The sequence below is a fragment of the Nicotiana tomentosiformis genome, chromosome 4 (assembly GCF_000390325.3).
Source record: "Nicotiana tomentosiformis chromosome 4, ASM39032v3, whole genome shotgun sequence".
Lineage (NCBI taxonomy): Eukaryota > Viridiplantae > Streptophyta > Magnoliopsida > Solanales > Solanaceae > Nicotiana > Nicotiana tomentosiformis.
In genome coordinates this window covers 16,334,120-16,404,647 of record NC_090815.1, presented here as the reverse complement: position 1 = coordinate 16,404,647, position 70,528 = coordinate 16,334,120, and the positions used below count along the sequence as shown (strand labels likewise).

The 70,528-nt window shown below is 37.2% G+C and overlaps 8 protein-coding genes and 1 pseudogene across 8 annotated transcripts; 5 read left to right on the top strand and 4 right to left on the bottom strand.

Moving 5' to 3' along the window:
* Positions 1–12,456: 12,456 nt before the first annotated feature.
* Positions 12,457–12,953, bottom strand: LOC108947858 (lignin-forming anionic peroxidase-like). Its single transcript, XM_070200495.1, has 2 exons — positions 12,905–12,953; positions 12,457–12,845 (listed from the first exon to the last, which is right to left on the bottom strand). The coding sequence occupies exons 1-2, from the start codon at positions 12,951–12,953 to the stop codon at positions 12,457–12,459; spliced, it is 438 nt and encodes a 145-aa protein (XP_070056596.1).
* Positions 12,954–14,410: 1,457 nt separating this feature from the next.
* Positions 14,411–14,740, bottom strand: LOC138909311 (uncharacterized). Its single transcript, XM_070200494.1, has one exon. The coding sequence runs from the start codon at positions 14,738–14,740 to the stop codon at positions 14,411–14,413; it is 330 nt and encodes a 109-aa protein (XP_070056595.1).
* Positions 14,741–25,363: 10,623 nt separating this feature from the next.
* Positions 25,364–26,945, bottom strand: LOC138910598 (lignin-forming anionic peroxidase-like). The gene is made up of 4 exons (XM_070201837.1): positions 26,634–26,945; positions 26,336–26,527; positions 25,984–26,149; positions 25,364–25,872 (listed from the first exon to the last, which is right to left on the bottom strand). Exons 1-4 carry the CDS (start codon positions 26,856–26,858, stop codon positions 25,484–25,486), a joined length of 972 nt encoding a protein of 323 aa, XP_070057938.1. The 5' UTR covers positions 26,859–26,945; the 3' UTR covers positions 25,364–25,483.
* Positions 26,946–30,376: 3,431 nt separating this feature from the next.
* On the top strand, positions 30,377–32,327 carry LOC138909310 (uncharacterized). Its single transcript, XM_070200493.1, has 3 exons — positions 30,377–30,821; positions 30,910–31,205; positions 32,166–32,327. Exons 1-3 carry the CDS (start codon positions 30,377–30,379, stop codon positions 32,325–32,327), a joined length of 903 nt encoding a protein of 300 aa, XP_070056594.1.
* A 5,824-nt stretch (positions 32,328–38,151) lies between these two features.
* Positions 38,152–38,643, bottom strand: LOC138909309 (uncharacterized). Its single transcript, XM_070200492.1, has one exon. It carries the CDS (start codon positions 38,641–38,643, stop codon positions 38,152–38,154), a length of 492 nt encoding a protein of 163 aa, XP_070056593.1.
* A 3,737-nt stretch (positions 38,644–42,380) lies between these two features.
* Positions 42,381–43,925, top strand: LOC104112002 (lignin-forming anionic peroxidase-like). Its single transcript, XM_009621827.4, has 4 exons — positions 42,381–42,687; positions 42,794–42,985; positions 43,172–43,337; positions 43,449–43,925. The coding sequence occupies exons 1-4, from the start codon at positions 42,460–42,462 to the stop codon at positions 43,835–43,837; spliced, it is 975 nt and encodes a 324-aa protein (XP_009620122.2). The 5' UTR covers positions 42,381–42,459; the 3' UTR covers positions 43,838–43,925.
* Positions 43,926–45,530: 1,605 nt separating this feature from the next.
* Positions 45,531–48,396, top strand: LOC138909308 (uncharacterized). The gene is made up of 4 exons (XM_070200490.1): positions 45,531–45,967; positions 46,609–46,795; positions 46,935–47,093; positions 48,286–48,396. The coding sequence occupies exons 1-4, from the start codon at positions 45,531–45,533 to the stop codon at positions 48,394–48,396; spliced, it is 894 nt and encodes a 297-aa protein (XP_070056591.1).
* A 2,395-nt stretch (positions 48,397–50,791) lies between these two features.
* Positions 50,792–52,051, top strand: LOC138909307 (uncharacterized). Its single transcript, XM_070200489.1, has 2 exons — positions 50,792–51,046; positions 51,155–52,051. The coding sequence occupies exons 1-2, from the start codon at positions 50,792–50,794 to the stop codon at positions 52,049–52,051; spliced, it is 1,152 nt and encodes a 383-aa protein (XP_070056590.1).
* A 10,780-nt stretch (positions 52,052–62,831) lies between these two features.
* LOC104092066 (lignin-forming anionic peroxidase-like) overlaps positions 62,832–70,528 on the top strand; it is a 9,227-nt pseudogene continuing 1,530 nt past the window's right edge.

The following is a 70,528-nucleotide window of genomic DNA, read 5'->3' as shown; positions in this document are numbered from 1 at the left end:
TTGAGGGGTTTCTTGAGGTAAGTCCCTTGTGATTATTTTTGATCAATAATCTTGCTTCCCCATGTATTTTTTTATCTAGTTAGTGTGTATTTAAGGTGAAAATTGGGAATTGGAAGTTAGGGATTTAGAAGTATGATTTGTGGATTTGGAGGACAATTTGGTGTCGAATTTTAGTAAATTTAATATGGTTAGACTCATGAGTGAACGGGCTTTCGTATTTTACAACTTTTATCCGATTCCGAGAAGTGGGCCCCATGGGCGATTTTGAGTTAATTTCGAAATTTTTGTTAAAGTGTTGATTTCATTAATTAGATGAGTTTATTATTGTTGTATTAATGATATGTAATTGCTTTTAGCTAGATTTGGGCCATTCGGAGCCGGGTATTCGTGGGAAAGGCATTATGACCGATTAATTAAGCTTGACTCGAGGTTAGTGGCTTGCTTAACTTTGTGTGGGGGAAATCCCCTTAAGATTTGGAACTATTGTGATATGTGAGCGCCGTGTACGTGAGGTGACGAGTACGTACACGAGCTAGTTGTGGTAAAATCCGATTTTTCTTACTAAGTAGCAACATGTTTTCCTGTTATTTTGAGTTATACCATTTTAATGAGTACTAATCTATTTTCATTCTTAATTGAGTTATTCCAATATGTGTAGCTATCATGTTCAGTCTAACACAACATGTCTACGTGTCTTAATTGTTTACGTGAATTATGTGCAGCATGCTTAGTGAATTTCCTGCTTCTTCCCTGACTGGTACTTAGTCCAAATTGTAAGAATTTCATGATGTAGTTGTATTTCTATCATTCGCGCTGCATATTTACTTTGGGACTATGGAACGGTATTCCGGGAGATCCCCTGTACTACATATTTACTTTGGGACTACGGAACGGTATTCCGGGAGATCCCCCTGTATTGCATATTTACTTTGGGACTACGGAACGGTATTTCGGGAGATCCCCTTGTCTTGAATATATACTTTGGGGACTACGGAACTATATTCCGGGAGATCACCCTGATCATTTACGTTTGGGACTACGAGACGATATCTTGGGAGATATCCTGTTGTGTTTCTGTGTACTGAGCTATTACCTTCTATGATTTCATTGTTGTTAAATTTCAGCCTTTATTTTATTGCGGTATTACACTTTATATTATTTTATTATATATATTTACCAGTAGGGCCCGGACCTGACCTCATCACTACTCGACTGAGGTTAGGCTTGGCACTTACTGGGTACCGATTGTGGTGTACTCATTCTACTCTCTACACATGATTTTCGTGTGCAGATCCAGGTGCACCTTATCAGCCGCACTATCAGTGAGCCGGGACAACTTTGGAGACTTCAACGTATATCTTCCGCGTCCGCAGGCCTCAGAGTCCCCTTCTACTCTTTCTCATGTCCATTATCTTCTGTATTTTTCCTTGTTAGACTCTGATGTATAGAGACACTAGATTTTTCCTTCTTTAGTTTGTGATTCATGATGTTCCGAGTTTTGGAATTTGTTGTGTACTTTTGAATAGTTGGTTAAATTTATATTTTTATTTCATTATTCCGTAAAATGTTAGGCTTACCTAGTTTTAGAGACTAGGTGCCGTCACGACGTCTTCCGAAGGGGAAATTAGTTGGTATCAGAGCTCTAGGTTCATAGGTGTCGTGAGTCATAAACCGGTTTATTAGAGTCTCGCGGATCGGTACGGAGACGTCTGTACTTATCTTCGGGAGGCTATGGAACTGTTAGAAAAATTTTACTACTTTGATTCCTTGTCGTGCGATAATTGTTGAGTTCAAAGATTCTAAACTTCTGTATTCTATTCTCTCACAGATGGTGAGGACACGTACAAGCGGATCCGATGACCAGGCACCCGCACCCCCTGTTAGAACCGCGAAAGGTCGGGGCCGGGGTAGAGGCCGAGGACGTCCACGTGGTACAGCCAGAGCACCCGCACGAGATGCTACAGAGGAGCCCCCAGTAGTTCAAGCTGGAGGGCAGACACCTGAGATACATGTTCCTGCACCAGCCCTCCATGAGACTCTAGCCCAGTTTCTGAGCATGTTCAGCACCTTAGCTCAGGCTGGATTGATTCCACTTGCTCCTGCCACATCTCAAGCCGAGGGAGGAGCACAAACTCCCGTCGTCGGTACTCCAGAGCAGCGGTTTCAGGTCGACTAGGTTCCAGAGATTGTACCAATGCAACCGGTAGCTCCAACTCAGCCCGAGGTTAGGGCAGGAGCTTCTGAGGAGGAGGAGCTCAGACTTGAGAGGTACAAGAAGTACCACCCATCTACCTTCAGCGGATTGGCTACAGATAATGCTCAGGGTTTTCTAGAGGAGTGTCATCGTATTCTCCGTACTATGGGCATAGCGGAGACGAGTGGGGTTTCTTTTACTACATTCCAGCTTAGACGTGTAGCCTATCAGTGGTGGCGTGCTTACGAGTTTAGTAGTCCGGTTGAGGCAGCTTCACTTACATGGACTCAGTTCTCGGACATATTTTTGAGAGAGTATGTCCCTCAGAGCCTCAGGGACTCATGGCGTGCAGAGTTTGAGCAGCTGCGCTAGGGATCTATGACTGTGTCAGAGTATGTAGTCTATTTAAGTGATTTGGCCCGACATGCACCGGCCTTGATTGCCACAGTTCGAGAGAGGGTTCAACGGTTTATTGAGGGACTCCATCCCAGCATCCAGATTAGTATGGCCAGGGAGTTGGAGATAGATATTTCTTATCAGCAAGTTGTGAGTATTGTCAGGAGATTGGAGGGCATGCTTGCCTGGGATAGAGAGGAGAGAGAGGCCAGGAGGTCTCGAGAGACTGGTTATTATTCTGGAGCTCGTGCCCAGTAGCTGGCCATGATAGGGGTTATGTGAGTCGTCCCGTTCATTCAGCTCTTCCAGCCTCCAGCGGTGTTCCAGCTCCTTCTAGACCACAAGAGCCTTATTATGCACCGCTGGTATCTAGTGTGCCTCCTGCACGGGGTGTTCCTAGCAGCCAGTCCAGCAGACCTGGCCCGAGCCAGTCACAACAGCCACGCCCTCCCAGAGCTTGTTTTGAGTGTGGCGACACTCGCCACATGGTGAGGGATTGCCCCAGGATTATGAGGGGTGCACCTCCACAGACTTTTCAGCCACAGCGTGCTCCACCGGGTCCTCAGGCTATGATTATAGCACCAGTTGCCACCCCACCTGCTCAGCCAGCTTGAGGTGGAGACTGGGGAGGTAGAGGTCGCCCTAGAGGGGGAGGCCAGGCCAGATATTATGCACTTCCTGCTCGTACAAATGCAGTTACTTCTGATTCTGCCATTACAGGTATTGTTCCGGTCTGTCACAGAGATGCGTCGGTATTATTTGACCCAGGGTCTACATATTCTTATGTGTCCTCTTATTTTGCCCCGTATTTGGGTGTATCTCGGGATTCTTTGAGTTTCCTTATTTATGTGTCTACTCCTGTGGGGGATTCTCTTGTTGTGGACCGCATGTATCGGTCATGTTTGATTGCTCTTAGTAGTTTGGAGACCAGAGCCAATATATTATTGCTCAGCATGGTGAACTTTGATATTATTTTGGGCATGGGCTGGTTGTCGCCCCATTATGCTATTCTTGATTGTCATGTTAAAACCATGACGATGGCTATGCCAGGTTTACCGCGGTTAGAGTGGAGAGGTACCTTAGAGTATACTCCCACCAGAGTTATTTCATTTCTCAAAGCTCAACGAATGGTTGAGAAGGGGTGTGACGCGTATCTAACTTATGTGAGAGATTTCAGTATTGATACCCCTACAGTGGATTCAGTTCCAGTAGTGAGGGACTTTCCAGATGTGTTTCCAACTGATCTTCCGGGCATGCAGCCCGACAGAGATATTGATTTTGGCATTGATTTATTGCCGGGCACTCATCTCATCTCTATTCCTCCATATCGTATGGCTCCTCCTGAATTAAAGGAGTTGAATGAGTAGTTACAAGAAGAAGGATGGTTCTATCTTATTTGTGTCACCTTGGGGTGCTCTTATCTTATTTGTGAAGAAGAAGGATGGTTCTATGCGGATATGTATTGATTACCGCCAGTTGAACAAAGTCACAGTGAAGAACAGGTATCCATTGCCTCGTATAGATGACTTATTTGATCAGTTACAGGGTGCCAGAGTATTTTCCAAGATTAACTTATGTTCAGGTTATCATCAGTTGAAGATTCGGGAGCCAGATATCCCGAAGACTGCTTTCAGGACCAGATATGGTCACTATCAGTTTCTTGTTATGTCTTTTGGACTGACCAATGCCCCAACAACTTTTATGCACTTGATACACAGTGTGTTCCGGACTTATCTTGACTCATTCATCATTGTGTTTATTGACGACATTCTGGTATACTCCCGAACTAGAGAAGATCATGAGCAGCACCTGAGGACTGTGCTCCAGTCTTTGAGAGAAAATAAGTTATATGCCAAATTTTTAAAGTGTGAGTTTTGGCTAGACTCAGTGGCATTCTTGGGGTCATATAGTATCGAGTGAGGGTATCCAGGTGGATCCAAAGAAGATTGAAGCAGTACAGAGTTGGCCCAGACCATCCTCAGCTACAGAGATCCAGAGTTTTCTTGGTTTGGCAGGGTATTACTGTCGCTTTGTAGAGGGATTCTCATCTATTGCAGCACCTATGACCAGGCTGACCCAGAAGGGTGCTCTGTTTAGATGGACAGAGGAATGTGAGGGGAGCTTTCAGAAGGTTAAGACATCTTTGACTACAACCCCAGTATTGGTATTACCTATAGGTTCAGGGTCTTATACTGTATATTGTGATGCATCGCGGATTGCTCTCGGTGCGGTGTTGATGCAGGACGGTAGGGTGATTGCCTACGCATCCAGACAACTGAAGGTGCACGAAAAGAACTATCCTGTCCATGATCTTGAGTTAGCAGCTATTGTTCATGACTTGAAGATATGGCGGCATTATTTGTACGGTCTTCCTTGTGAGATTTACACCGATTATCCGAGTTTACAGCATCTGTTTAAGCAGAAAGATCTTAACTTACGTCAGCGTAGGTGGTTGGAGCTACTTAAGGATTATGATATCATTATTTTGTACCACCCTGGGAAGGCCAATGTGGTGGCTGATGCTTTGAGTCGCCGGGCAGAGAGTTTGGGGAGTTTAGCATATTTACCAGCAGCAGAGAGGCCATTGGCGTTGGATGTTCAGGCCTTAGCAAGCTAGTTTGTGAGATTGGATATTTCTGAGCCGAGTCGAGCATTGGCTTGTGTGGTCTCTCGGTCTTCTCTTTATGATCGTATTAGGGAGCATCAGTATGATGACCTCCATCTACTTGTCCTTAAGGACACGGTCCAACACGGTGATGCTAAAGAGGTCACTATTGGATATGATGGTGCATTGAGGATGCATGGCAGGCTATGTATGCCCAATGTAGATGGGTTGCGTGAGTTGATTCTCTAGGAGGCTCACAGTTCGCGGTACTTTATTCATCCAGGTGCCACAAAGATGTATCAGGACATGAGACAACATTACTGGTGAAGGAGAATGAAGAAGGACATAGTAGAGTATGTGGCTCGATGTCTGAATTGCCAACAGGTAAAATATGAGCATCAACGACCAGGTGGATTGCTTCAGAAGTTAGAGATTCCGAAGTGGAAATGAGAGCGAATCACTATGAATTTTGTTGTTGGACTCCCACGGACTTAGCGGAGGTTTGATGCAGTTTGGGTGATTGTGGATAGGCTTACCAAATCGGCTCAATTCTTTCCTATGATGACTACCTATTCTTCCGAGTAGCTAGCTCGAATCTACATCTGAGAGATCGTCAGGCTTCATGGCGTACTGGTATCTATTATCTCTGACCGGGGTACGCAGTTTACATCACGGTTCTGGAGAGCTGTACAATATGAGTTGGGTACTCGGGTTGAGTTGAGCATATCATTTAACCCTCAGACGGACAGACAGTCCGAGCGCACTATTCAGATACTGGAGGATATGCTCTGCGCTCGTGTGATAGATTTTGGGGGTGCTTGGGATCATTTCTTTCCACTTGCGGAGTTTTCTTACAACAACAGTTATCAGTTCGGCATTCAGATGGCACCGAATGAGGCTCTGTACCGTAGGTGGTGTCGGTCCCCAGTGGGTTGGTTCGAGCCCGGTGAGGCCAGATTATTGGGTACGGACTTGGTTCAGGATGCCTTGGAGAAGGTTAAGTTGATTCAGGATAGACTTCACGCAGCCCAGTCCATACAGAAGAGTTATTCGGACCGGAAGGTTCGTGATGTTGCATTCATGGTTGGTGAACGAGTCTTGCTCCGGGTTTCGCCTATGAAGGGCGTTATGAGGTTTGGAAAGAAGGGCAAGCTGAGCCCAAGGTTCATTGGTCCATTTGAGGTGTTGCGTCGAGTTGGGAAGGTTGCTTATAAGCTTGCCTTGCCTCCTAGTCTAGTAGGAGTTCATCCTGTATTCCATGTTTCTATGCTCCGAAAGTATCACGGCAATCCGTCCCATGTGTTGGATTTCAGCTCAGTTTAATTGGACAAGGATCTATCCTATGTTGAGGAGCGAGTGGCTATTTTAGACAGGCAGGTCAGAAAGCTAAGATCAAAGAACATTGCTTCTGTGAAGGTTTATTGGAGGGGACAACCGGTCGAGGAGGCGACTTGGGAGACCGAGCAGGATATGCGCAGCCTTTATCCTCATATTTTCACCACTTCAGGTATGTCTCTATGCTCGTTCGAGGACAAATGATTGTTTTAAGAGGGGGAGGATGTAACGACCCGGCCGGTCATTTTGAGAGTTAGAGCCCCGAACCCCTATTAACTGCTTTCCCCATATCTATTTCTGCCACTGTGACTTGCCGGGATAATTGGTTTTGAGATTAGGTGTGTTTTAGGACACTTAGTCCCTAAATGAGAGCTTAAGCTTTAGAATTTGGACCGTAGTCGGAACTGTATGAAGATGACTCCAGAATGGAGTTTCTTCGATTCCGTTAGCTCCGTTAGGTGATTTTGGACTTAGGAGCGTGTCCGGATTGTGTTTTGGAGGTCTGTAGCTTATTTAGGCTTGAATTGGCGAGAATTGAATTTTTGGAGTTTTGGACCGGTAGTGGAATTTTTCATATCGGGGTCGGATTCCGATCCCGGAAGTTGAAATAGGTCCTTAATGTTGAATATACTTGTGTGCAAAATTTGGGGTCAATCGGACATGAGTTGGTTGGTTTCGGCGTCTGTTGTCGAATTTGGAAGTTTCAAGTTCTTTAAGTTTGAATCGGAGAATGATTTGTGATTTTAGCATTAGTTAATGTGATTTGAGGGCTCAACTTAGTTCGTTTGGTGTTTTATGATTGGTTGGTATGTTTGGTCGAGGTCCCGGGGGACTCAGGTGAGTTTCGAGTGCTTAACGGGAGAAAGCTTGGACTTAGAAGAATTTTGAAGTTGCTGGTTCTGGTGTTTTCGCACCTGCGGTGGGAAGTCCGCAGGTGCGGCCTCACAGAAGCGAGCACAGGGACGCAGGTGCGGTTTGGAAGGAAAAGGCCAGAGGTCACAGGTACGGAGGTATAACCGAATCTGCGCATCCGCAGATGCGGAAGATGGAGCGCAGAAGCGGAAGGGGCCAGGGCGTGAGGGATTGCAGAAGCGGAAAAATTTCGCAGGAGCGGGCGCGCAGGTGCGGCCCATTGCTCGCAGATACGGACCCAATACCCTTAAGTCATTTCCGCACCTGCGATGAAAATTCTGTAGGTGCGGTGGCGCAGGTGCGATATGGACCGCAGGTGCGAGATTTCGGGACATAACACTTAAATGCAAGTGTTCGCAATTTTTGCTCATTTTCAACATTTTGAGCTCAGGTTTGGCAATTTTTTGAGAGCTTTTTGAAGGGTTTCTTGAGTTAAGTCCCTTATGCTTATTTTTGATCAATAATCTTGCTTTCTCATGTATTTTTTCACCTAGTTAGTGCGTATTTAAGGTGAAAATTGAGAATTGGAGGTTAGGAATTTAGAAGTTTGATTTGTGAATTTGGAGGACCATTTGGTGTCGGATTTTAGTAAATTTGATATGGTTAGACTCGTGAATGAACAGGCTTTTGTATTTTATGACTTTTACCTGATTCCGAGAAGTGGGTCCCACGGGCGATTTTGAGTTAATTTCGAAATTTTCGTTAAAGTGTTGATTTCGTTAATTAGATGAGTTTATGATTATTGTATTTATGATATGTAATTGCTTTTGGTTAGATTTGGGCCATTCGGAGCTGGATATTCGTGGGAAAGGCATTATGACCGATTAATTGAGCTTGACTCGAGGTTAGTGGCTTGCTTAACTTTGTGTGGGGGAAATCCCCTTAAGATTTGAAACTATTGTGATATGTGAGCGCCGTGTACGTGAGGTGACGAGTACGTACACGAGCTAGTTGTGGTAAAACCCGATTTTTCTTACTAAGTAGCAACATGTTTTCCTGTTATTTTGAGTATACCATTTTAATGAGTACTAATCTATTTTCATTCTTAATTGAGTTATTCCAATATGTGTAGCTATCATGTTCAGTCTAACACAACATGTCTACGTGTCTTAATTGTTTACGTGAATTATGTGCAGCATACTTAGTGAATTTCCTGCTTCTTCCCTGACTGGTACTTAGTCCAAATTGTAAGAATTTCATGATGTAGTTGTATTTCTATCATTCGCGCCGCATATTTACTTTGGGACTATGGAACGGTATTCCGAGAGATCCCCCTGTACTGCATATTTACTTTGGGACTACAGAACGGTATTCCGGGAGATCCCCCTGTATTGCATATTTACTTTGGGACTACGGAACGGTATTTCGGGAGATCCCCCTGTCTTGAATATATACTTTGGGGACTACGAAACTATATTCCGGGAGATCACCCTGCTCATTTACGTTTGGGACTATGGAATGGTATTCCGGGAGATCCCCCTGCTCATTTACGTTTGGGACTACGAGACGGTATCTTGGGAGATCCCCTGTTGTGTTTCTGTGTACTGAGTTGTTACTTTCTATGATTTCATTATTGTTAAATTTCAGCCTTTATTTTATTGCGGCATTACACTTTATATTGTTTTATTATATATATTTACCAGTAGGGCCCGGACCTGATCTTGTCACTATTCGACTGAGGTTAGGCTTGGCACTTAGTGGGTACCGATTGTGGTGTACTCATGCTATTCTCTGCACATGTTTTTCGTGTGCAGATCCAGGTGCACCTTATCAGCCGCACTATCAGTGAGCCGGGACAACTTTGGAGACTTCAAGGTATATCTGCCGCGTTCGCAGACCTCGGAGTCCCCTTCTACACTTTCTCATGTCCATTATCTTCTGTTTTTTTCCTTGTTAGACTCTGATGTATAGAGACACTGGATTTTTCCTTCTGTAGTTTGTGATTCACGATGTTCCGGGTTTTGGGATTTGTTGTGTACTTTTGAATAGTTGGTTAAATTTATATTTTTATTTCATTATTCCGTAAAATGTTAGGCTTACCTAGTTGTAGAGATTAGGTGCCGTCACGACGTCACCCCGGAGGGGAAATTGGGTGGTGACAATTATTTACGACTAACTTGTCCAAGGTAGAAGTATTGGTTAGGTGAAACAGATCCGTACACTGTGACAGCTTAGCACCTTGACCTTTTCTAATTTCCACCGATCTGATTTAAACTTTTCTTATTACCAAGTGTCTTTTAAAAAGTATAAATCATTCTGTTTGAAACTGATATTTGAATTTTTTTTTTACAATTTTTTAAGAAATGTTTTATTTTAAATAATTTCGAACACTTATTTATTCCAATAACATTCCAAAAACACTTATTTTAAATATATATATATATATATATATATATATATATTTTTTTTATTTTTAAAAAGTTCTTCAAAATATATCTAAACACGTGAAAACAAGCCCTCTTCTATCCTCTTGGCAGTAATGCCGCGTATTTACTTATTCCTCTTTCGTGACAAGAGTGAGTTGATGTAGTGGTAAACACCCTCTACTTTCAATTAAGAGGTTGTGAGTTTGAGTCATTCAAAGAGCAATATAATGTGGGGAGTTCTTGGAGGGAGGGAGCCGATGGTCTATCGGAAACAGTCTCTGTACCCCAGGATAGGGGTAAGGTTGCGTACACATTATCCTCTCCAAACCTCATTAGTGAGATTATACTTGGTTATTATTGTGTTTGTTTTTTCACGCTAGGAAGCTTCCTTAATTAATTAAATATTTTATTTAGTACATATCGTATTGGCTGAGTGTCATTTTCAACATGGATTTGGGCATTACGTTGAAAGTCAAAGATCAATATGCTTTAACATGTTATAATAATAGAATTACAACCAAACTTTTATAAGAAAACTAGTGAAGCTCTAGCCAGCAAGCACCGCAGAATATTGTGCATGGAGCTTAACTTCATATATCGTTAATATAAATTTATTTTATAACAAAATAATATATGCGAGATTTTAGAGAATATAATATGTATAATATCCTAAATTTATTTAACGTATCGGATTCATGTGAACCCTGTTGATCCTATGTGGATCTGCCCTGGTAATGCTATTGGCGCTACAACAAGGCACTTTGATTCACTATGTTAAGAGATGAGAATTTGCTCTTATTCGTAGAGACAAAAGTCAAAATTTTAAACTTATGAGCTTGTATTGTTTTGAGTTTGTGCTCAATAGCGGTCTGTCTTTCAAAAGATCCGCAAGTTTGTACTATATTTTATTATTGTTATTTGTTAGTAATATTCTTCCAAGAACAAGAACGATGACATTACTTTAAAAAATTCAGATAATGTTTTTTTATAATGATTTTAACATTTTTTAGAAACTATTAAATAATAATAATAAATTCAGTTTAATTCTACAAATGAGTATGAGGAGGGTAGTGTGTACGCAGACCTTAATTCCACCTGGTAAAGGTAGAGAGTCTGCTTCTGGTAAACCCTCAGCTCAAGACAAAGTGAAAAACTTTTAAGTATAATTTTTTTAATTATATTAATCTTATGATTTTAAAAAATAAACTATTTTGGAAAAATTAATATATTTGACTCTAAAAATTAAACACATTAACTCTCTAGTTACTTAAAAACGTTGCAAATCTTTGGGTGAGGAAAGGTATATGCTTTGGTACTTTCAGCTCTCCTTTGGTTAAATTTCAAAATTAGACTGGTTGGTAGAACATGGATATAGACACCTTGTATAGAACGCCACGCTACATAGGTTGGACTTTGAAATGATTATACAGAAAACAACATCTATTTTATTTCAAAAGAATTCACATTATATATTCAAATAGTCAACAACAACTCTTGCCCGTTTTAGCCAATAGAATTGTTTTTCCCCAATAATCTGCCTTTTCAAAGATTTCTTTTTTTTCCTCCTCTTATTTATATAAACACATACTTTTTGGTAATTAATTGTCATACGTCATATTGTCTTTGACATTGCCTTTTTTGTTTTTATCCTTTTCTATTTTGGGAAAGCGGTGGAGGTAGTACCTTTCATTCCAATGATTTGATATCTAATTAAACATTATATTCGAGTTTAAGGCTGAATAAACGAGAAAGTCAAAGAATAAAATTATGAGATTGATGTGTCAAAGGTCAACTATCAACGGCATTAAAATACTACTTTAGGAGAAGATTTCATTTTCCAGCTAGCAGTCTATTCCGAATTATATACTCTTCATTATGTATTGTCATACCAGTTTGCTGTATTATTTTTATCAAATTACCAATTAATGCATATTAAGAGATTTCATAAAATACTTAAGTGTTTGATTATCTAAAAATTTCAATAGTTCTTCGTATAAAAGTTTGAGTGAAATAATATTATATTATAATATTAAAGCATGTTTCACCTTTGACTTTCTATGTGACGCCCAAATGTATATATGTTATTGGAAAATGACATTCAACCACTAAAATACGTACTAAATAAAATATTTAATCAATGAATCTTCCTAGCGTGAAAAAGCATAAGAATAAATAAGTAATAACGCCGCATAACTGCAGCCAAGAGGCTCAAACGGGGGCTTTATTTTTTCACGTGCTTAGCATATAGCAAAAAGTATCCAACATTCATGTAGAGCTCGAGAAAAGCCGCACCCAAGGGATCTACTGCAGACAGTCAATCCTAATACAAATATTATTATCTGCTTTCACGGCTCGAATACGTATTATTCCTCGATCATTAATTGTTTAATATTATGACAAAGTAATGTTTTTCTCTTTCATTATTCCAGGAGATAGGGAGCTCATTTGTGGTTTCGATATTTAGGCTATATTCTAACTTAATCAATGGAGCTAAGTTACATGTGAAACATTGGGTTAGAACTCTTAATTTCCTTAAAGCATAACAAACAATTTATTTCATTCTTGAAACATTACATAAAGGAATTAAAGAATCAAATGAATACAAATACACTTGGCAACAAAAACACTTGTAATAGGCTTTTGAATGATCAATTTAGGGAGCCACATACAGTTCTTATGATCCCATTTTGACCAGTTAGGGGACTAATATCTCCCATTCTAATCATAGCAGCAGCAAAATCAGAGGCAAATGCGCGAGGACTGTTACTATATTCAGAAACAATACTATCGGTAGATCCACCATTAAGAAGGACTTGATCTGATTGAAGAAGACCTTTTCTTTGCCTCAAGTTCTTGAAATAATTGTTATCCAATTGATTAGGTGTAACCAAATCAACTGGAGCTAGGTTTCCATTTTGGTCTTCTTTAGGACATTGACGTCTTCTTGTGCTAGCAAATCCAGCATCGATGTCTGTTCCATTGCCATAAATCCTATCGCGGAAAAAGAAACATTGTGCTTGGCCAATTGAATGTGCTCCTACAATCACAAAGTTTAAATCATTAGAAGTACTTCCTAATTTCAAAATGAGACATTACCTCCTTTGAGGTCCTCAAGTGAAAGGAACTGGTTCTTGCTTCCTGTCATGTGCTTTGAACAGTCACTATCCATGTACCATATTTGGCTGCTCCCCTTCACTTGGACCTGCAAAAGAAAATCAGGGGTTAGTCTTAGGAAACCAAACTAGTTGGGGTCTCTTTCTATAGGCAAAAAGATGAATCAAATTCTTTTTAGCCCAACTTGGTAGCCTATTTTCCCTTAACAAATTCTTTGTTCTTTTGACTTGCCTTTTCCTTTGCAGTGCATTACTTTTGTAGTGACCTGTTTTACCACAATGAGTACAAATCTTGTTCTCAGGAAGTGTAAGGTACTTGCTTTTGGGATCCCATTTAGGTGGCAGATTCCCAAAGCCAAGTCCTCTTCTATTTCTACTATGATGTTCATGTAGCCATGAAAGTGCATCGAAAGACCTGTTCCATTTACAAGTTCTTTCTAGTTCATGCTTAACCTTGCTTAGATCCTCCTTCAAAATTCCTTCTTATACAACTCATCTTTTAGTTTACCTTCATTTTCTTCTAGAGTGAGTTGTGTGCAATCAACCGTCTTCTTACTTGTTCATAATTTCAGTTTCAGGTTTTAAGATCTATGTTCTAGGACATTTGATTCAAATGCATGAACCTGGTTATTTAATACAGCATTTTCACTTACAGTCTCATTAACCCTAAGTTCCAAGTTCTTACACTTTGCTTTCAAAATCACACAATCCTTAGACAGCTGTTCCTTTTCATTATTTGCATCCTCAGATTCATCAATTAAATCTATAAGTAACTCAGATAGCCTTTCTTTAGACTAAAATTTAATCTTGTCTTTGAGATGAATTACACTTACCTCAGATTCCCCATCAGATTCTCCAATGACCATAAGTGCTTGTTCATCTCCGTCTTCATCATCTGAGCTTTCTCCCCAAGCAGCAACTATAGCCTTTGTTGATCCCTTGTTCTTCTTGGGTTGAACCTGTTCCTTTTTCCTGTTTCTTCATTCAGCTCTTTCCTTCTTCCATTCAATTTCCTATTGAGGGCAGTTCTTGATGTGGTGATCAGTCTTCCCACACTTGTAGCATCCCTCATTGGTTTGCTTTTCAGGAACCTTTGGTTTGTTGTAGTTTTCACTTCTTGAAGGACCCTTTCCTCTCCTTAGGTACTTCTTGAAGTCCTTTGTGATCATAGCCATTTCATCATCTTCTAGATCAGAACCTTCAGTGATTCTGAGTGCCAGGCTCCTTTTCTTCTTGGGTACATCCATCTTCATGGTTTGCCTTCTAAGTTCATAATCAGTGAGATTTTCAATTAGCTCATCCAACTTAAGAGTGGCAATATTCTTTGATTCTTGAATGGCAGTGATTTTGCTCTCCCAAGTCACTGGCAGAACCCTTGTCAAAATCTTCTCAACTCTGTCTTCTTCAAGAATAATCCTTCTAAGAGACTTAAGTTCATTTGTCAATGTGGTGAACCTTGTATACATCTCTTGGATGGTTTTCCCTTCCTTCATGGTGAAATTCTCATATTGAGAATATAGTAAAGTTCTTCTGACCTCTTCACTTGAGGTTTTCCTTCATGGGCCACTTGCAAAGTATTCCAAATTTCCTTAGCAGTGGTACAACTTTGAATTCTGTTGTACTCGTCTGGACCAAGTCCACAAATAAGCCATTTCCTATCTTTAGCATTGTTCTCCCATTCCCTCAAGTCATCAGCAGTGCAGTCAGCTCTTGTCTTTGGCACATCTACTACTTCAGCAGTTTTCTTCATGGTAGCTAGAGGACCATCAGTAACAATGTCCCATAGCTCATAGTCCTCTCCTACGATGTGGTCTCTCATTCTATTTTTTCACCAAGAGTAGTACTGGCCGTTGAAGAGTGGTGGCCTAGCAGTGGATTGCCCTTCCCAGTTTCCAGGTGGTGCACTCATATTGATCTTCTCCTAAGGTGTTAGCCTCTTCAAGGATAACCCGCTCTGATACCAATTGATGTTTTAACTTCAATACCACACAAGAGGGGAGGGGGGTAATTTGTGTGGTGTCCAATTTTTTGCTTAAACTGATTATGGAAGGACCTGGTTCTTCTAAGTGTTCCTTAACCTACTATTGCTGAAATAGTAAATGCAAAAAGTAAAGAACACAAGTATTTTACGTGAAAAATACCTCACTCAAAAGGTGAAAAAAATCACGATCTACTTCTCAGTAGGATTTTCCCAAACTCTCCACTAAATCACTGAGCCAAAAAACTGTATTTACAAAATACTTTTGTAAATCTAAGATTAACTCTAACCCCGTTGTGGCAACCAACCTCTAACTGCTGCGACAACTTCAAGTTAACTCTAACTTGAATACTCTGAGTACCTATTACAATTTTCTCTAGATAAAGCTGAAAAGTACAATATAAAAATACCTACTACAATTCAAACTAGAATAAAAGACAGACACTTGGAACTGGTTCTTCTATCTGGTTCATGTAGTTTCAGGTTTGCACACTTGAATCACACACGAATTGCTTGCAAAATGCCTTGCTATTTTGCTCTCAATTCACGTTTAACTTCTGCTTTTGTGCATACCGTAGAATGAGAACATCCTGCAATATATAGAGTTAGTAGAATGGGAAATAACTAGAGTTCTAATGCTACTCTTCCTTGGTGGAAGAGTTCTAGTTGATCTCAACTTCTAACTCTTCCCTAATCTTGGATAGTGTTCTCTTTGAGTAAGGAGTCCTTCTCCTTATCAATTATGTAAACTTTTCGATCAGAAGATATCAATTATACCAAGTTAAGTTTATCTCCTTCACGTGTATCCCACATGCTCGAATCTGCCCGTGTCTATGTACACAAGGGATGGACATAATTCATGCCTGAGCTTCCTTTGTCAATATTCAAAACTAATCTTCACTTGGGCCAACAAATTCTCCCTTTTTGATGATGACAAACCCTGTCCTTTTCATAAGCTTAGGCCCTGTTTTAACTTAGCTCAACATCAACACAATGTTAGAAATATTTTTTCTTTTAATCACTTATCATCAAGGACCAGGTACATTAGGTTATAAACATCATTGTTCAAAGTGTAAAGCACAACCTTTTTTTCCCTTTTGGCATCATCGAAAAGTTGCATAAATAAGTAAGATAACCAGATTTTAAAACTTACTCATGGCCACTGGGGCTACTTCAAATGCAATCATGGGTTAATCATCATAGATCAAGCTATGAATTTTAACCATCAAAGAAATATAAACAAACAATTAGAGCAAAAGATAGTGAATTTCATTGATGATTGATAAGATTCTACTACAAAGCATAAAAAGAAATAAAAACAGTGAAAACATGAGCAAAAACAACAAAAAAATTTTGAACTAGGTCACTGGTTGATCTGCAATAGGCTAGGAGGCTTAAGGCTAGGAAGGACTAGGTACTTGGTTTTTTGGCTTAGAGGAGTTTCAGCATATCTTGAAGAATGCCATCATTCTTCTCCTTTTCTCTTGCCAGCTCAGTTCTGAGAGCATCTCTCTCAATCTCCACCTCTGCCAACTTCTTCTTCAGCCTCTCAATCTCAGCATCCTTAGACCCACTTTCTTGCACTAAGGCTCGCACCTTGCTACTCACTGGTACCTTCTTCGATGAACCAGGTTCTTTAGGAGTGGAATGGACTTCATAGTCACAAGCAATTAGAGTATTTGCCCCAAAATGATCCTTGCTTGTACCAACCTCCCACTTCTTCATAGGTACCTTGAAATATGCAAGCACAACTGTGAGAATGAAGCCATAGGGAATGGCATGAGTCTTGGTGCCATTTAGAACCCTATCAAGAAGCTGGATTATAAATCCAGGCCAATTAATTTGCCTCCCACTGTCTAAACACTCAATGAAGACCAAGTCCATGAAGTTTACAATGTGCCTCATTTCCTGCCTTGACAGAACACATTTGTTAACAAATTAGAACAACACTTTGTGGGGTGGCTTCATCTCACTCTTGTACACAGCCTTGGGCTCAACTTCCTCCTCATTGTCACTGAATTTTCTGGTAATGGCAAGGGCAGTAGGAAGATTTTCTAGGCTTGGCCACTTAAGCTTTGTATAGTCATTGTACCCCTCAGCAGGTACACCCAGAATTTCTCCCAACTCATTCACATCGAAAGAGACTTGCACTCCTTTCACCATACTGGTAACCTTTCCATCTTTCACCTCAGCATTTGCCATAAACTCAATAATTTCATTCCTGTCCAACCTGCCATCCATCTAAAGGACTATGTCCTTCTAGCCTTGCAACTCCAACTTCTCCAAAAGCAGCACTATTCCTTCCTCCTCCAAGTCCCTGAAGAGTCTACCCTTCAACATTGTTCTATTGCCAAACTTGGCCATCTTGTCTTTCTCAGTGTCATAATCATCTTCTTCCTCTCCACTCCATTATTCTTCCTCAACAATTTTTACTTGTTTGGATTTCACAGCAGACCTGGTACTTTTTGCCAAGGTGGATGGTTCAGCAGACTTTGACTCTGAAATAGACTTCTTAGTGGAAGTCTTGGCTTTTTTGGCTTTAGGAGCCAGAACCTCCACTTCTTCAGTCTCTTCTTCATCTCGAAGGACCAGGTCCATCTCATCAATATCAACAGCCTCAACAGGCTCATCCATCTTCTTCTTTCCCTTAGCAACTACTTTTTTTTTTTTACTTTCTTCTAAGGCTTTCTGTAGTTCAGCCTCATTCTGCTTTAGCTGGCTTCTCTTGGCTCTTCCTCTTGTGGGAGGAATTTCAACAGTAACAAAAGGAGCAACCTTCCTTTTCTTGTTAGCCCTAGTAGTGTCTGGGGTTTTAGCGTTTGAACTTCCTTTCTTCTTTGGATTATAACTCTCGGTCACTCTTTTCAGTAGGTCTGCGAGGGTTTCCTGTTCAGATGAAACAGGTTCATCTCTATTTTTCCCAAGTTGAACCAGCCCTTCAGCAGCTTCGCCAGACCCACTTCCCCCTGTTTTCTTTACACTCTCCTCTACTTTAGCAGATGTTTCTCCCTAAACAACCATTGCACCTGTGTCTTTGGTAAAACTAACAGGAGTGTGTGAAGAATTAACCACTCTTTTACCCTTTCCCCTCACAGCACTCCTAACTCTCTTGCTCTCTTTTTCTTTTTTCTTTTCATTTTTACCACCAACTTCTCCAGACTATGTAATTTCAACACCTGCTATAGACCCTACCAGCACAAACCTATTCTCCAAATTTGTAGCAACTTCAAAAATTGTCTCAGGAGTAACTTTAGGGCCAAAAGATACCTGTTTAGTTTCGGAAGAAACAATTTCTTCCCCCTCAGTAGCAGATTTGAATGATTCATCAGATTTCTGAGGTTCTTCCTCCCTACTCGCTTTCAGTTGTTCATTAACTTTCTGAATCTGTTCTCCACCAGCAACAACCTTGCGAGCCATCATTTTTACTCTTTTCTTAGAGGTTGGGGTGTTGGAAGGAGTGATAGTGGGTGTGGAAGTGGTTTCTTATGGTGGTGATGAAGGATTTTCAGGAGTGTTAGCCATTTCTATGCTTGGGTATGGGAGAGAAAAGAAGTGGATTATTTTTGGAAGATGAGAGAAGATGGAGAGTACTTGATGGCTTGAAAAAGATGGAGTGAAGAAAGCAATAATGCTGATCAATTTAAAGAGAGGTAATTAATGGGTAACGATAGCTTTTTAAACTTTTAGAAGTCTAATCAAACTGAATTTCAGTTTTAAAAAGACGTTGGAGTCTATCCCTATAATCTTGGTAGTTCAATTTGGTTAGGAGTCTTTTGAACGGAACTGGTTCACTTGCAACGGATAAGTCCAAAAAAGTTTGGAATTAAGTAGGACTCTGCTCAAGATCCAAATACTATTATTTCAAATTTTGCAGACTGTCGAAAACATACCGAGTAATCTTGATGAACCAGGTTCTTCACTGAGAATTATCTTATGCAAGTCTAAATTTTCCCAAATAGAAAAAATATCATTAGAGATTAATGTATCATTTTAGCACATGCCACAAGAGTATACTATTGAAAGTATGAGACTGAACAAAATCTAATCTAATTATATACAAAATTTACAGATTTTCTAACCAAATTTTTTCTTTTGTAATTTTTTTTTTTTTCATTGTGAATTTTTGAACTGGTCATTTTAGGTGATATTAATCATCCCTAATTCTAACTTGTTTCTTTCAAAGTGATATCTACTTAGAGCTTTTGTGAAGATGTCAGCTATTTGCTTGTCAGTAGCACAAAATTCCACAGTGATCAAGCTTTTTTCGTAGTTGTCCCTCAAATAATGATGCCTAACATCTATGTGCTTAGTTCTCTTGTGATGAACCGGGTTCTTGGTCATACTAATTACACTAGTGTTATCACAAAAGATAGGGATACAGCCAACATCAATTCCAAAGTCCATTAATTGTTGTTTGATCCACAACGATTAAGCACAACATAAAGCAGCAACAACATACTCAGCTTCAGCAGTAGATAAGACCGCTGAATTTTGCTTTTTGGTGGCCCAAGACACAAGACATGAGCCAAGAAAGTGTGTCATACCTGAGATGCTCTTTCTATCCACAAAAAAACCTGTATAATCAGCATCAGCATATCCCACTAGATTGAAATTACTACCTTTTGGATACCATAGACAAAGGTCAGTGGTGTCTTTTAGATATCTTTAAATCCTCTTGACACCAGTCAAGTGAGACTCCTTTGGATTTGCCTGAAATCTTGCACAAAGGCCTACACTGAAAACAATGTCAGGTCTACTAAGCAGTGAGATACAATAATGAGCCAATCATTTCCCTATACAACTTCTGATCAACAGATGAACCAGGTTTATCTATATCCAACTTTGTAGATGTTGCATTAGGAGTGTCAATTTCTTTGGAATCTTCTATTTTAAACCTTTTAAGCAACTCTTTTATATACTTCTGCTGATGGATCATAGTTCCATTTGAATTTTGTTTAATTTGTAAGCCTAAAAAGAAATTAAGCTCACCCATCATGCTCATATCAAATTCACTCCCCATTAGTTTAGCAAATTCTTTAGTTAACTTATCAGTAGTTGCTCCAAAGATTATATCATCAACATATATCTGAACTACCAAGAGATCTTTACCTTTTTCTTTCAAGAACAAAATATTGTCAATTTTACCTCTCTTGGAGTCATGCTTAAGCAAAAACTTTGATAATCTTTCATACCATGCTGTTGGAGCTTGCTTGAGCCCATAAAGTATTTTGTCAAGCTTGTACACATGATCAGGACTCTCCTTGCTTTCAAACCCTGGAGGTTGCTTGACAAACACTTCTTCCTTTAGATAGCCATTGAGAAAGGCACTCTTGACATCCATCTGGTTAAGGGTATTTCCGTGTAAGCAGCAAAGGCTATGAGGAGCCTTATTGCTTCCAACCTTGTAACTGGAGCAAAGGTTTCATCATAGTCTATACCCTCATCTTGGCTATATCCTTGAACCACCAATCTTGCCTTGTTCCATGTAACTATTCCATCTTCATCAAGTTTGTTTCTGAAGACCCATTTTGTGCCAATTACTGATATGTCCTTGGGTCTTGGTACCAGATGCCAAACTTGACTCCTTTTAAATTGGTTGAGTTCATCTTGCATTTCATTTACCCAGTCTGTATCCTAAAAAGCCTCAACAACATCTTTAGGTTCAATAAGAGATAAGAAAGCATCAAAAGCATAAATTTTTTTTAATGAAGATCTAGTTTTGATTCCAGAGGTTGGATCAATGATTATGTTCTCAATGGGATGAGAACTTTGATACTTGTAAGATTTCACAGCCAACTGGTTTCCCCTTGATGTTACTTCAATGTTTTGTTGCTGTGGAACAGGTTTATGGACAAGTTCCCTTGAGGTTTGAGAATCTTTTCCTCTTTGTTCTATTCCCCTTTTCATGTTGCCCTAGGTGGAAGAACCTGTTCCATCACCTGTTCCTTCCTCTAGTGCAGCTTCAGTATGGGTTGTGGTTTTATTTGAGTTTCTTACCAGCCCAATTGCTTCATCATCATGTTTCTGCCTCTCAGAAAGAAGGTTAGTTTCATCAAAAATCACATGAACACTTTCTTCTACACACATAGTTCTTTTGTTATAGACCTTATAAGCTTTGATATGTGAAAAATATCCCAAGAATACTCCCTCATCACTTTTGGGATCAAACTTACCTAGGGAGTCTTTACCATTATTGTGCACAAAGAACTTGCATCCAAATTCCCTAATATAGGATATGTTTGGTTTTCTCCCTTTAAGTAACTCATAGGGAGTCTTCTCTACAAGAGGTCTAGTCATGCACCTATTTATGATGTAGCATGCAATATTTACAGCTTCTGCCCAGAAGCTATGGGGTAGTTTACTAGAAAGAAGCATAGTCCTAGACATATATTCAAGTGTCTTATTCTTTCTTTCAACTACTCCATTATGTTTTGGAGTCCTAGGAGCAGAAAAATTATGATCTATGCTATGCTCATCACAAAATTCAGCAAATTTAGCATTTTTAAATTCAGTGCCATGATCAGACCTAATAGATGCAAGTTGATTACCTAGATGCTTCTGAGTTTTTCTAACAAAAGAAGTGAACATGTCAAATGCTTCATCTTTAGATGTTAAAAACAATGTCCAAGTAAACCTAGAGTAATCATCAACAAGCACCATCACATATCTTTTACCACCTCTGCTTAATATTCTCATTGGACCACAGAGATCCATATGGACCAGTTCCATCGTCCTGGCGGTGCTTACCACTTTCTTGCATTTAAAAGAGGATCTTACCCGCTTCCCCCTTGCACAAGCCTCGCAACTTTGTCTTCCTTGAACTTGATGTTAGGCAACCCTATTACCAGGTCCTTGGAGACTAATTTGTTGAGCTAACTTAGACTGGCATGTCCAAGTCTCTTGTGCCTAAGGAAGGGATCATTATCCAATACACTTAAGCAAATGAGTTCATTTTCTAAAAGTGTAGACAGATCTATAATATATATATATATATATATATATATATATATATTATATACTCTTTTTCCCTGCAAAACAATCTTGTTAGTAGTAAGATTAATCACAAAATATTTGGTAGAGGTGAATACTACCAAGTTACCTCTATCACACCGTTGTCATACACTGATTAGATTGTATTTTAAGCCATTTATCAATTAGACATTCTCAATAGAGTGAGAATCAGTCTTACCTACCTTTCCAACCCCAATGATCTCAACTTTCTTCCCATTTCCAAAGGAGACATTACCTCCTTTGAGGTCCTCAAGTGAAAGGAACTGGTTCTTATTTCCTGTCATGTGCTTTGAGCAGTCACTATCCATGTACCATATTTGGCTGTTCCCCTTCACTTGGACCCGCAAAAGAAAATCAGGGGTTAGTCTTAGGAAACCAAACTAGTTGGGGTCTCTTTCTATAGGCAAAAGGATGAATCAAATTCTTTTTAGCCCAACTTGGTAGCCTATTTTCCCTTAACACATTCTTTGTTCTTTTGACTTGCCTTTTTTTTTGCAATGCATTACTTTTGTAGTGACCTGTTTTACCACAATGAGTACAAATCTTATTCTCAGGAAGTGTAAGGTACTTGCTTTTGGGATCCCATTTAGGTGGCAGATTCCCAAAGCCAAGTCCTCTTCTATTTCTACTATGATGTTCATGTAGCCATGAAAGTGCATCGGAAGACCTGTTCCATTTACAAGTTCTGTCTAGTTCATGCTTGACCTTGCCTAGATCCTCCTTCAAAATTTCTTCTTATACAACTCATCTTTTAGTTTACCTACATTTTCTTCTAGAGTGAGTTGTGTGCAATCAACCATCTTCTTACTTGTTCCTAATTTCAGTTTTAGGTTTTTAGATCTATGTTCTAGGACATTTGATTCAAATGCATGAACCTGATTCTTTAATGCAGTATTTTCACTTACAGTCTCACTAACCCTAAGTTTTAAGTTCTTATACTTTACTTTCAAAATCACACAATCCTTAGACAACTGTTCTTTTTCATTATTTACATCCTCAGATTTATCAATTAAATTTATAAGTAACTCAGATAGCCTTTCTTTAGACTAAAATTTAATCTTGTCTTTGAGATTAATTACACTTACCTCAGATTCCTCATCAGATTCTCCAATGGCCATAAGTGCTTGTTCATCTCCGTCTTCATCATCTGAGCTTTATCCCCAAGCAGCAACTATAGCCTTTCTTGATCCCTTGTTCTTCTTGGGTTGAACCTATTCCTTCTTCCTGTTTCTTCATTCATCTCTTTCCTTCTTCCATTCAATTTCCTATTGAGGGCAGTTCTTGATGTGGTGATCAGTCTTCCCACACTTGTAGCATCCCTCATTGGTTTGCTTTTCAGGAACCTTTGGTTTGTTGTAGCTTTCACTTCTTGAAGGACACTTTCCTCTCCTTAGGTACTTCTTGAAGTCCTTTGTGATCATAGCCATTTCATCATCTTCTAGATCAGAACCTTCAGTGATTCTGAGTGCTAGGCTCCTTTTATTCTTAGGTACATTCATCTTCATGGTTTGCCTTCTAAGTTCATAATCAGTGAGATTTCCAATTAGCTCATCCAACTTAAGAGTGGCAATGTTCTTTGATTCTTGAATGGCAGTGATTTTGCTCTCCCAAGTAACTAGCAGAACCCTTGTCAAAATTTTTTCAACTCTGTCTTCTTCAAGAATAATCCTTTCAAGAGACTTAAGTTTATTTGTCAATGTGGTGAACCTTGTATACATTTCTTGGATGGTTTCCCCTTCCTTCATGGTGAAATTCTCATATTGAGAATATAGTAGAGTTCTTCTGACCTCTTCACTTGAGGTGTTCCTTCATGGGCCACTTGCAAAGTATCCCAAATTTCCTTAGCAGTGGTACAACTTTGAATTCTATTATACTCGTCTGGACCAAGTCCACAAATAAGTCATTTTCTGGCTTTAGCATTCTTCTCCCATTTTCTTAAGTCATCAGCAGTGCAGTCATCTCTTGTCTTTGGCACATCTACTACTTCAGCAGTTTTCTTCATGGTAGCTAGAGGACCATCAGTAATAATGTCCCATAACTCATAGTCTTCTCCTATGATGTGGTCTCTCAATCTATTTTTCCACCAAGAGTAGTACTGGTCGTTGAAAAGTGGTAGCCTAGCAGTGGATTGCCCTTCCCAGTTTTCAGGTGGTGCACTCATATTGATCTTCTCCTAAGGTGTTAGCCTCTTCAAGGATAATCCGCTCTGATACCAATTGATGTTTTAACTTTAATACCACACAAGAGGAGGGGGATAATTTGTATGGTGTCCAATTTTTTTGCTTAAACTGATTATAAAAGGACCTGGTTCTTCTAAGTGTTCCTTAACCTACTATTGTTGCTGAAATAGTAAATGTGAAAAATAAAGAACACAAGTATTTTACGTGAAAAATACCTCGTTCAAAAGGTAAAAAAAATCACGATCTACTTCTCAGTAGAATTTTCACAAACTCTCCACTAAATCACTGAGCCAAAAACTGCATTTACAAAATACTTTTGTAAACCTAGGATTAACTCTAACCCCGTTGTGGCAACCAACCTCTAACTGTTGTGACAACTTCAAGTTAACTCTAACTTGAATACTCTAAGTACCTATTATAATTTTCTCTACATAAAGCTGAAAGGTACAATATGAAAACACCTACTACAATTCAACTAGAATAAAAGACAGACACTTGGAACTGGTTCTTCTATCTGATTCATATAGCTTCAGGTTTGCACACTTGAATCACACACGAATTGCTTGCAAAATGCCTTGCTATTTTGCTCTCAATTCACGTTTAACTTCTGCTTTTGTGCATACCGTAGAATAAGAACATCCTGCAATATATAGAGTTAGTAGAATGGGAAATAACTAGAGTTCTAATGCTACTCTTCCTTAGTGGAAGAGTTCTAGTTGATCTCAACTTCTAACTCTTCCCTTATCTTGGATAGTGTTCTCTTTGAGTAAGGAGTCCTTCTCCTTATCAATTATGCAAACTTTTCGATCAGGAGATATCAATTATACCAAGTTAAGCTTATCTCCTTCACGTGTATCCCACATGCTCGAATCTGCCCGTGTCTATGTACACAAGGGATGGACATGGTTCATGCCTCAGCTTCATTTGTCAATATTCAAAACTAACCTTCACTTGGGCCAACAGAAGGTACTTAATTATATCAATATATTATATATTATGCAGCCTCGATTTTTACTTCCTATTTGCCCTGCGTAGTTTGATATAGAAATACGAGTAAAATAAAATTACCAAAAAGAGGTATTTTAATGTTCAGATGCCATGAAGTTTAGTTACTCCTCAATCATTAATTGTTTTATATTATGACAAAGTAATGTTTTTCTCTTTCATTATTCCAGGAGATTGGGAGCTCATTTGTGGTTTCAATATTTAGGCTATATTCTAACTTAATCAATGGAGCTAAGTTACATGTGAAACATTGGGTTAGAACTCTTAATTTCCTTAAAGCATAACAAACAATTTATTTCATTCTTGAAACATTACATAGAGAATTAAAGAATCAAATGAATACAAATACACTTGGCAACAAAAATACATGTAATAGGCTTTTGAATGATCAATTTAGGGAGCCGCAGACAGTTCTTATGATCCCATTTTGACCAGTTATGGGACTAATATCTCCCATTCTAATCATAGCAGCAGCAAAATCAGAGGCAAATGCGCGAGGACTGTTACTATATTCAGAAACAATACTATCGGTAGATCCACCACTAAGAAGGACTTGATCTGATTGAAGAAGACCTTTTCTTTGCCTCAAGTTCTTGAAATAATTGTTATCCAATTGATTAGGTGTAACCAAATCAAGTGGAGCTAGGTTTCCATTTTGGTCTTCTTTAGGACATTGACGTCTTCTTGTGCTAGCAAATCCAGCATCAATGTCTGTTCCATTGCCATAAATCCTATCGCGGAAAAGGAAACATTGTGCTTGGCCAATTGAATGTGCTCCTATAATTAGAAAGTTTAAATCATTAGAAGTAATTCTTAATTATTATCTGTACAAGTATATGCATGATAAAAATTCTATATATGTTTAATAATAACTTGATTAATTTTTACCTGATAAAGCAACCATATCCCTTGTGCTAAGGCCTTTGCTTGCAAAGCTAGAAATAAGCCTATTAAGAGGATCAAATGGACCGGGGAGATCAGTTTCAGCAAGTGTATGACTAGCAGTTGTTGAATCTCTTCTTCCGAGTTTCACTGCCCATGTTGGACCTCCAACCTAATTGCAAGTTATTAACATAATGTTGGTTAGTTTGATATACAGTCAGACTTCTTTATAACAACCATTCACTATAAAACCCAAATTTTCTCTATAACATCCACAAAATATCAGAATAAACATGGCTGTTATAGAGAGATTTGATTATAATGTGAAGAAAATAAAAATCAAACTACGGATACTTACTAGAGTTGATGCATCTCTAGCGGCAACGGCAAGTATATCTGCACATGATACAATTCCTGGACATGTTTTTTCAAGCTCTCTTTTGGCATCTTCTATAATACCATAGCCTCTAGCTGATCCAAGATTTGGCAATGCAGTTTTCTCACTAACAATTGTAGGGGTCTCATCAAGTAAGATAGAAGCATCACAACCCTATAGTTAAAACCACAAGTTAGTACAATTGTAATCAAGTTAATAATTTCAACTTGAAGTAAATAGAGATACATATATACTACTAATTAATGTGTATTTAACCAACCTGAACAAAGCAATCATGGAAATGAAGGCGAATGAGAGATGCAGCCATACGACGTTCACGTGACACTGCTTGTCTAACGCTTGTACGAATGGTGTTGAGAGCATTAGGGCAAGTGCCATCATAGAATGTGGAAGAAAGTTGTGCATGGCATTGCATGCTTGAGAATATAAAGAGAAGAGAAAACATAGCAGCAATGGCTGCAAAAGCGTTTGAAATACTAATCATTTTGAAAATATTGCAATGTATTGGTGATATGATGTCAAGAAACTAAGAATAGAAGCTTATAAATTATCTTTGTGATTGGAAGCTGTGAAGGTGATAGAAAAGAGAATGTGGCAATGAAATATTTATAGGCAAAAGTAAACACTTAATTTTGAGGCTAGTGGACCACTATTGGCTGCCAATATAATATCCGCGTTATTTCTAGCTTTTGTCTCCTATATAATTTGACTTGTTCTTTGGCTACATAAAATACTATGAAGCTTTCTACTTTTGTTACATTATCTTGTTCAATTTCTAATTACCAATTTAATTAACTTCAACTTATACCTGGTATTTAGCTGAATTATCCGTTGTAGAGCTGGTCTTTGTGGTTAAATCTTTAAGTTATCAGTGTAACCAATATATTACTTGTTTTTTTTTTTTTTGGTATAGAGTACGTATCAAGTGCGATTGTTTACAACAAATTTTCATAGTAAAAAAAACTACAATCACAAAAATAAAAATAAAATAATTTTGTCAATAAACAATTGTGAGTACAATTCTATTTATCCCTTGATTCTTCCGAATTATTCTCCATAATTCGAGGGCTACAACGACGTGTTTCTCAAACTTATGATGATGCAAACCAATATTTCGAATCGATCACGAGGAATAACTTTCTTGATCGCTCCTTCTTGTTCCTTCAATCGAGGGCCAATATGGCGCATCTTTCAAGCAAAGGATTTATGGATCTTCTTAATGCATTTCGAGTTGATCCAGAGGAAGAGCGTCTCTTGATCACTTTAGCGACTTTGAGGAAAATACTATTTAATATATTTAATCTCTTTGCAAGTATTTCATGAATTTATGAAATTTTGAGATAATTTAAGATAAATTTGAAAGAGAAGGTGGAAATAGGAAAATGTCAAAAGGTCAATAGGCCACTACATTACTTGTATTCCATTTTAAGGATTGGGTTAGGTGAAACGGATCCGTACCGTGACAGCTTGACATCCTGACCTTTTCTACCCAAGTGCTTTAAACTTTTTTCTTTTTAACAAGTCTTCAAAAATATGGAAACAATTAATTCTGCTTACATTGAAAATTAACCTAGCTAAAATATGTGAAAAGTTTCTTGTAAATTCAAAAAAACAAATTTTATTTTATTTTAAATATTTCTCGAAACAACCATGTATTCCAATAACATTCCATATACGCTCACTTCTTGAATGATTTTTGAAAAAGTTCTTCAAGATTTAATTTAAGAAATTTATTTAAACACATGAAAACAAGCCCTAGCTCTTTCAATCCTCTTGGCTGCCATTATTGCTTATTCCTAAGTTTGTTTGTTTTTCACGCTAGGAAGCTCCATAAATTAAATGTTTTATTTGGTACGTACTTTAGTGGCTGAATGTCATTTTCCAATATCATTGATTTGGGCACTACGTTGAAAGTCAAAGATCAACAGGCTTTAATATTATAATAATAGAATTACATTCAAACTTTTATAAGATGAAAGAACTAGTGAAACTCCAGCTAGCAAGCACCGCAGAATATTGCGCATGAGTTTAATAAAAAACTCATGTAAGAAATTTCTGCACCCTCAAATCACTTATTAGGTTATTACGATTAAATTTATTAATATGCATTAATTGATAATATGGTAAAAATAATAACAAACTAGTATTAAAGTTCACAGGTTAAAATTAATTGATCATGTAGGGGAAAAAATTATGTCGTTAATGTGTGTGTGTGTGTGTATATATATATATATATATATATATATACTTAAATTAATATAAATTATAATAATAATAAAGATTGTTGGTGCTTGTTGGGCTAAAATGACCCAAAGATACATTTAACAATGTGTCGTATACCTCATATGTAGCTCCCAACCTTTTTAACTCTGAAACTTTGTTAGCCCAACACAAACTCAGATGACTATCTTTCGGAATAGACTTTACTTTGCTAGCTGGAAAATGAAATCTTCCCTAAAGTTGTATTTTAATGCCATTGATAGTTGATCCTTGACATCTCAATCTCATAATTTTATTCTTTGACTTTCTAGTTTGTTCAGCTTAAAACTCGAATATTAATAATGTATAACTACATATCAGTAAAGTTGAGGAATAAAGACACAAAAAAAAAAAAATACTTGAGATGATATGATATCGTATAATCAAAGAAGTCAAAGCCCGTTTTCTAAAGTACCAGATGCGTATAGAGAAAGGTCATCCCGAGTGAGAACCTCTCGACCCTTCATAGGTTCCTGGTCATGGACCTTGAGATCACGAGGAAGAGGGCGATGTATAGCCAACATAGGATAAAGCGGGGAGCCTCGATGGAAGCTAAAGCGCAAGAGTTGGGGGTCAAGCTGGTGACTATGGGGGCTTGGAGGAATAGTGGGGACGCAAGCGCTATGTGAACTATGATTGCGCAGTGCATTAGAGTAGCCACGAGATAGGTATTAGGGGTCTCAAAGGGTTACTCTGTTGGTCACAAGGGAGACTGGTGGTGGAATGGAGAGGTGCAAGGAAAAGTGGATACCAAGAAAGCAGCATATCTGAAGCTAGTGGAAAGTGTAGACGAGGAGGAGAAGAGGGCGAATAGGGAGCATTATAAGTTGACTAAGAAAGAGGCTAAGCTAGCAGTTACCGCTGCCAAGAGTGCAACTTTTAGTCGTCTGTATAAGGAACTCGAGGGTCGAGGTGGGGATAAGAGGTTGTTCAGGCTAGCCAAAGCGCGAGAAAGGAAGGCGCGTGATTTGGACCAAGTGAAGTGCATCAAAAACGAAGAAGGTAGAGTTTTGTTGGATGATGGGCTTATCCGTCGGAGATGGAAAACCTACTTCCATAGTCTCTTGAACAAGGAGGGCGACATCAGCATTGTACTAGGTAATTTGGAACTCTCCGGGAGTCGTTGTGACTTTGGGTATTGTAGGCGGATTAGAGTTGATGAAGTTGAGGGTGCTATGCGTAAGATGAGCAGGGGCAAAGCGATCGGGCCGAATGAAATTCCGGTGGAGTTTTGGAAGAGTGTGGGCAAGGCGAGCTTGGAGTGGCTCACTAGGTTATTTAATATCATCTTTAGAACAAAAAAGATGCCCGAAGAGTGGAGGTGGAGCACGATGGTTTCTGTATACAAGAACAAGGGTAATATCCAAAATTACAATAATTATCGAGGTATCAAGCTGCTTAGCCATACTATGAAAGTCTGGGAGAGAGTGGTAGAGCTAAGGGTGAGAAGGAGTGTAACTATTTTCGAGAACCAATTTGGGTTTATGCCGGGGCGTTCGACTACAAAAGCCATCCACCTTGTTAGGAAATTGATGGAGCAGTATAGGGAGAGAAAGAAGGACTTGCATATGGTGTTCATCGACTTAGAAAAGGCGTACGATAAAGTTCTGAAAAAGGTTTTGTAGAGATGTTTGGAGGCTAGAGGTGTACATGTTGCCTACATTAGGTTGATTAAGGACATGTATGATGGAGTAAAGACTCGATTGAAGACAGTGGGGGGACTCAAACCATTTTTTAGTTATGATGGGGTTGCATCAGGGGTCAGCACTCAGCCCATTTTTGTTTGCTCTGGTGATGGACGTACTGACGTGCCACATCCAAAGGGAGGTGTCGTGGTGTATGCTATTTGCAGATGATATTATATTGATTGACGAGACACGAGACGGTGTGAATGCGCAATTAGAGGTATGGAGGCAGATCCTGGAATCTAAAGGTTTCAAGTTGAGCAGGACCAAGATAGAATACTTGGAGTATAAGTTCAGTGGCGAGACTCTAGGAGGGGAAGGGAAGGTGAGGCTGGACTCGCAGGTCATCCCTAGGAGAGGGAGTTTTAAGTACCTCGGGTCTATTATTCTGGGGGATGGGGAGATTGATGAAGATGTCGCATATTGTATTAGGGCGGGATGGATGAAATGGAGACTCGTTTCCGGTGTTTTGTGTTACAAGAAGGTGCCACCGAAACTTAAAGGTAAGTTCTATAGAGTGGTGGTTAGACCAACGATGTCGTATGGGGCTGAATGTTGGTATTGCTCATGTCCATAAGATGAAAGTAACAGAGATGAGGATGTTGAGATGGATGTGCAGACATACCAGGTTACATAGGATCAGAAATGAGGTTATTCGCGATAAGGTGGGTGTGGCCTCTATTGAGGACAAGATGCGGGAAGAGTGGCTTAGATGGTTTGTTCATGTGAGGAGGAGGAACACAGACGCCCCGATGAGTAGGTGTGAGAGGTTGATATTGCAGGGCCTACAGAGAGGTAGAGGTAGGCCAAAGAAGAGGTGGGGAGAGGTGATTAGGCAAGACATGACCCGGCTTCAGCTGACCGATGACATGACCCTTGATAGGAAGGTTTGGAGGTCGAGAATTATGGTAGTAGAGTAGGTAGTGTAGAGTTTTCTTAACATTAGTATTGGTACGCAGTCTCATTTTTTATTGGTAGTAGATTTATATGACTAACCGTTATTTTCTTTCATTGTTGATCACTTTACTGTCTTGTTGTTTTATTCTGCTTTTATATGACTTTTTGATACTGTCCCTTTTTTCCTATATTTTCATTAATGTGGTACTTATAATATCCTGAGCCGAGGGTCTATTGAAAACAGCCTCTCTATCCTCACAAGGTAAGGGTAAGGTCTGCGTACATACTACCCTCCCAGACCCCACGGTGTGGGATAATACTGGGTATGTTGTTATTGTATAACTACATATCAAATCATGAAAGGCACTACCTCTACCGCTTTCCCAAAATGAAAAAGAATAAAAACAAAAAAGGCAGTAGTGTCAAAGACAATATGACGTATAACAATACCAACCAAAGGGAACAAGAATTGTAGAAACCTAACCAGAAACTTTATCATAGCATGTATATTTTATATAAATATAAATAAAAGGAGAAAAAAAAAGAAATCTTTGAAAATCCTATTGGGCAAGAGTTGTTGTTGACTATTTGAATATATAATGTGAGTTCTTTTGAAATAAAATACAGTATCATATGTTGTTTTCTGTTTAACAATTTCAAAGTCCAACCTCTGTAGCGTGGCGTTCTATACAAGGTGTGTTGTTTTGTACTTCAATACCACATAAGAGGGGTGATTTGTGTGGTGTCCAATTTTTCGCGTGCACAGATTATAGAAAGACCTGGTTCTTCTATGTGTTCCTTATACTACTGTAGCAGAATAATAAATACGGAAAGTAAAGAACACAAGTATTCTTACGTGGAAAACACCTTGCTCAAAAGGTGAAAAAACCATGACCTACTACCCAGTAGGAGTTTTTCAATACTTCACTAAATCACTGAGCAAAAAACAGGTCCATGAAGGTGGCAATGTGCCTTCTTTCCTGCATGGGCAGCACAACCTTATTAACAAATTCAAACAACACTTTGTGGGGTGGCTTCATCTCACTTTTGTATACAGCCTTGGGCTAAAGCTCTTCTTTATTGTCAGCAAACTTCCTTGTAATAGCAAGTGATGTGGGGAGGTTTTCTAGGCTTGGCCATTTTAATTTTTTGTAGTCATTGTACCCTTCAGCAGGTACTCCCAGAATTTTCCCAACTCCTTGTCATCAAAACTCACAGTCACCCCCTTTACCACACTGGTAACTCTTCCATTTTTTATCTCACAATTTTTCATGAACTCCACAATCTCAGTTCTGGCAAGCTTTGCATCCATCTAAAGGACCATGTCCTTCAAATCCTGCAGTTGTAGTTTTTTTAGCAGCATCATCATGCCTTCCTTCTCCAAGTCCTTGAGGAGTCTACCTTTCAAGATGGTTCTTTTTCCAAACTTAACCATTTTGTCCTTCTCTGCATCAGATTCTTCTTCTTCTCCACTCTCTTGTTCCTCCACTACTTTCACTTTTCTAGACTTCAAGGCACACCTAGTTCTTTTTGCCAAGGTAGAAGGTTCTGCTGACTTTGTTTTTGAAGGAGACTTCTTTTTGGAAGGCTTGATTTTCTTTTCTTTTGGAGTCATAACCTCCACCTCTTCTGACTCCTCTTCATCATGAAGGACCAGGTCCATCTCCTCAATTTCAACGGCCTCAATATGCTCAACTACCTTCTTTTTTCCCTTTGCAACAACTTTTCTTTTACTTTCTTTCAAGGCCTTCTTAAGTTCAGCCTCACTCTGCTTCTTCTGACTCTTTGTAACTCTTTCTCTTGTGGGAGGAGTCTCTACAATTATAGAAGAGGCAGCATTTCTCTTCTTGTTTTCCCTAGTAGTTCCAGGGATTTTAACTCCTGAACTCTTCTTCTTTTTTAGATTATAGCTGTCAGACACACCTTTCAGTAGATCTTCGAGGGGTTCCTGTACTGATGGAACAGGTTCTTGAACATTCTTTCCCAATCTAACCAACCCCTCAGCAACTTCTCCGGCCCTACTTCCCACCTTTTCTCGTAAACTTTCTTCTTCTCCAGCAGATTCCTGACTCCATACTACCATAGCTCCTCTTTATTCAGCAAAACCAACAGGAGTGAGTGAAGATTCAACCACTCCTTTTCTTATTCCCCACACATCGCCTTGAGAACCCTCACTCTTTTTTTCTTTTTTCTTTTTATTTTTACCACCCAACTCCCTAGACTTAGTTGTTTCAACCCCAACCATAGTTCCTACCAAAACAAACCTATTTTCTATATTTTCAGCAACCTCAGAGATAGTCTCAAATGTAATTTTTGGATCAGATGTTACCTGCTCTATTTAAGATGAAACAGTTTCTTCCCCCTCAGTTGCATACTTGAAAGAATCTATAGATTTTGGGGGTTCATCTGCCTAACTTGCCTTCAGTTGCTCATTGATTTTCTTGATTTTTTCTCCTCCAGCGACTATTTTGCGAGCAAGCATCTTGAATCTTCCTTTCTTAGAGATAGATGTGATTGAGGGTGTAGTTGAAGAAGTGGGTATGGATTCTTTGGGTGGTGATGAGGGATTTTCATAGGTGTTATCCATTTATGGTTAGAGGATGATAGGAGATGATTATGTGTGTTTAGAAGATGAGAGAAGATAAAGAGAATTGTTTGGCAGTTGTAAATTAAAAGTGAAGAAACGACTAAGGCCAAATCAATTTAAAGAGGGATAATCTGATTGGGTAACGATAGCTTTTCAGAAGCTCAGGAGTTTAATCAAACTGGGAGTCAGTTTGAAAAGACGTTGACGACTCTCCCTAGAATCTAGGCTCTTATTGCGTTTTGGGACTCTCTTTGGGTGAAACTGGTTCATTTCGTAACGGATAAGCTCAAGGAGGTTAGGATTAAATGGGACTCTGCTTTTGATCATGATCCACATATAATTATTCCAAAATATGCAGAGTGGAGAGTATGTATCATGTAATCTTGATGAACCAGGTTCTTCACTAAGAAATCTCTTGTGTTAGTCTAAATTCTCCAAGAAAATAAAGATAATATCATTAGAGATTAATGAGACATTTTAGCACATGGCACAAGAGTATACTAATGAAAGTATGAGACTGAGCAAAATCTAATCTAATTATGTACAAAATTCACAGATTTTCTAACCAATTTGAGTTAGAACTGGTTCCTTTTAGGTGATCTTAATCATCCTTAATTCTAATATGTTCCTTTCAAAGTGATCTCTACTTAGAGCTTTTGTGAAGATGTCAGCTATTTGCTTGTCAGTAGCACAAATTTCCATAGTGATCAAACTCTTTTCATAGTTGTCCCTCAAAAAGTGATGCCTAACATTTATGTGCTTAGTTATTTTGTGATGAACCGGATTCTTGGTCATACTAATTGCACTAGTGTTATCACAAAAGATAGGGACACAATATACATCAATTCTAAAGTCCATTAATTGTTGTTTGATCCACAACAATTGAGCACAACATGAGGCACCAGCAACATACTCAACTTCAGCAGTAGATAAGGCCAAAGAATTTTGCTTTTTGGTGGCCCAAGACACAAGACATGAGCCAAGAAAGTGTGCCATACCTGAGGTGCTCTTTCTGTCCACAAGAAAACCTGCATAATCAACATTAGTATATCCCATTAAGTTGAAATTACTACCTTTTGGATACCATAGACAAAGGTTAGTGGTGCCTTTTAGGTATCTCAAGACCCTCTTGACTACAGTCAAGTGAGACTCCTTTGGATTTGCCTGAAATCTAGCACAAAGGGATACACTAAAAACAATATCAAGTCTGCTAGCAGTGAGATATAACAAAGATCCAATCATTCTCCTATACAGCTTCTGATAAACAAATGAACCAGGTTCATCTACATCCAATTTTGTGGTTGTTGCTATAAGAGTGTCAATTTCTTTGGAATCTTCCATTTTAAACCTTTTAAGCAGCTCTTTTACATACTTCTGTTGATGGATCATATTTCCATTTGAATTTTGTTTAATTTGTAAGCCTAAAAAGAAATTAAGCTCACCCATCATACTCATTTCAAATTCACTCCCCATTAGTTTAGCAAATTCTTTACTTAACTTATCAGTAGTTTCTCCAAAGATTATATCATCAACATATATTTGAACTACCAAGAGATCTTTACCTTTTTCTTTCAAGAATAAAGTATTGTCAATTTTACCTCTCTTGTAGCCATGCTCAAGCAAGAATTTTGATAATCTTTCATACCATGCTCTTGGAGCCTGCTTGAGCCCATAAAGTGCCTTGCCAAGCTTGTACACATGATCAGGACATTCCTTGCTTTCAAAGCCCAGAGTTTTCTTGACAAACACTTCCTCCTTTAGATAGCCATTGAGGAAGGCACTCTTGACATCCACCTGATGGAGAGTGAATTCCATGTGAGGAGCAAAGACTATAAGGAGTCTAATTGCTTCCAATCTTGCAACTAGAGCAAAAATCTCATCATAGTCTATGCCCTCCTCTTGACTATATCCTTGAACCACCAATCATACCTTGTTTCTTGTAACAGTTCCATCTCCGTCAAGTTTGTTTTTGAAGACTCGTTTTGTACCAATTACTGATATGTCCTTGGGTCTTGGTACCAGATGCCAAACTTGACTTCTTTAAAATTGGTTGAATTCATCTTGCATTACATTCATCCAGTCTGCATCCTGCAAAGCCTCAGCAATATTTTTAGGTTCAATAAGAGATAAAAAGCATCAAAAGAACAAAGATTCTTCAAGGAAGATCTGGTTTTGATTCCAGAGTTTGGATCAATAATTATGTTCTCAATTGGATGATAAATTTGATACTTGTAAGGTTTCACAACCAGCTGGTTTCCCCTAGATGTTACTTCAATGTTTTGTTGCTGAGGAATAGGTTAATTGGCAGGCTGCCTCGAGGTTTGAGGATCAGTTCCTTTATTCAGTTCCCCCTGTCAAGTTGCCATGGGTGAAGGGACCTGTTCTATCACTTGTTCGTTCCTCTGGTGCAACTTCAGTCTAGGCTGTGGTTTCATTTGAGTTTCTTACCAGCCCAATATCTTCATCGTCATGTTCCTGCCTCTTAGAAAGAATGTTATTTTCGTCAAAAACCACATGTATACTTTATTCTACACACATAGTTCTTTTGTTATAAATATTATAAACTTTACTATGTGAAGAATATCCCAAGAATACTCCCTCATCACTACTGGGATCAAACTTACCTAGAAAGAATATCCCAAGAATACTCCCTGATCAGTATAAATGCTTCATCTTTAGATGTTAAAACCAATGTCCAAGTAAACCTAGAGTAATCATCAACAAGCACCATAACATATCTCTTACCACTTCTTCTCAATGTTCTCATTGGTCCATAAAGATTCATATGAACCAGTTCCATCGTCCTGGTGGTGCTTACCACTTTCTTGCTTTTGAAAGAGGATCTTACCTACTTCCTCCTTGCACAAGCCTCACAAACTTTATCTTCCTTGAACTTAATGTTAGGCAGCCCTATCACCAAGTCCTTGGAGACTAATTTATTGAGTTGACTTATACTGGCATGTCCAAGTCTCTTGTGCCAAATGAGGGGATCATTATCCAACACACTTAAGCAAATGAGTTCATTATCTGAATGTGTGGACAGATCCACAACATATATGTTGTTCACTCTTTTTTCCTGTAAAACTATCTTGTCAGTGGTAAGATTAATCACAAAGCATTTTGTAGAGGTGAATGCTACCATGTTACCTCTATTACATAATTGTGATACACTTATTAGACTGTACTTCAGTCCATCTATCAAGTAGACATTCTTAATAAAGTGAGAATCAGTCTTACCTACCTTTCCAACCCCAATGATCTCACTTTTCTTCCCATTTCCAAAGGAGACATTACCTCCTTTAAGGTCCTCAAGTGAAAGGAACTAGTTCTTGCTTCCTGTCATGTGCTTTGAGCAACCACTTTCCATGTACCATATTTGGCTACTTCCCTTCACTTGAACCTGCAAAAGGAAATCGGGGATTAGTCTTAGGAACCCAAACTAGTTTGGGTCCCTTTCTATAGGCAAAAGGATGAATCAGATTCTTTTTAGCCCAACTTGGTAGCCTATTCTTCCCTTAAACAAATTCTTTGTTCTTTTGACTTGTCTTTTCTTTTGCAGTACATTCACTTTTATAGTGACCTGTTTTACCACAATGTGTGCAAATATTATTCTCAGGAAGTGTGAGATACTTGCTTTTGGTATCCCACTTAGGTGCCGGTTTCCCAAAGCCAAGTCCTCTTCTGTTGCTACTATGGTATTCTTGTAGCCATGAAAGTGCATCGGAGAATTTGTTCCATTTACAGGTTCTGTCTAGCTCATGCTTGACCTTGCTTAGATCCCCCTTTAGAATTCTTACCTGTTCATCTCTTTTGTACAACTCATCCTTCATTTTCCCTACATTTTCTTCTAAAGTGAGTTGTGTGTGATCAGCTGTATTTTTGCTTGTTCCTAGTTTCAATTTTAAATTTTCAGATCTAAGATTTAGGACAGTTGAGTCAAATGCATGAACATGGTTCTTCAACACAGTATTTTTACTTACAGTTTCACTAACCCTAAGTTCTAGGTTTTTCCACTTGGCCTTCAAAATCACACATTCTTTAGACAACTGCTCCTTTTTGTTATTTACATCCTTAGATTCATCAATTAACTCCAGTAGTAACTCAAATAACCTTTCTTTAGACAAAAAAATAGTTTTGCCTTTGAGATGAAGGACACTTACCTCAGTTTCTTCATCAGATTCTCCAATGGCCATAAGTGCTCGTTCATCCTCATCATCATCATCATCTGAGCTTTCATCTGAGCTTTCCCCCTAAGCAGCGACCATAGCCTTGGTTAATCCTTTGTTCTTGCTTTTCTTGGATCGAACATGTTCCTTCTTCCTGTTTCTTCGTTCAGCTCTTTCCTTATTTCATTCAATTTCCCATAAAGGACAGTTCTTAATGTGGTGATCAGTCTTTCCACACTTGTAGCAGCCATCATTGGTTTGCTTCTCACGAGCTTTTGACTTGCTATAGCTTTCACTTTTTAAAGGACTCTTTCCTCTAATCAGGTACTTCTTGAAGTCCTTGGTGATTATAGCCATTTCAACATCTTCCAGATCAGAACCTTCAGTGATTCTGAGTGCCGAGCTCCTTTCCTTATTACGTATATCTATCTTCATGGTTTGTCTCTTAAGTTCATATGCAGTATGATTTCCAATTAATTCATCCAGTAGGAGAGTGGCAATATTCTTTGATTCCTGGATGGCAGTGATTTTGCTCTCCCAAGTGATAGGCAAAATCCTAGTTAGTATCTTCTCGACTCTATCTTCTTCAGGAATAATTCTTCCAAGAGATTTTAGCTCATTTATTAATGTAGTGAACCTTATGTATATTTCTTGAATGGTTTCTCCTTCCTTCATAGCAAAGTTCTCATACTGAGAGTACAGTAGAGTTCCTTTGGATCTCTTCACCTGAGGTGTTCTTTCGTGAGCTACTTGCAGTGTGTCCCAAATTTTCTTAGCAGTGGCACAACTTTAGATTCTGTTGTACTTATCTGAACCAAGTCCACAAATAAGCCATTTCTTGGCTTCAACATTCTTCTCCCACTTCTTCAAGTCCTTAGTAGTGCAATCCGCTCTTGTCTTTGGAACATCTACTCCTTCAGTATTTTTCTTCAAGGTAGCCAGTGGAAAACACAAGTATTTTTCTTTTGCTACAGTGACAAATGTCCCATAGCTCATAGTCCTCTCCTATAATGTGATCTCTCATCATGTTTTTCTACCAAGAGTAGTATTGGCCATTAAAAAGTGGTGGTCTAGCAGTGGATTGCCCTTCCCCGTTTTCAGGTGGTGCACTCATGTTGATCTTCTCCTAAAGTGTAAGCCTCTTCATGGATAACCTGCTCTGATACCAATTATTGTTTTGTACTTCAATACTATACAAGAGGGGATAATTTCTGTGGTGTCTAATTTTTTGCGTGCATAGATTATAGAAGGACTCGGTTCTTCTATGTGTTACTTATACTACTATAGCGGAATAATAAATGTGAAAAGTAAAGAACACAAGTATTTTTACGTGAAAAACACCTGGCTCAAAAGGTGAAAAAATCACGACTTACTACCCAGTAGGATTGTTTCCAGCACTTCACTAAATAGCGGAGCCAAAAATAATATTTACAAAAAAATTTGTAAACCTAAAGGATTACCTCTAACCCTTTGTGGCAACCAGCCTCTAGCTGTTGCGACAACTTCAAGTTAACTCTAACTTGAATACAACACTCAAAGTACCTAGTATAATTGCTTCTAGATAAAACTGAAAGGTACAATTTGAAACACCTACTACAATGAAACTAGAGTAAAATACCGACACTTGAAACTGGTTCTTCTATCTGGTTCATGTAGCTTCAGGTTCGCACACTTGAATCACACAAGAATTGCTTGCAAAATGCCTTGCTATTTTGCTCTCAACTCACGTTTAATTTCAGTGTTTGTGCGTACCTGTAAAATGAGAACATCCTGCAATTTATAGAGTTAGTAGAATAGGAAATAACTAGAGTTCTAATGCTATACTCTTCCTTGGTGGAAGAGTTCTAGCTAGTTATCTTCAACTTCTAACTCCTCCCTTATCTAGAATAGAGTTCTCTCGAGTAAGGAGTCCTTCTCCTTATCAATTATGCAACCTTTTCGTTCGGGAGATATCAGATATAACCACTTAAGCTTATCTCCTTCATGTACATGCCTTGTGCCCGAATTCTGCCCGTGTCTGTGTATACTATGTATGGACCAGGTTCATGTTTGAGTTTCTTTGTCAGTCATCAAAACAAACTTCACTTGGACCAACAAGGTGTCTGTCTATATTCATGTTCTATCAACCAGTCTAATTTTGAAATTTAACCAAAGGAGAGCCAAAAGTACCAAGCATATACTTTTCCTCACCCAAAGATTTGCAACATTTTGAAGTAACTAGAGAGTTAATGTGTTTAATTTTTACGGTCAAATATATTAATTTTTCTAAAATAATTTTTTATAAAAAATTTCATAAGATTAATATAATTAAAAAAAATTGTACTTAAAAGTTTCTAAAAAATGTTAATATCATTATAAAAAACATTATCTGAAATTTTTAAAGTAATGTCATCGTTCTTGTTCTTGGAAGAATAGTATTAACAAATAACAATAATAAACTATAGTACGAACTTGTGGATTATAGAGCACATATTGGGAAAAATACAAGTCCGCTCTTTTGCACGTTAACTTTGGCAGTAACGCGGTATAGCACGCAATAGTGACTAACCTCACCCCGTAAGCAGGGGCGGAGCTAACCGCGGCCCGTCGGGGAGCGAGGCACGACGGTGTGAGTGAGGTCATATTTTACAGAAAAATTAAAGATAGGTGTTCGACTGAACAATGTAATTTGGATTCAAACTCTATAATTATCTTAATTACAAAATAAATTATGCCAAATTTCCATCTCTTAACGTAGTGAATCAATGTGCCTTGTTTTAGCGCCAATCTCATTACCAAGGGCGGATTCACATGAGTTTAAGAGGGTTCACGTGAATCCGCTTCATTGAAAATATTTAGGATATTATACAATTTTATAAAATCTTACTTATTATTATTACTGTTATAAAAAATTTAAAAAGTATACTATTGATATATAAAAGTTAAGCGCCATGCACAATATTCTGCGGTGCTGGCTGGCTGGAGCTTCACTAGTTTTCTTACAAAAGTTCGATTGTAATTCTATTATTATAACATGTTAAAGCATGTTGATCTTTGACTTTCAACGTAATGCCCAGATCTATGCTGAAAATGACATTCAGCCAATAAGAAACGTAGTAAATAAAATATTTAATTAATTAAGGAAGATTCCTAGCGTGAAAAAACTTAGGAATAAGTAAATACGCGGCATTACTGCCAAGAGGATAGAAGAGGGTCACGTGTTTAGATATATTTTGAAGAATATTTTAAAATATATATATTGAAGAATATTTTAAAATATATATATATATATTGAAAATAAGTGTATTTGGAATGTTATTGGAATAAATAAGTGTTCCGAAAGTATTTAAAATAAAACATTTTTTAAAAATTTGTAAAAAAAAAAAAACTTCAAATATCAGTTTCAAACAGAATGATTTATACTTTTTAAAAAGGACTTGGTAATAAAAAAGTTTAAATCAGATTAGAAAAAAGTCAAGGTGCTAAGCTGTCACAGTGTACGGATCTGTTTCACCAAACCAATACTTCAACCTTGGACAAGTTAGTTGTGAATAATATTCTAATATATAATTTATTCTATTACACTTAAAAAGGAATTTTGATTGGTGGCCCATTGACCTTTGACAATTTTCCTACACTTCCTTGTCTTTTATATGTATCTTATATTACGGATTTAAGTACTAATGTATATGTTATTAGTTATAGTGATAACTTAACCACAAAGGCTAGTTTTGCTATTATTTGATAGCGCATTTAAGTAAGTAAATAACACCCCTCCCCTAAAAAAATAATGACATAGAAAATGTATATAAGGAATTCTATTTCTAAATGCATTGTGATTGAACAATCAACGAATAATAGATCAGCTACTATAAACTGAAGTTACAAGATTACTACTTATTTTCGGCTTCAACATTTCTATCCATAAAATCAGCTCCAATATTTAAAAATTCAGCTAATTAAGCCTCGTGGCCTCTAAATTAATAACTCGAAATTAAACAAAACAATCTAACAATAGTGTGAAAATATCACCAATTAGCTATGTTAATTATCATACCCTTTGAACATAATGTACTCTTATTTAGAGTATACTTATAGAAGTTAATTATGATATATTATTATGGACTTTATTGTTACTATTATTGTTACTTCTACAACTAACAAAAGATCTCTATAACTATGATATATTATTATGAAGCTTATTTAAATTAATCATCTAAAAACTCAAAGATGTTGAAATAACAAAAGTAGAAAGCTTCATAGTATTTTATGTAGCCAAAGAACAAGTCAAATTATATAGGAGACAAAAGCTAGAAATAACGCGGATATTATATTGGCAGCCAATAGTGGTCCACTAGCCTCAAAATTAAGTGTTTACTTTTGCCTATAAATATTTCATTGCCACATTCTCTCTTCTATCACCTTCACAGCTTCCAATCACAAAGATAATTTATAAGCTTCTATTCTTAGTTTCTTGACATCATATCACCAATACATTGCAATATTTTCAAAATGATTAGTATTTCAAACAACGCTTTTGCAGCCATTGCTGCTATGTTTTCTCTTCTCTTTATATTCTCAAGCATGCAATGCCATGCACAACTTTCTTCCACATTCTATGATGGCACTTGCCCTAATGCTCTCAACACCATTCGTACAAGCGTTAGACAAGCAGTGTCACGTGAACGTCGTATGGCTGCATCTCTCATTCGCCTTCATTTCCATGATTGCTTTGTTCAGGTTGGTTAAATACACATTAATTAGTAGTATATATGTATCTCTATTTACTTCAAGTTGAAATTATTAACTTGATTACAATTGTACTAACTTGTGGTTTTAACTATAGGGTTGTGATGCTTCTATCTTACTTGATGAGACCCCTACAATTGTTAGTGAGAAAACTGCATTGCCAAATCTTGGATCAGCTAGAGGCTATGGTATTATAGAAGATGCCAAAAGAGAGCTTGAAAAAACATGTCCAGGAATTGTATCATGTGCAGATATACTTGCCGTTGCCGCTAGAGATGCATCAACTCTAGTAAGTATCCGTAGTTTGATTTTTATTTTCTTCACATTATAATCAAATCTCTCTATAACAGCCATGTTTATTCTGATATTTTGTGGATGTTATAGAGAAAACTTGGGTTTTATAGTGAATGGTTGTTATAAAGAAGTCTGACTGTATATCAAACTAACCAACATTATGTTAATAACTTGCAATTAGGTTGGAGGTCCAACATGGGCAGTGAAACTCGGAAGAAGAGATTCAACAACTGCTAGTCATACACTTGCTGAAACTGATCTCCCTGGTCCATTTGATCCTCTTAATAGGCTTATTTCTAGCTTTGCAAGCAAAGGCCTTAGCACAAGGGATATGGTTGCTTTATCAGGTAAAAATTAATCAAGTTATTATTAAACATATATAGAATTTTTATCATGCATATACTTGTACAGATAATAATTAAGAAGTACTTCTAATGATTTAAACTTTCTAATTATAGGAGCACATTCAATTGGCCAAGCACAATGTTTCCTTTTCCGCGATAGGATTTATGGCAATGGAACAGACATTGATGCTGGATTTGCTAGCACAAGAAGACGTCAATGTCCTAAAGAAGACCAAAATGGAAACCTAGCTCCACTTGATTTGGTTACACCTAATCAATTGGATAACAATTATTTCAAGAACTTGAGGCAAAGAAAAGGTCTTCTTCAATCAGATCAAGTCCTTCTTAGTGGTGGATCTACCGATAGTATTGTTTCTGAATATAGTAACAGTCCTCGCGCATTTGCCTCTGATTTTGCTGCTGCTATGATTAGAATGGGAGATATTAGTCCCATAACTGGTCAAAATGGGATCATAAGAACTGTCTGCGGCTCCCTAAATTGATCATTCAAAAGCCTATTACATGTATTTTTGTTGCCAAGTGTATTTGTATTCATTTGATTCTTTAATTCTCTATGTAATGTTTCAAGAATAAAATAAATTGTTTGTTATGCTTTAAGAAAATTAAGAGTTCTAACCCAATGTTTCACATGTAACTTAGCTCCATTGATTAAGTTAGAATATAGCCTAAATATTGAAACCACAAATGAGCTCCCTATCTCCTGGAATAATGAAAGAGAAAAATATTACTTTGTCATAATATTAAACAATTAATGATTGAGGAGTAACTAAACTTCATGGCATCTGAACATTAAAATACCTCTTTTTGGTAATTTTATTTTACTCGTATTTCTATATCAAACTACGCAGGGCAAATAGGAAGTAAAAATCGAGGCTGCATAATATATAATATATTGATATAATTAAGTACCTTCTAAGACCCAAAAAAATAATTTAAGCATAAATTAAGGATCATTTTCTAGTTTATCTTTTAGGTAACATTAATTAAGCATCAATTTCATGTGGGGGTGTCAAATGGGCCGGTTGAGCCAATTTTAGTGGGTCAAAATGAGTTGAATGCATACGTGGGTGGGTCAATGACCTACATAAAAACTCCTTGGCTTGAAATGAGCTGGGTCAAGATGAACTGTAATTTGCATCATAGCCCAACCCGCCCAACTTTTATCAAGGCATTTTGCAAGCAATTCGTGTGTGATTCAAGTGTGCAAATCTGAAGCTACATGAACCAGATAGAAGAACCAGTTCCAAGTGTCTGTCTTTTATTCTAGTTGAATTGTAGTAGGTGTTTTCATATTGTACCTTTCAGCTTTATGTAGAAAAAATTATAATAGGTACTTAGAGTATTCAAGTTAGAGTTAACTTGAAGTTATCACAACAGTTAGAGGTTGGTTGCCACAACGGGGTTAGAGTTAATCCTAGGTTTACAAAAGTATTTTGTAAATACAGTTTTTGGCTCAGTGATTTAGTGGAGAGTTTGTGAAAATTCTACTGAGAAGTAGATCGTGATTTTTTCACCTTTTGAGCGAGGTGTTTTCCACGTAAAATACTTGTGTTCTTTACTTTCCGCATTTATTATTTCAGCAACAATAGTAGGTTAAGGAACACTTAGAAGAACCAGGTCCTTTCATAATCAGTTTAAGTAAAAAATTGGACACCATACAAATTATCCCCCTCCTCTTGTGTGGTATTAAAGTTAAAACATCAATTGGTATCAGAGCGGGTTATCCTTGAAGAGGCTAACACCTTAGAAGAAGATCAATATGAGTGCACCACCTGAAAACTGGGAAGGGCAATCCATTGCTAGGCTACCACTTTTCAACGACCAGTACTACTCTTGGTGGAAAAATAGATTGAGAGACCACATCATAGGAGAAGACTATGAGCTATGGGACATTGTTACTGATGGTCCTCTAGCTACCATGAAGAAAACTGCTGAAGTAGTAGATGTGCCAAAGACAAGAGATGACTGCACAGCTGATGACTTAAGAAAATGGGAGAAGAATGCTAAAGCCAGAAAATGGCTTATTTGTGGACTTGGTCCAGACGAGTACAACAGAATTTAAAGTTGTACCACTGCTAAGAAAATTTGGGATACTTTGCAAGTGGCCCATGAAGGAACACCTCAAGTGAAGAGGTCAGAAGAACTCTACTATATTCTCAATATGAGAATTTCACCATGAAGGAAGGGGAAACCATCCAAGAGATGTATACAAGGTTCACCACATTGACAAATAAACTTAAGTCTCTTGAAAGGATTATTCTTGAAGAAGACAGAGTTGAGAAAATTTTGACAAGGGTTCTGCTAGTTACTTGGGATAGCAAAATCACTGCCATTCAAGAATCAAAGAACATTGCCACTCTTAAGTTGGATGAGCTAATTGGAAATCTCACTGATTATGAACTTAGAAGGCAAACCATGAAGATGGATGTACCTAAGAATAAAAGGAGCCTAGCACTCAGAATCACTGAAGGTTCTGATCTAGAAGATGATGAAATGGCTATGATCACAAAGGACTTCAAGAAGTACCTAAGGAGAGGAAAGTGTCCTTCAAGAAGTGAAAGCTACAACAAACCAAAGGTTCCTGAAAAGCAAACCAATGAGGGATGCTACAAGTGTGGGAAGACTGATCACCACATCAACAACTGCCCTCAATAGGAAATTGAATGGAAGAAGGAAAGAGCTGAATGAAGAAACAGGAAGAAGGAACAGGTTCAACCCAAGAAGAACAAGGGATCAAGAAAGGCTATAGTTGCTGCTTGGGGAGAAAGCTCAGATGATGAAGACAGAGATGAACAAGCACTTATGGCCATTGGAGAATCTGATGAGGAATCTGAGGTAAGTGTAATTAATCTCAAAGACAAGATTAAATTTTAGTCTAAAGAAAGGCTATCTGAGTTACTTATAAATTTAATTGATGAATCTGAGGATGTAAATAATGAAAAAGAACAGTTGTTTAAGGATTGTGTGATTTTGAAAGTAAAGTGTTAGAACTTAGAACTTAGGGTTAGTGAGACTGTAAGTGAAAATACTGCATTAAAGAACCAGGTTCATGCATTTGAATCAAATGTCCTAGAACATAGATCTAAAAACCTAAAACTGAAATTAGGAACAAGTAAGAAGACGGTTGATTGCACACAACTCACTCTAGAAGAAAATGTAGGTAAACTAAAAGATGAGTTGTATAAGAAAGAATTTTGAAGGAGGATCTAGGCAAGGTCAAGCATGAACTAGACAGAACTTGTAAATGGAACAGGTCTTCCGATGCACTTTCATGGCTACATGAACATCATAGTAGAAATAGAAGAGGACTTGGCTTTGGGAATCTGCCACCTAAATGGGATCCCAAAAGCAAGTACCTTACACTTCCTGAGAATAAGATTTGTACTCATTGTGGTAAAACAGGTCACTATAAAAGTAATGCATTGCAAAGGAAAAGGCAAGTCAAAAGAACAAAGAATTTGTTAAAGGAAAATAGGCTACCAAATTGGGCTAAAAAGAATTTGATTCATCCTTTTGCCTATAGAAAGAGACCCCAACTAGTTTGATTTCCTAAGACTAACCCTTGATTTTATTTTGCAGGTCCAAGTGAAGGGGAGCAGCCAAATATGGTACATGGATAGTGACTGCTCAAAACACATGACAGGAAACAAGAACCAGTTCCTTTCACTTGAGGACCTCAAAGGAGGTAATGTCTCCTTTGGAAATGAGAAGAAAGTTGAGATCATTGGGGTTGGAAAGGTAGGTAAGACTGATTCTCACTCTATTGAGAATGTCTAATTGATAAATGGCTTAAAATACAATCTAATCAGTGTATCACAACTGTGTGATAGAGGTAACTTGGTAGTATTCACCTCTACCAAATATTTTGTGATTAATCTTACTACTAACAAGATTGTTTTGCAGGGAAAAAAGTATATAATATATATATATATATATATATATATATATATATATATATATATATATATATATATATTATAGATCTGTCTACACTTTTAGAAAATGAACTCATTTGCTTAAGTGTGTTGGATAATGATCCCCTCCTTTGGCACAAGAGACTTGGACATGCCAGTCTGAGTTAGCTCAACAAATTAGTCTCCAAGGATCTGGTAATAGGGTTGCCTAACATCAAGTTCAAGGAAGATAAAGTTGCGAGGCTCGTGCAAGGGGGAAGCGGGTAAGATCCTCTTTTAAATGCAAGAAAGTGGTAAGCACCGCTAGGACGATGGAACTGGTCCATATGGATCTCTGTGGTCCAATGAGAATATTAAACAGAGGTGGTAAAAGATATGTGATGGTGCTTGTTGATGATTACTCTAGGTTTACTTGGACATTGTTTTTAACATCTAAAGATGAAGCATTTGACATGTTCACTTCTTTTGTTAGAAAAACTCAGAAGCATCTAGGTAATCAACTTGCATCTATTAGGTCTGATCATGGCACTGAATTTGAAAATGCTAAATTTGCTGAATTTTGTGATGAGCATAGCATAGATCATAATTTTTCTGCTCCTAAGACTCCAAAACATAATGGAGTAGTTGAAAGAAAGAATAGGACACTTGAATATATGGCTAGGACTATGCTTCTTTCTAGTAAACTACCCCATAGCTTCTGGGCAGAAGCTGTAAATATTGCATGCTACATCATAAATAGGTGCATGACTAGACCTCTTGTAGAGAAGACTCCCTATGAGTTACTTAAAGGGAGAAAACCAAACATATCCTATATTAGGGAATTTGGATGCAAGTTCTTTGTGCACAATAATGGTAAAGACTCCCTAGGTAAGTTTGATCCCAAAAGTGATGAGGGAGTATTCTTGGGATATTCTTCACATAGCAAAGCGTATAAGGTCTATAACAAAAGAACTATGTGTGTAGAAGAAAGTGTTCATGTGATTTTTGATGAAACTAACCTTCTTTCTGAGAGGCAGAAACATGATGATGAAGTAATTGGGCTGGTAAGAAACTCAAATAAAACCACAGCCCATACTGAAGCTGCACTAGAGGAAGGAACAGGTGATGGAACAGGTTCTTCCACCTAGGGCAACATGAAAAGGGGAATAGAACAAAGAGGAAAAGATTCTCAAACCTCAAGGGAACTTGTCCATAAACCTGTTCCACAGCAACAAAACATTGAAGTAACATCAAGGGGAAACCAGTTGGCTGTGAAATCTTATAAGTATCAAAGTTCTCATCCCATTGAGAACATAATCATTGATCCAACCTCTGGAATCAAAACTAGATCTTCATTAAAAAATCTTTGTGCTTTTGATGCTTTCTTATCTCTTATTGAACCTAAAGATGTTGTTGAGGCTTTTTAGGATACAGACTGGGTAAGTGAAATGCAAGATGAACTCAACCAATTTGAAAGGAGTCAAGTTTGGCATCTGGTACCAAGACCCAAGGACATATCAGTAATTGGCACAAAATGGGTCTTCAGAAACAAACTTGATGAAGATGGAATAGTTACATGGAACAAGGCAAGATTGGTGGTTCAAGGATATAGCCAAGATGAGGGTATAGACTATGATGAAACCTTTGCTCCAGTTACAAGGTTGGAAGCAATAAGGCTCCTCATAGCCTTTGCTGCTTACACGAAAATACCCTTAACTATATGGATGTCAAGAGTGCCTTTCTCAATGGCTATCTAAAGGAAGAAGTGTTTGTCAAGCAACCTCCAGGGTTTGAAAGCAAGGAGAGTCCTGATCATGTGTACAAACTTGACAAAATACTTTATGGGCTCAAGCAAGCTCCAACAGCATGGTATGAAAGATTATCAAAGTTTTTGCTTAAGCATGACTCCAAGAGAGGTAAAATTGACAATACTTTGTTCTTGAAAGAAAAAGGTAAAGATCTCTTGGTAGTTCAGATATATGTTGATGATATAATCTTTGGAGCAACTACTGATAGTTAAGTAAAGAATTTGCTAAACTAATGGGGAGTGAATTTGATATGAGCATGATGGGTGAGCTTAATTTATTTTTAGGCTTACAAATTAAACAAAATTCAAATGGAACTATGATCCATCAGCAGAAGTATATAAAAGAGTTGCTTAAAAGGTTTAAAATAGAAGATTCCAAAGAAATTGACACTCCTAATGCAACATCTACAAAGTTGGATATAGATAAACCTGGTTCATCTGTTGATCAGAAGTTGTATAGGGAAATGATTGGCTCATTATTGTATCTCACTGCTAGTAGACCTGACATTGTTTTCAGTGTAGGCCTTTGTGCAAGATTTCAGGCAAATCCAAAGGAGTCTCACTTGACTGGTGTCAAGAGGATTTAAAGACATCTAAAAGACACCACTGACCTTTGTCTATGGTATCCAAAAAGTAGTAATTTCAATCTAGTGGGATATGCTAATGCTGATTATGCAGGTTTTCTTGTGGATAGAAAGAATACCTCAGGTATGACACACTTTCTTGGCTCATGTCTTGTGTCTTGGGCCACCAAAAAGCAAAATTCAGCGGCCTTATCTACTGCTGAAGCTGAGTATGTTGTTGCTGCTTTATGTTGTGCTTAATCGTTGTGGATCAAACAACAATTAATGGACTTTGGAATTGATGTTGGCTGTATCCCTATCTTTTGTGATAACACTAGTATAATTAGTATGACCAAGAACCTGGTTCATCACAAGAGAACTAAGCACATAGATGTTAGGCATCATTATTTGAGGGACAACTACGAAAAAGGCTTGATCACTGTGGAATTTTGTGCTACTGACAAGCAAATAGCTGACATCTTCACAAAAGCTCTAAGTAGATATCACTTTGAAAGAAACAAGTTAGAATTAGGGATGATTAATATCACCTAAAAGGACCAGTTCAAAAATTCACAATGAAAAAAAAAATAAAAAAAATTACAAAAGAAAAAAATTGGTTAGAAAATCTGTAAATTTTGTATATAATTAGATTAGATTTTGTTCAGTCTCATACTTTCAATAGTATACTCTTGTGGCATGTGCTAAAATGATTCATTAATCTCTAATGATATTTTTTCTATTTGGAAAAATTTAGACTTGCACAAGATAATTCTCAGTGAAGAACCTGGTTCATCAAGATTACTCGGTATGTTTTCGACAGTCTGCAAAATTTGAAATAATAGTATTTGGATCTTGAGCAGAGTCCTACTTAATTCCAAACTTTTTTGGACTTATCCGTTGCAAGTGAACCAGTTCCGTTCAAAAGACTCCTAACCAAATTGAACTACCAAGATTATAGGGATAGACTCCAACGTCTTTTTAAAACTGAAATTCAGTTTGATTAGACTTCTAAAAGTTTAAAAAGCTATCGTTACCCATTAATTACCTCTCTTTAAATTGATCAGCATTATTGCTTTCTTCACTCCATCTTTTTCAAGCCATCAAGTACTCTCCATCTTCTCTCATCTTCCAAACATAATCCACTTCTTTTCTCTCCCATACCCAAGCATAGAAATGGCTAACATTCCTGAAAATCCTTCATCACCACCACAAGAAACCACTTCCACACCCACTATCACTCCTTCCAACACCCCAACCTCTAAGAAAAGAGTAAAAATGATGGCTCGCAAGGATGTTGCTGGTGGAGAACAGATTCAGAAAGTTAATGAACAACTGAAAGCGAGTAGGGAGGAAGAACCTCAGAAATCTGATGAATCATTCAAATCTGCTACTGAGGGGGAAGAAATTGTTTCTTCCGAAACTAAACAGGTATCTTTTGGCCCTAAAGTTACTCCTGAGACAATTTTTGAAGTTGCTACAAATTTGGAGAATAGGTTTGTGCTGGTAGGGTCTATAGCAGGTGTTGAAATTACATAGTCTGGAGAAGTTGGTGGTAAAAATGAAAAGAAAAAAGAAAAAGAGAGCAAGAGAGTTAGGAGTGCTGTGAGGGGAAAGGGTAAAAGAGTGGTTGATTCTTCACACACTCCTGTTAGTTTAACCAAAGACACAGGTGCAATGGTTGTTTGGGGAGAAACATCTGCTGAAGTAGAGGAGAGTGTAAAGAATACAGGGGGAAGTGGGTCTGGCGAAGCTACTGAAGGGCTGGTTCAACTTGGGAAAAATAGAGATGAACCTGTTTCATCTGAACAGGAAACCCTCGCAGACCTACTGAAAAGAGTGACCGAGAGTTATAATCCAAAGAAGAAAGGAAGTTCAAACGCTAAAACCCCAGACACTACTAGGGCTAACAAGAAAAGGAAGGTTGCTCCTTTTGTTACTGTTGAAATTCCTCCCACAAGAGGAAGATCCAAGAGAAGCCAGCTAAAGCAGAATGAGGCTGAACTACAGAAAGCCTTAGAAGAAAGTAAAAAAAAAGTAGTTGCTAAGGGAAAGAAGAAGATGGATGAGCCTGTTGAGGCTGTTGATATTGATGAGATGGACCTGGTCCTTCGAGATGAAGAAGAGACTGAAGAAGTGGAGGTTCTGACTCCTAAAGCCAAAAAAGCCAAGACTTCCACTAAGAAGTCTATTTCAGAGTCAAAGTCTGCTGAACCATCCACCTTGGCAACAAGTACCAGGTCTGCTGTGAAATCCAAACAAGTAAAAATTGTTGAGGAAGAAGAATGGAGTAGAGAGGAAGAAGATGATTATGACACTGAGAAAGACAAGATGGCCAAGTTTGGCAATAGAACAATGTTGAAGGGTAGACTCTTCAGGGACTTGGAGGAGGAAGGAATGGTGCTGCTTTTGGAGAAGTTGGAGTTGCAAGGCTAGAAGGACATGGTCCTTCAGATGGATGGCAGGTTGGACAGGAATGAAATTGTTGAGTTTATGGCAAATGCTGAGGTGAAAGATGGAAGGGTTACCAGTATGGTGAAAGGAGTGCAAGTCTCTATCGATGTGAATGAGTTGGGAGAAATTCTGGGTGTACTTGCTGAGGGGTACAATGACTATACAAAGCTTAAGTGGCCAAGCCTAGAAAATCTTCCTACTGCCCTTGCCATTACCAGAAAATTCAGCGACAATGAGGAGGAAGTTGAGCCCAAGGCTGTGTACAAGAGTGAGATGAAGCCACCCCACAAAGTGTTGTTCTAATTTGTTAACAAATGTGTCCTGCCAAGGCAGGAAATGAGGCACATTGTAAACTTCATGGACTTGGTCTTCATTGAGTGTTTAGACAGTGGGAGGCAAATTAATTGGCCTGGATTTATAATCCAGCTTCTTGATAGGGTTCTAAATGGCACCAAGACTCATGCCATTCCCTATGGCTTCATTCTCACAGTTGTGCTTGCATATTTCAAGGTACCTATGAAGAAGTGGGAGGTTGGTACAAGCAAGGATCATTTTGGGGTAAATACTCTAATTGCTTGTGACTATGAAGTCCATTCCACTCCTAAAGAACCTGGTTCATCGAAGAAGGTACCAGTGAGTAGCAAGGTGCGAGCCTTAGTGCAAGAAAGTGGGTCTAAGGATGTTGAGATTGAGAGGCTGAAGAAGAAGTTGGCAGAGGTGGAGATTGAGAGAGATGCTCTCAGAACTGAGCTAGCAAGAGAAAAGGAGAAGAATGATGGCATTCTTCAAGATATGCTGAAACTCCTCTAAGCCAAAAAACCAAGCACCTAGTCCTTCCTAGCCTTAAGCCTCCTAGCCTAGTGCAGATCAACCAGTGACCTAGTTCAAAATTTTTTTGTTGTTTTTGCTTATGTTTTCAGTGTTTTTATTTCTTTTTATGCTTTGTAGTAGAATCTTATCAATCATCAATGAAATTCACTATCTTTTGCTCTAATTGTTTATTTATATTTCTTTGATGGTTAAAATTCATAGCTTGATCTATGATGATTAACCCATGATTGCATTTGAAGTAGCCCCAGTGGCCATGAGTAAGTTTTAAAATCTGGTTATCTTACTTATTTATGCAACTTTTCGATGTTGCCAAAAGGGAAAAAAAGGTTGTGCTTTACACTTTGAACAATGATGTTTATAACCTAATATACCTGGTACTTGATGATAAGTGATTAAAAGAAAAAATATTTCTAACATTGTGTTGATGTTGAGCTAAGTTAAAACAGGGCCTAAGCTTATGAAAAGGACAGGGTTTGTCATCATCAAAAAGGGAGAATTTGTTGGCCCAAGTGAAGGTTAGTTTTGAATATTGACAAAGGAAGCTCAAGCATGAACTATGTCCATCCCTTGTATACATAGACACGGGCAGATTCGAGCATGTGGGATACACGTGAAGGAGATAAGCTTAACTTGGTATAATTGATATCTTCTGATCGAAAAGTTTGCATAATTGATAAGGAGAAGGACTCTTTACTCAAAGAGAACAATATCCAAGATAAGGGAAGAGTTAGAAGTTGAGATCAACTAGAACTCTTCCACCAAGGAAGAGTAGCATTAGAACTCTAGTTATTTCCCATTCTACTAACTCTATATATTGCAGGATGTTCTCATTCTACGGTATGCACAAAAGCAGAAGTTAAACGTGAATTGAGAGCAAAATAGCAAGGCATTTTGCAAGCAATTCGTGTGTGATTCAAGTGTGCAAACCTGAAACTACATGAACCAGATAGAAGAACCAGTTCCAAGTGTCTGTCTTTTATTCTAGTTGAATTGTAGTAGGTATTTTCATATTGTACCTTTCAGCTTTATCTAGAGGAAATTGTAATAGGTACTCAGAGTATTCAAGTTAGAGTTAACTTGAAGTTGTCGCAGCAGTTAGAGGTTGGTTGCCACAACGGGGTTAGAGTTAATCTTAGGTTTACAAAAGTATTTTGTAAATGCAGTTTTTTGGCTCAGTGATTTAGTGGAGAGTTTGGAAAAATCCTACTGAGAAGTAGATCGTGATTTTTTTCACCTTTTGAGCGAGGTGTTTTTCACGTAAAATACTTGTGTTCTTTACTTTTCGCATTTACTATTTCAGCAATAGTAGGTTAAGGAACACTTAGAAGAACCAGGTCCTTCCATAATCAGTTTAAGCAAAAAATTGGACACCACACAAATTACCCCCCTCCCCTCTTGTGTGGTATTGAAGTTAAAACATAACCTTCTAAGACCCAAAAAATAATTTAAGCATAAATTAAGGATCATTTTCTAGTTTATCTTTTAGGTAACATTAATTAAGCATCCATTTCATGTGGGGGTGTCAAATAGGCCGGTTGTGCCGATTTTAACGGGCCAAAATGAGTTGAGTGCATACATGGGTGGGTCAATGACCTGCATAAAAGTTACTTGGTTTGAAATGAGTTGGGTCAAGATGAACTATTATTTGCATCATAGCCCAACCGACCCAACTTTTATCAAACTTTAAATAATATATATGTTATTTTCTTATGAATGATATAATTACTAAATAAGATTTTTTTTCTTTTTTTTATGGTCATATATATTATATCGAACAAAAAAGAATTATTTTTAAAATAATTTGGTAAAGTTATTCATGGATCAAAGCATCTTTAAATGAGTAGAGATGGATTGAGTCAAGATGTGGTGAGTTCAATAAATGTATTACCACTTAGCAGAGTCCTGTGTTTTTAATAAACTGTAGCTACCCCCTGGTATGTGCCGCTTTCCTAATCAAACGATATGAGAGCACCCCTTCTCCCGAAGTTACGGGATTATTTTGCCGAGTTCTTTCGATATGGTTCTCTCAAGCTCCCTGATATACTCTACTTGTTCACCTATGCCAGTTTGGGGTAGGCTCGGTTCACCGGGAGGATCGCCCCCCAATTCGAATGATTGGGTTAATAACCAGCCCAACATTGGGGTCCCTAGTTTCCTGATTTAAAAAAATGAATGCATCTATAGTACTAGGAAGAGGACACATCCTTGCTTTGCTTCCTGCATGCCATTTCTTCAACAACAAAGGGCCAAATATACCCATGTACTATAAGAAAAAGTTTAAATATACTATTCGTTATATTATGGGTCTAAATATACCCTCGCCGTAATACTATTAGTTCAAATATACCCCTATTTTATTAAGTTTGTTCAAAGTGGACATCCAATCCTACTTGACACTGATATTTGATGGGGTGGATGCCACATGGCATGCCATTTCAATGCCCCTAATCCATATAAAAGACTAAAATATGAAATACAATATTTTTCACGGTAGCGGTAATGGTAAAAATAGTGGTGGAGGGAAAAAAGTTTTAGTGGTGGAAAAAAAATAGAAGGGAGGGAAAAAATAGTTAGGGGCACTGAGGTGGCAAGGCATGTGACATCCAGCTCATCAAATGTCAATGTCACATATGATTGGATGTCCAATTTGGACAAACTTAACGGAAAAGGGATATATTTGAACCAATAGTATAACAACAGTAATATATTTGGACTCAAAGTATAACGAGGGATAAATTTAGGAGTATTATCACTTTTAGCCCGCCCTAGAAACTATTTACATCTGGTAGCCGAAAAAGTTTATAAAATTTGTATAATTTTTGTATATAACATACATAATGTAAATATATACAGATTTTATATAATTTTTCGGCTATTATTTTTACTACAACTACACAGTGTCATTTTCCCATAAATTTAAATATTTTTTGATAATGTAAGAGTATATTTGGCCATTTTTCGTTTCTTCGATGATATTTTTAAACGAAGCAAAAGGCCTATAAAAACTAAGTAAATAATGGAGGATATATAAAATTACATGTTTATACAAAGCTTCAAAGGGATCAGAAAAGCTAATAACGAAGCAAGAAAAAGGAGGAGGAAGCTGGAGGAATGGAGGGAGTATCTTATGCAACCCTCCCCCAAAAAGAATCTTTGCTTCCGTTAGTTTAGCAATATAAACAATATATGATCAGACCGGGGCGGCAAAATCAGCCCAAATCCATTTGATCCGTCCAACCTGCTAAAGTCTTAATAGCCATAATAAATGATCAAATAAATATCCATTCATGCTAAAACCCTTAATTTTTAAATAGTGATAATTTTTTATTTTTTATTTTTGATATATAATAATGCATTGAAATTGATAATGATATGGCACATTAAGACTCATTATGGTCATGATTTTCATACTTTCAATATTATTTATAGGAGGTAAATATGACATAAATAGGAAATGCATAATAAAAAGTGCAAAGGGTGGTCTTATATTATTAATTGTAGAGTAATATCTTTGAAAAAGATCAATTTTATAAAACTAAAAAATAAACAATAACTATGTTTGATAAAACAATAAGTACGTAAAATGTTAGTACAAACTGATGTGAAATTTAGATTCATGGAACTAAAACTTTATTAATCTATAGGGCACGTTCAGTCTTGATTTACAACAAAAAAATGATTATTTTTCTTTAAACTACAAAATGGGAACAATACTAGACAAACAAAATTCAAACTGTTTTACACCAAGATCGAGTTCGATTTGGCTGATGGCATTCTATAGGATTAGCATGAATATTTATTATTGGGTTGAGTTAGGCGGGTTGGGTTATAACCTATTGTTTAGTCCATCTTAATCCAGTCTATCTTAGTCCAAGTAAACTTTGGACTCGGTTGGGCAATAACGTATTTATTGTGCAGCCTATTTTGAATCACCCAAATTCAGTCCAACCCGCCCATTTGCCACCCCTAATCAGACTTTTCTATAATAGTATTGTTTGTTCCCATATTTTTATTTATTTATAGTGATTGATTGTCAAGCATAATCATCATAACCGACTGTAGCTTCATTGACTAAATGAATCGGTGCTTACACCTTTCTAGGCTACGGATTTGGCTGTAGTCCTGGGAGGTGGGGGCTGGTACAATAAGCGACCGATCTATTTATGGTCTAAAAATAAGTACAATCTATTTCTGGACATTAGTTTGTTTTCGGACCCATATATAATACTCCCTTTGTCTCATATTAACAGTCGTGGTTACAAAAAATAGTTATCTCAAATTATTTGTCATTTTAAAAATTCAAGACAAAATTAATTATTTTTTACCCTTAGTAATAATTGTTCTTGAAGATAGAGATAATACATAAATAGAATACGTATTCAATGAAGAGAAGTTATATCTTAAAACATAAATAAGGATATAATAATCTAATCCCTTTCCTAATTAATATTTCTTAAAGGGCGTGTAAAAGAGAAACACGACACATAATATGAGACAAGAGAGTAATTAATCCTAACCAGAATCTATGTCAATCAAAGGCATTAACAAGGAAGAATTTTTTTGTAAAAACAGCTTATTAGAATATTCCAGAAAGCACCTAATTTAATTATTTGAATAATGTCAAACTTTTGAAATAAAATGTACTTTAAGATATATACTTTGACAAGTCGAAAGTCAACCCCCCCATTGCGATAATAAGAGGGAAAAACTAAATATATTAATCTACGAAGGTTAGGAAAATAATGGAATATAATCATTTGATATTCAGTTGGTCTAAGATGATTATTTCTGTAGAAAGATCCTTCGTAAACTTCTAAAATAATGAAGCATATCCAATAGAGTACATTTGTGTTAAATTCGAACCTTTTTGCCATGGAGTGTTATAATAATTCATGTTTAATTAGTAATTTAAAATCTTTGATCCATGAACAATAATAACCAAATGAATTTGGAGCCAACGGAAAGAGAGTCTTAAAGCGCAACATACACAATGCACGTACATAAACTTATCGTCACAGACTATGATAGAATAAATATAATCTTTTCACTTTTAACTAACAGGACGGACTTATAATGTCATATATATGTTTACGAGAATATAATAATTTTTGTTCGGCCATGTATATATTTCAAAGAATATGTACCCAAATATTGTTGCGTATTACCTTGATGTTGTTGTAAGAACTAAAAACTTATAAACTTCAAATTAGCAATTAGCATTTATTAAAGCTTTTTTCTTTCACGATCTCACACCGTGTAAATTTAATTTATTCAGAATCTCAATAAAAGTATCGAACATAAAATGACAAAGAAAACGTACATGAAGTTGAAGAAAAGATGATTAAGACACATATGGGAATTGAATACTTTTCGTAAAGTAGTATTTTAATGCCGTCCCCTTACGGTTGACCTTTGACATTTCAAAATTGTATCCTTTGATTTTCCGTTATATCACAAAACTCGATTAATAATTATAACTAGATATCAAATCATTATAATGAAAGGTACTCCTAAAATAAAATGACTTTATTGTACGAAAGCCGAATTAGTCAATTTTCTTTCTTGATCTGAATATCAATTCGTGTATTTCTTAAATTTTAGTTTATAAACATAAAAGTAAATAAACTCCGTTTAATTTGAATTCTGTAAGACAGATTCAAAAATTTTAATTTTCTTTTATCAAAGTAGCTAGGTAGATATTACATTGATCACACTAAAACACAGAATCTTTTACATTTGACTAAAAAGTTACGTCCCAAGAATTTATGTGATGTGGACGGTGTTTGACTAAGCACGAAGTTTTCGAAAGAAAGAAATATTTTTGAAACTTGTAATGTAAAACCTAGCGTACAAATTTATGTGACTATAATCATCACATTAATAGCGTGGATATTTATGGGGTCTACATTGTATATATAACGTCCAAGCGCCTTTTAGCCTAGCTCAGCTCTCTTATCCTCTGTTTTAAAAGGCGTTTCTGGGACGAGCCCCAGGGCGAGGCGTACCAAAAATGCCCTGGGGCGATGGTGTGGGGCGAAAGTCTCAAGAGGCGTACGCCCCGCAATTTGGAGCGTATGCCCGGGCGTTCGGGGCGCTTTTTTTAGTAAGGAGTAAGCCCCGGAGACTTTTTCAAATTAAAATAAAATTTGTTGAATTAGTCCTTCATATAATACCCAAATTCTCAAAAGTCAGTTTGGTAATTACTCAAAAAGGTTTAAAAAAGAACTCAAAAGTATTAAATTTAAAAGTAAAGACCTTTTTTTTTATTGATTTAAGTCCTAATTCATGATTTTTTCATTTTTTTTATCTTGTCCGCTAGTCTGCTAATATCTTCCAAAAGCAACGAATATTTTATTTTCTTTACAAATACAAAGAGAACTACATTTTTCTTCATAGCAGCAAATTCAAAGTTCAAATTGCAGGTTAATCATCCTTTTTGTTCCTCCATATAGAAAACTTTATTCTTTTAGACTCAAATTACTTGTGCTTGTAAGTAACGTATAATAGATTATTTTGATTAGTTTTTTGTGGGGATGGAGCACACATATATATAGTTTTCTTCAATTTTTATGCAATTTTACTTGTTTATAAATATTAACTATCATTATATTATTTTATTATATTATTTTATAAAATATTAAAAATTAAATACCTATGGGGCTTACACCCCGTTGAGGCATATATAAAACGCCCCGCCTTACTGCTCTTATCCATTGGTCGAATGCGTTGAGCTTATCTCATAGAGGAAAAAATCATAGAGAAATGTGTCTTTCTTTTTTAGGCAAACTAAATAGATAAATGCAAATACAATTGAACAAGATATGGCTAACATCAAGTGACCATTTTAAGATGTTGGAATAATTACTGCGTGCCTGCAAGATCAACGTTCCCTGTTTTTTCCCTTCAATTAGAGTTTAGGCCAACTTACATGTACCTTGATTATTTTATTAGATACTCGTTATCTTTCACTCATATAAGTAGCGCACAACTCTGTTCACCAAAACTTAAGTAGAGATCAACGTTACCTGTTACCTCCCCCTTAATAGAATTTTCCAAAAATTTTTAGCTGAAAGTCTGCGTTATATATACGTTGCCCATAAGTAGTTGTAGTCCATTATCCATTTTGTCTTCTCTTCTATTTTGAACTTTTTGTAGTAGTACTTACTGTTACGCGGCGCCTTCCGAGATTCTTTAGAAGGGCGACGTAAGGTTAAGCAACCGATGTCCGTCTAGTTACTATCCGCTAACTAAGGTCACCTTCGTACGCTAGACTAGATTGTTAGTATCGTACGATAAAACCAATGTCAAAAGCAATTGAGAGAACAAAAAAGAGAATTGAGAATGAAAGAAAGCTTGATTGCATTAATGAAAGCTATTACAGAAAAGTAACACAGTGTCGAGGGGGAGAGACACCAGTACAGAGAATTGCTTGCTTACTAGAAAGTTTGATTGCTTGATCCCCCTAATAATGTTTAAATAAATAAACCAAAGTTACAAGACTTGACCTAACTAAGCTTAAGGAATATAATGGAAGTACATGAAATAAAACTACTCTATATTTACAATGAAAAGGACTTACTTTTCTACAAGGTAGAAATAGGTCCGTTGTCAGCAACCTTGTCTTTGGCATCACGGTCTGCGCGTGCGGTGCTATTGGCATCAGCCTGCAGCTGGGCGCTGGCGAGGGCTATCGGTGGAGTGACAAAGGCACATGTGCGCAGCCAAGACCACGGGGCCGTCCATGGCGCTAGGCATTGGGAGGCTTGCTAGGACGCCATGGGGCACGTCCAAGGGGTCATGTGGTATGCCTGGAAAGCCGCCCATGACATACTAAGTTGGCGACATCCTTAGAGCCATACTTGCAAGATAATCATCAGTTAGGCTCTTATAGTTTTTGAGGTTTGTTCCCCTCTCTCGTGTATTCTCCTCTTCATCACAACCCTACCATTTCACCAAGAATTCTTGGTGATCTTTCCTTGAGGTGTGAATCACTCGATCATCAAGAATAGCTTCAGCACACCTTTTTCAGGTTGAATTGGGGCCTCGAATACTGGGTATTGTGAGTTGGCTCCGTGAAGGGTCCTCCATGTCAGCACCTTTTTCAGCACACCTTTTCGAAAAGAATTGGGGCCTCAAATACTGGGTATTGTGAGTTGGCTCCGTGAAGGGTCCTCCATGTCTTCCTGAAAAGGTTTCAGAAGACTGACATAGAAGACGAGATGAATTTTCCACCAAGCTTAGGTATCCACCCGGTATACAACTTTTCCAATGTTCCCTTCAATGGACAAGGGTCCAATATATTTTTGCAATAAGCGAGGGTCATGGACCCCTGCAAACAAGTATCGCTTTGGAATTTTGACCATCACTTTGTCTCCTACCTGGTATTCAACAAAGCGACGATTTTGATCAGCATGCCTCTTCATCCGCTTTTGGGCTTAGACAAGATAGCTCTGCACTATCTCCAAATTTCGCTTCCATTCTTTCGAGAAGCTAGCAGCTCGAGGAGATTTTGACATGTTTGGTGCATTCACGGTGTGTGGGAATAGCGGTTGTTGTCCGGTAATAATTTTAAAAGTGCTTTTGTTTGTACTAGAGCTCTTTTGTGAATTGAAACACAGTTGACCAGCATCCAGAAGCTTCATCCAATCCTTCTGCGATCTGGTTACTAAGTGGCAGAGATATTCCTCCAGCATGCCATTGAACCGCTTCGTTTGGCCATTAGATTGCGGATGAAAACTTGAGATGTGACTCAATTTTGACCCGAGGCACTTAAAGAGTTTGGTCCAAAAATTGCTAGTGAAGCGTGAGTCGCGATCACTTACGAAGTCTTTAGGCAGGCCCCAATATTTTATGATGAGAGAAGAAGAGTCAAGTTGTATCTTCTGCTGATATATATTGTAGGGCTGCTATAAAGGTAGCATACTTGGAAAATCGATCCACCACAATCAAGATAGTTGTGAGATCTCCGACCTTGGGCAACCCGGTGATGAAATCCAGAGAAACACTTTCCCAAGGTCTCTTTGGAATAGGTAGTGGTTCCAAGAGTCCCGCTTGTGTCAAGCGGTCCGACTTGTCCTTCTGGAATACTAAACAAGTCTTCACATACTGAGCGACGTCATCATCCATTTGAGGCCAATAATATGCGTAGCGAAGTAATGCCATGGTGCGTTCTTCACCGAGGTGGCCGGCCCACAAAGTATTATGGCATTCCGTCAGAATAGTCCTTCGTAGATCTCCTCCTTTAGGAACATAAAGTCGGTTCCCTTTCACTTTCAAGAATCCATCTTCTATGTAGAACTGGCGAGTCTTGCCGTGTCCTAACAGATCAACCAAATACTGTGCATCAGCATTCTTGATGAGTAGATCCTATATCTCGCCTTTTATGGTGGTGCCTATTTCGCTCCCCCTTAGGGTGGCGAATAGGCACACCGATGCTAAGTCATCCCTCCGACTAAGCGCATCAGCAACCTAGTGTTCGTAGTATTTGTAGACATACTTGTTGTTGCCACTAGAGATGCATCAACTCTCGTAAGTATTCGTAGTTTGAATTTCATTTTCTTCACACTATAAAAGAAAAAAAAATTATGCTATATAGAAAGTGTTGTCAAACTAAAAAAAAAAAAAAGGCAGTCTGGTGTCCTAAGCTCCCGCTATGTGCGGGGTCGGGGGAATGGCCGGACCACAAGGGTCTATTGTACACAGCCTTACCCTGCATTTCTTCGAGAGGCTGTCAAACTAACCAATATTATGTTAATAACTTACAATTAGGTTGGAGGTCCAACATGGGCAGTGAAACTCGGAAGAAGACATTCAACAACTGCAAGGATCATATTCTTGCTGAAACTGATCTCCCCGGTCCATATGATCCTCTTAATAGGCTTATTTCTAGCTTTGCAAGCAAAGGCCTTAGTACAAGGGATACGGTTGCTTTATGAGGAAAAAACTAATCAAGTTATTATTTAACATATATAGAATTTTTATCATGCATGTAATTGTACAGATAATTAATTAGGAAGTACTTCTAATGATTTAAACTTTGTGATTGTAGGAGCACATTCAATTGGCCAAGCACAATGTTTCTTTTTCCGCGATAGGATTTATGGCAATGGAACAGACATCGATGCTGGATTTTCTAGCACAAGAAGACGTCAATGTCCTAAAGAAGACCAAAATGGAAACCTAGCTCCACTTGATTTGGTTACACCTAATCAATTGGATAACAATTATTTCAAGAACTTGAGGCAAAGAAAAGGTCTTCTTCAATCAGATCAAGTCCTTCTTAGTGGTGGATCTACCGATAGTATTGTTTCTGAATATAGTAACAGTCCTCGCGCATTTGCCTCTGATTTTGCTGCTGCTATGATTAGAATGGGAGATATTAGTCCCATAACTGGTCAACATGGGATCATAAGAACTGTATGCGGCTCCCTAAATTGATCATTCAAAAGCCTATTACTTGTATTTTTGTTGCCAAGTGTATTTGTATTCATTTAATTCTTTAATTCTCTATGTAATGTTTCAAGAATGAAATAAATTGTTTGTTATGCTTTAAGAAAATTAAGAGTTCTAACCCAATGTTTCACATGTAACTTGGCTCCATTGATTAAGTTAGAATATAGCCTAAATATTGAAACCACAAATGAGCTCCCTATCTCCTGGAATAATGAAAGAGAAAAATATTACTTTGTCATAGTATTAAACAATTAATGATTGAGGAGTAACTAAACTTCATGGCATCCGAACATTAAAATACCTCTTTTTGGTAATTTTATTTTACTCGTATTTCTATATCAAACTACGCAGGGCAAATAGGAAGTAAAAATCGAGGCTGCATTATATATAATATATTGATACAATTAAGTACCTTCTGTTGGCCCAAGTGAAGGTTAGTTTTGAAGATTGACGAAGGAAGCTCAGGCATGAACCGGGTCCATTTCTTGTGTACATAGATACGGGCAAATTCGAGCATGTGTGATGCATGTGAAGGAGATAAGCTTAACTTGGTATAATTGATATCTTCTGATCCAAAAGTTTGCATAATTGATAAGGAGAAGAACTACTTACTCAAAGATAACACTATCCAAGATAAGGGAGGAGTTAGAAGTTGAGATCAACTAGAACTCTTCCACCAAGGAAGAGTAGCATTAGAGCTCTAGTTATTTCCCATTCTACTAACTCTATATATTGCAGGATGTTCTCATTCTACGGTGTGCACAAAAGCAGAAGTTAAACGTAAATTGAGAGCAAAATAATAAGGCATTTTGCAAGCAATTCGTGTGTGATTCAAGTGTGCATACATGAACCAGATAGAAGAACCAGTTCCAAGTGTCAGTCTTTTATTCTAGTTCAATTGTAGTAGGTGTTCTCTTATTGTACCTTTCAGTTTTATCTAGAGGCAATTGTAATAGGTACTCAGAGTATTCAAGTTAGAGTTAACTTGAAGTTGTCGCACCAGTTAGAGGCTGGTTGCCATAACGGGGTTAGAGTTAATCCTAGGTTTACAAAAGTATTTTGTAAATGTAGTTTTTGGCTCAGTAATTTAGTGGAGAGTTTGGAAAAATCCTACTGAAAAGTAGGTCGTGATGTTTTTAACCTTTTGAGCCAGGTATTTTCTACGTAAAATACTTGTATTCTTTACTTTCCATATTTACTATTTCAGCAATAGTAGGTTAAGGAACACTTAGAAGAACCAGGTCCTTCCATAATCTGTTTAAGCGAAAAATTGGACACCATACAAATCACCTCCCTCCTCTTGTATAGTATTAAAGTTAAAACATCAATTGGTATTAGAGCGGGTTATCCTTGAAGAGGCTAACACCTTAGGAGAAAATCAATATGAGTGCACCACCAAGAAACTGGGAAGGGCAATCCACTGCTAGGCCACCACTCTTCAACAGCCAGTACTACTTGTTCACCTATGCCAGTTTGGGGTAGGGTCGATTCACCGGGAGGATCGCCCCCCAATCCGATGATTGGGTTAATAACCAGCCCAACATTGGGGTTCCTAGTTTCCTGATTAAAAAAAATGAATGCATCTATAGTACTAGGAAGAGGACACATCCTTGCTTTGCTTCTTGCATGTCATTTCTATAACAACAAAGGGCCAAATATACCCATGTACTATAAGAAAAAGTTTAAATATACTATTCGTTATATTATGGGTCTAAATATACCCTCGCCGTAATACTATTTGTTCAAATATACCCCTATTTTATTAAGTTTGTTCAAAGTGGACATCCAATCCTACTTGACACTGACATTTGATGAGGTGGATGCCACATGGCATGCCACTTCAACGCCCCTAATCCATATAAAAGACTAAAATATGAAATACAATATTTTTCATGGTAGCGGTAATAGTAAAAATAGTGGTGGAGGGGAAAAAAGTTTTAGTGGTGGAAAAAAAATAGAAGGGAGGGAAAAAATAGCTAGGGGCGCTGAGGTGGCAAGCCATGTGAAATCCAGCTCATCAAATGTCAGTGTCACATATGATTGGATGTCCAATTTGGACAAACTTAACGGAAAAGGGATATATTTAAACCAATAGTATAACAACAGTAATATATTTGGACTCAAAGTATAACGAGGGATAAATTTAGGAGTATTATCACTTTTAGCCCATACCCTAGAAACTATTTACATCTGGTAGCCGAAAAAGTGTATAAAATTTGTATAATTTTTGTATATAACATACATAATATAAATCTATACAAATTTTATATAGTTTTTCGGCTATTATTTTTACTACGACTACACAGTGTCATTTTTCCATAAATTTAAATATTTTCTGATAGTATAAGAGTATATTTGGCCATTTTCCGTTTCTTCGATGATATTTTAAAACGAAGCAAAAGGCCTATAAAAACTAAGTAAACAATGGAGGATATATAAAATTGCATGTTTATACAAAGCTTCAAAGGGATCAGAAAAGCTAATAACGAAGCAAGAAAAAGGAGGAGGAAGCTGGCTAGGAAGGGGAAGAAAATCCATAATTACCCTTAACAGAAGTAAAAGAAACGGAGGGAGTATTACATTTATTCGACACCCTCCCTACTCCCCCCCCAAAAGGAATGGAGGGAGTATCTTATACAACCCTCCCCCAAAAAGAATCTTTGCTTCCGTTAGTTTAGCAATATAAACAATATATGATCAGACCGGGGTGGCAAAATCAGCCCAAATCCATTTGACCCGTCCAACCCGCTAAAGTCTTAATAGCCATAATAAATGATCAAATAAATGTCCATTCATGCTAAAACCCTTAATTTTTAAACAGTGATAATTTTTTATTTTTTATTTTTGATATATAATAATGCATTGAAATTGATATGACATGGCACATTAAGACTCATTATGGTCATGATTTCCATACTTTCAATATTATTTATAGGAGGTAAATATGACATAAATAGGAAATACATAATAAAAAGTGCAAAGGGTGGTCTTATATTATTAATTGTAGAGTAATATCTTTGAAAAAGATCAATTTTATAAAACTAAAAAATAAACAATAACTATGTTTGATAAAACAATAAGTATGTAAAATGTTTGTACAAACTGATGTGAAATTTAGATTCATGGAACTAAAACTTTATTAATCTATAGGGCACGTTCAGTCTTGATTTACAACAAAAAAAAGATTATTTTTCTTTAAACTACAAAATGGGAACAATACTAGACAAACAAAATTCAAACTGTTTTACACCAAGATCGAGTTCGATTTGGCTGATGGCATTCTATAGGATTAGCATGAATATTTATTATTGGGTTGAGTTAGGCGGGTTGGGTTATAACCTATTGTTTAGTCCATCTTAACACAGTCCATCTTAGCCCAAGTAAACGTTGGGTTGGGCAATAACCTATTTATTGTGCAGCCTATTTTATCTCACCCAAATTCAATCCAACCCGCCTATTTGCCACCCCTAATCAGACCTTTTTATAATAGTGTTGTTTGTTCTCACATTTTTATTTATTTATAGTGATTGATTGTCAAGCATAATCATCATAACCGACTGTAGCTTCATTGACTAAATGAATCGGTGCTTATACCTTTCTAGGCTACGGATTTGGCTGTAGTCCTGGGAGGTGGGGGCTGGTACAATAAGCGACCGATCTATTTATGGTCTAAAAATAAGTACAATCTATTTCTGGACATTAGTTTGTTTTCGGACCCATATATAATACTCCCTTTGTCTCATATTAACAGTCGTGGTTACTAAAAATAGTTATCTCAAATTATTTGTCATTTTAGAAATTCAAGACAAAATTAATTATTTTTTACCCTTAGTAATAATTGTTCTTGAAGACAGAGATAATACATAAATAGAATACATATTCAATGAAGAAAAATTATATCTTAAGTCATAAATAAGGGTATAATAATCTAATCTATTTTCTAATTAATATTTCTTTAAGTGGTGTGTAAAAGAGAAACACGACATCCTAACCAGAATCTATGTCAATCAAAGGCATTAAAAAGGAAGAAATCTTTTGTAAAAACAGCTTATTAGAATATTTGAATAAGCACCTAATTTAATTATTTGAATAATGTCAAACATTTGAAATAAAATGTACTTTAAGATACATACTTTTACCATTCGAAATTCGAAAGTCCACCCCCCATTGCGATAATAAGAGGGAAAAACTAAATATATTAATCTACGAAAGTTAGGAAAATAATGGAATATAATCATTTGATATTCAGTTGGTCTAGGATGATTATTTCTGTAGAAAGATCCTTCGTAAACTTCTAAAATAATGTAGCATATCCAATAAAGTACATTTGTGTTAAATTCGAACCTTTTTGCCATGGAGTGTAATAATAATTCATGTTTAATTAGTAATTTAAAATCTTTGATCCATGAACAATAATAACCAAATGAATTTGGAGCCAACGGAAAGAGAGCCTTAAAGCGCAACATGTACCAATGCACGTACATAAATTTACCGTCAAAGACTTTGGTGGAATGGATAAGATCTTTTCAGTTTTAACTAACATGGCGGACGTATAAGGTCATAAATAAGTTTACGAGAATATAATAGTTTTTATTCGGCCATGTATATATTTCAAAGAATATGTACTCAGTTATTATTGTGTTATAAGAACTAAGAACTTATAAACTTCGAATTCGTAATCTGCATCTATTAACGCTTATTTCTTTAATTATCTCACACGAAGTAAATTTAAATTTATTCAGAATCTCAATACAAGTATTGGACATAAAATGACCAAAAAAACGTACATGAAGTTGAAGAAAAGATGATTAAGACACAGATGTACCCATTCAAAAAAGAATTGTACTTTGCTTGCTGGGAATTGAATACTTTTCGTAAAGTAGTATTTTAATGCCGTCCCGTTGCGGGTTGACCTTTGATATTTCAAAATTTTATCCTTTGACTTTCCGTTATATACCAAAACTCGATTAATAATTATAACTAGATATCAAATCATTATAATGAAAGGTACTCCTAAAATAAAATGACTTAATTGTACGAAAGCCGAATTAGTCAATTTTCTTTCTTGATCTGAATATCAATTCGTGTATTTCTTAAATTTTAGTTTATAAACATAAAAGTAAATAAACTCCGTTTAATTTGAATTCTGTAAGACAGATTCAAAAATTTTAATTTTCTTTTATCAAAGTAGCTAGGTAGATATTACATTGATCACACTAAAACACAGAATCTTTTGCATTTGACTAAAAAGTTACGTCCCAAGAATTTATGTGATGTCGACGGTGTTTGACTAAGCACGAAGTATACGAAAGAAAGAAATATTTTTGAAACTTGTGATGTAAAACCTAGTGTACAAATTTATGTGACTATAATTATCACATTAATAGCATGGATATTTATGGGGTCTACATTGTATATATAACGTCCAAGCGCTTTTTAGCCTAGCTCAACTCTCTTATCCTCTGTTTTAAAAGGCGTTTCTGGGGCGAGGCGTACCAAAAACGCCCCGGGGCAATGGTGTGGGGCGAAAGTCTCAAGAGGCGTATGCCCAGCAATTTGGGGCGTACGCCCGGGCGCTCGGGGCGTACACCCGGGCGTTCGGGGCGCGTTTTTTAGTAAGGAGTAAGTCCTAGAGACTTTTTCAAATTAAAATAAAATTTGTTGAATTAGTCCTTCATATAATACCTAAATTCTCAAAAGTCAATTTGGTAATTACTCAAAAGGTTTAAAAAGGAATTCAAAAGCATTAAATTTAAAAGTAAAGACCTTTTTTTATTGATTTAAGCCCTAATTCATGATTTTTCCAATTTTTTATCTTGTTCGCTAGTCTGCTAATATCTTCCAAAAGCAACGAATATTTTATTTTCTTTACAAATACAAAGAGAACTACATTTTTCATCATAGCAGCAAATTCAAAGTTTAAATTTCAGGTTAATCATCCTTTTTGTTCCTCCATATAGAAAACTTTATTCTTTTAGACTCAAATTACTTGTGCTTGTAAGTAACGTATAATAGATTATTTTGATTAGTTTTTTGTGGGGATGGAGCACACATATATATAGTTTTCTTCAATTTTTATGCAATTTTACTTGTTTATAAATATTAACTATCATTATATTATTTTATAAAATATTAAAAATTAAATACCTATGGAGCTTACGCCCCGCTGAAACATATGTAAAACGCCCCGCCTTACGCCCACGCCTTTTAAAACACTGCTCTTATCCATTGGTTGAATGCATTGAGCTTATCTCATAGAGGAAATAATCATAGAAAAACGTGTCTTTCTTTTTTAGGCAAACTAAATAGATAAATGCAAATACAATTGAACAAGATATTACTAACATCAAGTGACCATTTTAAGATGTTGGAATAATTATTGTGTGCCTGCAAGATCAAAGTTCCTTGTTTTTTCCCTTCAATTAGAGTTTAGGCCAACTTATATGTACCTTGATTATTTTATTAGATACTCGTTATTTTTCACTCATATAAGTATCGTACAACTCTGTTCACCAAAACTTAAGTAGAGATCAACGTTACCTGCCTCCTCCTTAATAGAATTTTCCAAAAACTTTTAGCCGAAAGTCTGCGTTATATATACGTTACCCATAAGTAGTTGTAGTGCATTATCCTTTTATTTTTTGATTTTTTTTTGTCTTCTCTTCTTTTTTGAACTTTTTGTAGTAGTACTTACTGTTACGCGGCGCCTTCCGAGATTCTTTGGAAGGGCGACGTAAGGTTAAGCAACCGATGTCCGTCTAGTTACTATCCGCTAATTGAGGTCACCTCCGTACGCTAGACTAGATTATTAGTATCGTACGATAAAACCAATGTCAAAAGCAATTGAGAGAATAGAAAAGAGAATTGAGAATGAAAGAAAGCTTGATTGCATTAATGAAAGCTATTACAGAAAAGTAACACAGTGTCGAGGCGGAGAGACACCAGTACAAAGAATTGCTTGCTTACTAGAAAGTTTGATTGCTTGATCCCCCTAATAATGTTTAAATAAATAAACCAAAGTTATAAGACTTGAACTAACTAAGCTTAAGGAATATAATGGAAGTACATGAAATAAAACTACTCTATATTTACAATGAAAATGACTTAGTTTTCTACAAGATAGAAATAGGTCCATTGTCAGCAACCTTGTCTTTGGCATCACGGTCTGTGCGTGCG

Bases quoted from the DNA above. Each gene is read 5' to 3' on its own strand.
- LOC138910598 (XM_070201837.1), bottom strand. From the start codon at position 26,858: ATGATTAGTATTTCAAACGCTTTTGCAGCCATTGCTGCTATGTTTTCT. The intron at 26,150-26,335 runs GTAAGTATCCGT...ACTTGCAATTAG, and splicing joins CTAGAGATGCATCAACTCTA to GTTGGAGGTCCAACATGGGC. The intron at 25,873-25,983 runs GTAAAAATTAAT...TTCTAATTATAG, and splicing joins GGATATGGTTGCTTTATCAG to GAGCACATTCAATTGGCCAA.
- LOC138909311 (XM_070200494.1), bottom strand. From the start codon at position 14,740: ATGAGAGACCACATCGTAGGAGAGGACTATGAGCTATGGGACATTGTT.
- LOC138909308 (XM_070200490.1), top strand. From the start codon at position 45,531: ATGAAGGAAGGGGAAACCATCCAAGAGATGTATACAAGGTTCACCACA. The intron at 46,796-46,934 runs GTCAAAAGAACA...TTTATTTTGCAG, and splicing joins CATTGCAAAGGAAAAGGCAA to GTCCAAGTGAAGGGGAGCAG. The intron at 47,094-48,285 runs GTAGGTAAGACT...TCTGAGAGGCAG, and splicing joins AGATCATTGGGGTTGGAAAG to AAACATGATGATGAAGTAAT.
- LOC138909310 (XM_070200493.1), top strand. From the start codon at position 30,377: ATGGGGTTGCATCAGGGGTCAGCACTCAGCCCATTTTTGTTTGCTCTG. The intron at 30,822-30,909 runs GTAAGTTCTATA...TGAAAGTAACAG, and splicing joins GGTGCCACCGAAACTTAAAG to AGATGAGGATGTTGAGATGG. The intron at 31,206-32,165 runs GTTTGGAGGTCG...AGCAAAAAACAG, and splicing joins ACATGACCCTTGATAGGAAG to GTCCATGAAGGTGGCAATGT.
- LOC138909307 (XM_070200489.1), top strand. From the start codon at position 50,792: ATGGCTAACATTCCTGAAAATCCTTCATCACCACCACAAGAAACCACT. The intron at 51,047-51,154 runs GTATCTTTTGGC...GAAATTACATAG, and splicing joins TTTCTTCCGAAACTAAACAG to TCTGGAGAAGTTGGTGGTAA.
- LOC108947858 (XM_070200495.1), bottom strand. From the start codon at position 12,953: ATGACAGGAAGCAAGAACCAGTTCCTTTCACTTGAGGACCTCAAAGGA. The intron at 12,846-12,904 runs GTAATGTCTCAT...TTGTGATTGTAG, and splicing joins ACTTGAGGACCTCAAAGGAG to GAGCACATTCAATTGGCCAA.
- LOC138909309 (XM_070200492.1), bottom strand. From the start codon at position 38,643: ATGAAGGAAGGAGAAACCATTCAAGAAATATACATAAGGTTCACTACA.
- LOC104112002 (XM_009621827.4), top strand. From the start codon at position 42,460: ATGATTAGTATTTCAAACAACGCTTTTGCAGCCATTGCTGCTATGTTT. The intron at 42,986-43,171 runs GTAAGTATCCGT...ACTTGCAATTAG, and splicing joins CTAGAGATGCATCAACTCTA to GTTGGAGGTCCAACATGGGC. The intron at 43,338-43,448 runs GTAAAAATTAAT...TTCTAATTATAG, and splicing joins GGATATGGTTGCTTTATCAG to GAGCACATTCAATTGGCCAA.